This window comes from Cygnus atratus, chromosome 1 (assembly GCF_013377495.2).
Source record: "Cygnus atratus isolate AKBS03 ecotype Queensland, Australia chromosome 1, CAtr_DNAZoo_HiC_assembly, whole genome shotgun sequence".
NCBI lineage: Eukaryota > Metazoa > Chordata > Aves > Anseriformes > Anatidae > Cygnus > Cygnus atratus.
Genome location: NC_066362.1, coordinates 21,364,179 through 21,436,267, shown reverse-complemented (window position 1 = coordinate 21,436,267; position 72,089 = coordinate 21,364,179). Strand labels below are relative to the sequence as shown.

Below are 72,089 nucleotides of genomic sequence, written 5' to 3'. Positions count from 1 at the left end.
TGCTGATGGTGCACTCGATTCTGTTGTCTATGTCATTGATAAAGATGTTGAAGAGCACCGGTCCCAAGACTGACGCCTGAGGGACACCACTTGTGACCGGCCTCCACCCAGACATAGAACCATTGACCACAACCCTTTGGCTGTGACCAGCCAACCAATTCTTTATCCACCTAACAGTCCATCCTTCAAATCCATACCTCCCCAATTTATAGAGAAGAATGTGGTGAGGGACCATATCAAAGGCTTTGCTCAAGTCCAAGTAGATGACATCCATTGCCCTTCCTTTGTCTACCGATGCCATCATTCCATCATAGAAGGCCACCAGATTGGTTAGGCAAGATCTGCCTTTGGTTAAGCTATGCTGGCTATCTTGGATCACCTCTTTATCTCATGTATGCCTTAACATGCCTTCCAGGAGGATCAGCTCCATGGTCTTCCCAGCCACAGAGGTGAGGCTCACTGGCCTGTAGTTCCCTGGGTCTTCCTTTCTCCCTTTCTTAAAAATGGGAGTAATGTTTCCCTTTTTCCAGTCACCGGGGACTTCACCTGACAGCCATGATTTTTCAAATATGATGGAGAGCAGTTCAGCAACCACATCAGCCATCTCTCTCAGCACGCCAGGATGTATACCATCTGGCCCCATGGACACATACAATTTCCTTAGGCGGTCCTGGACTTGTTCCACCGTCACAGTGGGATGGAATCCACTCCTCTCACCCTCTCCTCATGGTTCAGGGTCCTGACAGCTCCCCTTCAGGTAGTTGTAGAGAGCAATAAGGTCTCCCCTGAGCCTTCTCTTCTCCAGACTAAACAACCCCAGTTCCCTCAGCCGCTCCTCACAGGACTTGTGTTCCAGGCCTTTCACCAGCTTCTCTGGACAAGCTCCAGGGCCTCGATGTCCTTCTTGTAGTGAGGGGCCCAAAGCTGAACACAGTACTCGAGGTGCGGCCTCACCAGAGCGGAGTACAGGGGACAATCACCTCCCTGGTCCTGCTGGCTACACTATTCCTGATACAAGCCAGGATGCCGTTGGCCTTCTTGGACACCTGGGCACACTGCTGGCTCATATTCAGGCGAGCATCAATCAGCACTCCCAGATCCTTTTCCTCTGCACAGCTTTCTAGCCACTCTCCTCCAAGCCCGTAGCGTTGCATGGGGTTGTTGTGGGCAAAGCGCAGGACCTGGCAGTTAGCCATGTTGAACCTCATTCACAGAAACACAAAATGGTAAGGACCTTGAAAGATCATCTAGTCCAATCCCCCTGCCAGAGAAGGAACACCTAGAATCACTGAATATCCCGAGTTGGAAGGGACCCACATGGATCGTCGAGTCCAACTCCTGGCACCACACAGGTCTACCCAAAAATTCAGACCATATAACTACGAATCACAGAATCGTCTAGGTTGGAAGAGACCTCCAAGATCATCTAGTCCAACCTCTGTCCTAACACTAACAAGACCTCCATTAAACCATATCACTAAGGGCTACATCTAAACGTCTTTTAAAGACCTCCAGGGATGGCGACTCAACCACTTCCCTGGGCAGTCCGTTCCAATGCCTAACAACCCTTTCAGTAAAGAAGTTCTTCCTAATATCCAACCTAAATCTCCCCTGGCACAACTTTAGCCCATTCCCCCTCGTCCTGTCACCAGGCACGTGGGAGAATAGACCAACCCCCACCTCACTACAGCCTCCTTTAAGGTAACTGTAGAGAGCAATGAGGTCTCCCCTGAGCTTCCTCTTCTCCAGGCTGAACAATCCCAGCTCCCTCAGTCGCTCCTCATAAGACTTGTTCTCCACACCCCACACCAGCTTCGTTGCCCTTCTCTGGACTCTCTCGAGCACCTTCATGTCCTTCTTGTAGCGAGGGGCCCAAAACTGAACACAGTACTCAAGGTGCGGCCTCACCAGAGCCGAGTACAGGGGGACAATCACCTCCCTAGACCTGCTGGCCACGCTGCTTCTTATACAAGCCAGGATGCTGTTGGCCTTCTTGGCCACCTGAGCACACTGCTGGCTCATATTCAGCCGACTACCAACCAGTACTCCCAGGTCCTTCTCGGCCAGGCAGCTTTCCAACCACTCATCTCCCAGCCTGTAGCGCTGCTTGGGGTTGTTGCACCCCAGATGCAGGACCCAGCACTTGGCCTTGTTGAACTTCATACAGTTGACCTCAGCCCATCGGTCCAGCCTATCCAGATCCTCCTGCAGAGCCTTCCTTCCCTCGGGCAGATCGAGGCACGCACCTAACTTGGTGTCATCTGCAAACTTACTGAGGGTGCACTCGATCCCCTCGTCCAGGTCATCGATAAAGATATTAAAGAGGACTGGCCCAGCACTGAGCCCTGGGGGACTCCACTAGTGACCGGCCTCCAACTGGATTTGGCTCCATTCACCACAACTCTCTGGGCCCGGCCATCCAGCCAGTTTTTAACCCAGCGAAGCGTACACCAGTCCAAGCCCCGAGCAGCCAGTTTTTTGAGGAGAATGTTGTGGGAAATGGTGTCAAAAGCCTTACTGAAGTCAAGGTAGACCACATCCACAGCCTTTCCCTCATCCACCAAGCGCGTCACTTTGTCATAGAAGGAGATCAGGTTCGTCAAGCAGGACCTGCCTTTCATAAACCCATGCTGACTGGGCCTGATTGCCTGCTTGCCCTGCAAGTGCCGCGTGATGACCCTCAAGATAATCTGCTCCATGAGCTTTCCTGGCACTGAGGTCAAACTGACAGGCCTATAGTTCCCCGGGTCTGCCCTCCGGCCCTTCTTATAGATGGGCGTCACATTGGCTAGCCGCCAGTCAACTGGGACCTCCCCCGATAGCCAGGACTGCTGATAAATGATGGAAAGCGGCTCGGCCAGCTCCTCCGCCAGTTCTTTCAGTACCCTCGGGTGCATCCCATCCAGCCCCATCGACTTGCGCACATCCAAGCTCCGTAGCAGGTCGCCAACCATTTCCTCATGAATAGCGAAGGCCACATCCTGCTCCCCATCCCCTTCCACCAGCTCAGGGCACTGGGTATCCAGAGAACAACCGGTATTGCCGCTAAAGACTGAGGCAAAGGTGGCATTAAGCACCTCAGCCTTTTCCTCATCCTTAGTAACTAGGTTTCCCCTCGCATCCAGTAAAGGATGGAGATTCTCCTTAGTCCTCCGTTTCGCGTTGATATATTTGTAAAAGGATTTTTTGTTGTCTTTAACGGCAGTAGCCAGGTTGAGCTCCAGATGAGCTTTGACCTTTCTAATTTTCTCCCTGCACAGCCTCGCTACATCCTTGTAGTCCTCCTCAGTGGCCCGCCCTTTTTTCCAAAGATTATAAACCCTCTTTTTTCTGCTAAGCACAAGCCGCAACTCTCTGTTGAGCCAGGCCGGTCTTCCTCCACGCCGGCTCGTCTTTGGGCACGTGGGGACGGACCGCTCCTGTGCCGTTAAGATTTCCTTCTTGAGGAGCGCCCAGCCTTCCTGGACTCCTTTGCCCTTCAGAACCTCCTCCCAAGGGACTCTGCCAACCAGTGTCCTGAACAGCTCAAAGTCAGCCCTCCGGAAGCCCAAGACAGTGGTTTTACTGGTCCCCTTCCTGACTTCACCAAGAATAGAGAACTGAACCATTTCGTGGTCACTCTGCCCAAGACAGCTCTCGACCACCACATCTCCCACCAGTCCGTCACTGTGAACAGAAGGTCTAGCGGGGCACCTCCCCTGGTAGGCTCTCTAACCAGCTGCGTCAGGAAGCTATCTTCCACGCCCTCCAGAAACCTCTTAGACTGCTTTCTCTGGGCTGTGTTGTTCTTCCAAAATATGTCTGGGAAGTTGAAGTCCCCCATGAGAACAAGCACTGACGATTTCACGGCTTCTGCCAGCTGCCTGTAGAACTCCTCATCTGTCTCCTCATCCTGGTTCGGTGGTCTATAACAGACCCCCACCAGGATGCTTGCCTTGTTGGCCTTCCCTCTGATCCTAACCCATAGAGGCTCAACCTTATCATTCCCAGCCTCAAGTTCCTCAACATCAAAACACTCTCTAATATAGAGAGCCACACCACCACCCCTTCTGTGCTGCCTGTCCCTTCTGAAGAGCCTATAGCCAGACAATGCAGCACTCCAGTCGTGAGAGCGGTCCCACCACGTTTCCGTGATGGCAACCAAGTCATAGCCTTCCTGCTGCACGATGGCTTCCAGCTCCTCCTGTTTGTTACCCATGCTGCGTGCATTAGTGTAGATGCACTTCAGTTGGGCCATTGCCTTCTTCCCCAGCTTTGCCATTGTTCTCCCTGGTACAGCTCCAACAAGCCTTATTTCAGCCCCATCCCCCTTCTTTCCTAGTTTAAAGCCCTCTCAACGAGCCCTGCCAGCTCCTGGGCTAGGATCCGTTTTCCCCTTAGAGATAGGGACCTGTCTGCGGTCACCAGGCCGGGTGCCGAGTAAAGCGCCCCATGGTCAAAAAACCCAAAATTTCTGTGTTGGCACCAGCCTCTGAGCCACGTCTTAATCAGGTTGGCTTTCTGTCTCCTCTCGATACCCCTCCCTGCCGCTGCAGGGATAGACGAAAACACCACCTGTACTCCCGCTCCATCCACTAACCGTCCCAGTCCCCTAAAGTCCCGTTTGACAGCCTTCAGGCTTCTCTCTTCAATATCATCACTGCCAGCCTGGACTATCAAAAGAGGGTAGTAGTCAGAGGGGCAAACCAGGTTGGGAAGCTTTCTGGCAACATCCCTGACGCTGGCCCCAGGGAGGCAGCAGACTTCCCTACAGGTAGGGTCAGGTCGACAAATAGGGCCCTCTGTTCCCCTGAGAAGGGAGTCGCCTACAACGATCACCCTTCTGTCTTTCTTGGTGGAGGCAGTCTTGAGGCGTGGGGTCGGTTTCCTCGCCCTAGGCATCCTCCTGGGTAGACTTTCTACCTCGTCCTCACCCACCGGCCTCTCAAGCTCCAGGGCCTCAAATCTGTTATGTAAGGGCACCTGGGAAGGTGGGGCCGGTAGGGGGGGCGCGTTGCCTGCGAGGTCGAGCAGGGACCTGTCTCCATTCCTCCTCAACACCTAGGTCCCCTCCCTCTGCCCGACAGCAACAGGGCAGGGGGTCCACCCCCATTTGGGGTGTCTCACCCCTGTACCTCTCCTTCAGGCCCTGCAGGGAGTCGCTCCACCAGTCTATCTCCCGCTCACACTCCCTGATAGCCCTCAACCTATCCACCTCCTCTTTGAGTTCTGCCACCAGGCGGACAAGGTCATCCACCTGCTCGCACCTCACACACACGGTGCCTCTGCCTCCCTCAGATGGCAGCAACAGGCTCAGACACTCCCTGCACCCAGAGACCTGAACTGCCGCATTGTTCAGCAGGCGGTCAGTCTGGGTGGTTACAGACTTTCTAGAGAGAGCGCTCTGCCTGGTGTAGACCATTACAGCCTAGCTAGCGATCGACAGCCATTAAACGTGTCGTTCTTATGGGCGGGGGGGAAACTCTGCCCTCTCCGCCCTCCCTGCTCGCCCTGCCTGCGCGCACTGCCGCGCCCCGCCCTTCTGACGCGCCACGCCCTGGTCGCCCGCGCTCCCTAGGGGCTGCTTTTGAACGGCCGGGGAGGGGGCGCTGCTGGCTCCGCCTACGCCTCGTCAGCCTCCCTCGCGAGGGCTGCCGGGTCCTGGCGGCTCCCTCGAGCGGCCTCGATGTCGGAAAGAAAAGCCCTGCCTGTCCAGATCCCCCGCTCCGCTGCAGAACGCGCCTGCCCCGGAGCCGATCGCTTCGGCAGGAACACAGTCCAAACGCTTCTTAAACTCCGACAGGCTTGGTGCTGTGGCTGTGTCCCTGGAGCCTGTTCCAGTGCCCGACCACCCTCTCAGTGAAGAACCTTTTACTGATATCCAACCTGAACCTCCCCTGTTGCAGCTTGACTCCATTCCCTCGGGTCCTATCACTGGGCACCTAGATCAGGTCACATAGGAATGCATCCAGGCGAGTTTTGAATGTCTCCAGAAAAGGAGACTCCACAACCTCTCTGGGCAGCCTGTTCCAGTGTTAAGTCACTCTTACTGTGAAGAAGTTTCTACTCACATTTAAGTGGAACTTCCTATGTTTCAGCTTGCACCCATTGCCCCTTATCATCGGATGTCACTGAGAAGACCCTGACTCCATCCTCCTGACACTCACTCTTTACATATTTATAATCATTAATGAGGTCACTCCTCAGTCTCCTCTTCTCCAAGCTAAAAAGACCCGGCTCCCTCAGCCTTTCCTCATAAGAAAGATGCTCCACTCCCTTAATCATCTGTGTGTCTCTTCACTGGACTCTCAAGCAGTTCCCTGTCCTTCTTGAACTGAGGGGCACAGAACTGGACAAAATATTCCAGATGCAGTCTCACCAGGGCAGAGTAGAGGGGGAGGAGAACCTTTCTCGACCTACTAACCACACCCCTTATGATACACCCCAGGATACCACTGGCCTTCTTGGCCACAAGGGCACAGTGCTGGCTCATGGTCATCCCGCTGTCCACCAGGACCCCCAGGTCCCTTTCCCCTACACTACTCTCCAGCAGGTCAGTCCCCAACCTATACTGGTGTCTGGGGTTGTTCTTACCCAGATGCAGGACTCTACACTTGCCCTTGTTACATTTCATTAAGTTTCTCCCCACCCAATTCTCCAGCCTGTCGAGGTCCCACTGGATGGCAGCACAGCCTTCCAGTGTGTCAGCCCCACCGCCCAGTTTAGTGTCATCAGCAAACTTGCTGACAGCGCACTCCGTTTCCTCATCCAAGTCATTGATGAGTATATTGAACAGCACTGGTCCCAGTACCGACCCTCGAGGGACTCCACTAAATACAGGACTCCAACTCGACTCCGTCCCACTAACCACAACCCTCTGGCTTCTTCCCTTCAGCCAGTTCACAGTCCACCTCACTACCCGATAGTCCAGACCACGCTTCCTCAGTTTAGCTGTGAGGATGCTGTGAGAGACTGTGTCAAAGGCTTTACTGAAATCAAGATAGACCACATCCACTGCTTTACCATCATCTATTCACCTGGTTATGTCCTCAAAAAAGGGTATCAGGTTGGTCAAGCACAACTTCCCCTTGGTGAAACCATGCTGACTGCCCCTAATGACCCTCTTATCCTTGCTATGCCTATAGACAGCGCCAAGGATAAGTTGCTCCATCACCTTTCCAGGGATGGAGGTGAGGTTGACTGGCCTAGTGGGGCACCCCCCTGGCAGGCTCACTAACCAGCTGAGTCAGGAAGCTGTCTTCCACACACTCCAGGAACCTCCTAGAGGGCTTCCTCAGGGCTGTGTTGTATTTCCAACATATGTCTGGGAAGTTAAAGTCCCCCATGAGGACAAGCACTGGAGATTGAGCAACTTCCGCCAGCTGCTTGCAGAATGCCTCATCCATCTCTTCATCCTGGTTTGGCGATCTGTAACAGACCACCCCAGGATGTCAGCCTTGTTGGCCGCCCCAATCTTTATCCACATGGACTCTACCTTATCATTCCCTACCCCGATCTCAACAGCATCAAAACACTCTCTAATACAGAGCCATGCCACTGCCCCTCCTCAGTTGCCTGTCCCTTCTGAAGAGCTCGTAGCCATCCATTGCAGCACTCCAGTCATGGGAGTGGTCCCACCACCACGTTTCAGTGATGGCAACTAGGTCATAGTTTTCCTGCCGCACAATGGCTTTCAGCTCCTCCTGTTTGTTGCCCATGCTGCGTGCATTGGTGTAGATGCAACTCCAGTTGCGACACTGCCCTCACCCTCAACCCTGGGACTGCTCCCCCAGGCTCATCTCTATGGAGCCTCATTTCACCCTCGTCCCCCCTCATACCTAGTTTAAAGTCCTCTCTCTGAGCCCTGTCAGCTCCTGGGCTAGAATCTGTTTCCCCCTTTGAGACAGGTGGGACCCCTCTACAGCCATCAGGCCAGGTGCTGAGTAAATCTTCCCATGACCAAAAAAATAAAAAAAATTCTGCAATGGCACCAGCCTCTCAGCCACGTATTGATCAGCTGAGCTTTTAGTATCCCTCCCTGCCACTGAAGGGATAGAGGAAAACACCACCTGCACACCCACTCCATCCACTAACCACCCCAACCCCCTGGAGTCCCTTTTGGTAGCCTCCAGGCTTCTCTCAGCAATTTCATTGCTGCAGCCTGAATTATCACTAAGGGATAACGATCGGAGGGGCAAACAGAGACAGGAAGTTTCCCCACAACTCTTCGGGCCCAACCAACCAGTTTTTAACCCAATGAAGCATACATCCGTCCAAGCCTTGAGCAGCCACCTCCTTCAGGAGAATGCTGTAGGAAACTCTGTCAAAAGCCTTCCTGAAGTCTAGGTAGACTGCATCCACAGCCTTTCGCTCAACAACTGGACGCATCAGTGAGGCTGGTCTTCTTCTGGCACTTCTCCAAGCAGTTTCCTATAAAGGCAAAGGCTGCCCTCAGGAAGTCCAGGGTAGCAGTTCTGCTAACCCCTCCCCTTACTTTTCCAATAATCAACACCAGTATTAATTCATGATGGCTATACCCAAGACAGCCTCCAATCTTCACACCACTCACAAGTCCTTCTCTGTTAACAAGCAAAAGATCCAGTGGGGTGCCATCCCTAGCTGGCTCTCTCACCAGCTGTGTCAGGAATTTATCTTCCACACACTCCAGAAACCTCCTACACTGTTTCCTCTCTACTGTGTAGTATTTCCAGCAGACATTTGGTAAGTTGAAGCTCCCCACAAGAACAAGGGCTAGTGATTCTCCCACCTGCTTGTAGAATATATGATCTGCCTCTTTGGCCTGGTTAGGTGGCCTGCAAGAGACTCCCACCATGATACATGCCTCGTTGGCCTTCCCGCTGATTCTTACCCATACACACTCAGTTCTGTCATTGCCATTGCTCAGCTCCAGACAATCCAAACACTCCCTAAAATACTGGGCTACCCTCCCACCTCTCTTTCCTAGCCTGTCCCTTCTGAAGAGTTTGTAGCCATCCATTGCAGCCCTCCAGCTGTGCGAGCCATCCCACCGTGATTCTGTGACAGCAACTATGTCATAGCCCTCTTGCTGCACAACAGCTTCCAGCTCTTTCTGTTGGTTGCCCATACTGCGTGCACTGCTGTAGATGCACTTCAGTTGGGCTAGCGATCCTGTCATTTTTTGGGGGGGGGAGAAGGCTTAATTCCTGCACGACCATTCCTGGGCTCTTTTGTGATTTCTAACCCGTCAATGTCCCTTGTGCCTTTGCTGCTTCATGGCTCTCCATCCCCTACCTCAACAGGGGCAGCACACCAATGAAGTTGGTCTGAAGTTTCTTCCAGATGAACTCTAGCAGAAATATTAAGAGCGTAGTCGCAGCTGGTGAACATACTGTATCTATTACAAATCACAGAATCATTAAGGTTGGAAAAGCCCTCCAAGATCATCTGGTCCAACCATTGCCCTACCACCAATGTCATCCACTAAACCCTGTCCAACCTTTCCTTAAACACCCCCGGAGACGGTGACTCCACCATATCCCTAGGCAACCTGTCCCAATGCCTAACCACTCTGAGAAGAAATGTCTCCTAATTTCCAACCTAAACCTCCCCTGGCACAATTTGAGGCCACTCCCTCTAGTCCTATTGCTAGTTATCTGCGAGAAGAGGCCGACCCCCAGCTCCCCACACCTTCCTTTCAGGTAGCTGTAGAGAGCAATAAGGTCTATATTTTGTTAAGCCAAAAGCTTGGGCAGAGCTCCTTGAAAACACTGTTCTTCTCTGTGTCCCAGAAGGAAAGATATAAACTGAGACACAAAATCAGCACAGTTATGATTATCTTGGAGCAACTTTTTCCCCCCTCCAATTAATTACTTTTGAACAAAAGACACCATTGGTTCTCCAAATTTTTCATAACTGTGCTTGAAGCGTCTTTCGAATTGCCAGCATATACCTTTCTCATCCCTCAGTTCTATTTACCCAGCACTGACTTTTTAGATTTTCCATTAAATGGTTTGGTTTCAGTAGCCCCCAAGTTCAGAGAAAAAAATAATCCCTGATGACAGTATTTTCATCAATCAAACTCGTACAAAAATAGATTATTTCTAGCAGACTAGATTATTTCTAACATACTGCACCAGCAAGTATTACTTATCGTTGCCCACTTCTTAAGGGAACTTCCTCTTTCAACTACACCATTCTTCCATGGAATGGATGAAAACACCCTCAGGTTTATCCTTTTCAGTAAGGAAATGTTGCAGTGAAGAGTTGTTAGAGAGATTCTAATTTGTCACAGACATTCATCATCAGCTTCTCTAGGTCAAAGGCAAGACAGAATCATTGTTTACATTCAAAACATTGCCTATTTACTGTGGCAGCAATAAGAACAAACTGATTATTAACAGATGGATAAGCACAGCCCAATTGTTCTCCCTGTTTTGCCTTAACTCATGCTTTGAGGAAGACTTCAAAGAGTACAATTCAACCTGAGCTAATACCAAACTTGCACAGGGTCGGAAGAAGAATTTACCAGAGTGCACTTAAATTCACAGTGTAAAAGAGTAGCCTCTTTGGAAAAGAGAAACCTTTGCACTAAACCAAACTTGCCCAAGATTTCAGGTACCTGAACCAGTGACAAAGCCCTTCAGAAATAAGTTCAGAAAGCTAACTAATGCCTTTAAACTATGGTTATTTTGCTGATATTGCAATAATGACAACTGAATTCCCCCTGAAATCTCAGCTGAAACCAACAAAAGACTATCAATAAAATTTTCAAGCAAGTCAGCTCCCATCCTCCTCCCATTATCCATTATAGCCTTTTACACAAGCTCAAATAGTATGTTCCCGAATTGCATCTTTCGGCGTAAACATTTTCCAAAGACCATGGAAGCAAAGTAAGTGGTATAAGACCAAAGTGGGAATGGAAGGACCCCACTGACCAATGTGGACAGCTACCCCACCTGCATGCTTTTTGTACAAGGGGACTATATTAAGAATACACAGACAATGAATCTGTACTTGAGTACTAGGGTCACTTACATATAACGTTGACGCTAACGGGGTAACTGACCGTGCCTGAGTCAACTGGCTTACAAATTGCACCCATGATTTTAGTAAATGTTTACACACGCGTCGTATGCAAATGTAAAGAACCTGAATGAACTTGCCTATCAATATTTTCAAGTGCAAATATACAGTCTCCCTTAGTTCTGCTCTTTATATATTATACCTAAATAAAACAAACAAACAAAACATTTGATTTCCCCCCCCAGTCCCCTGCTTGCACACACTCTAAAAACAAAGATTAAATACCACTTTAAGTGTTCACAAGAAATGAACTACTTAAATGAATCATGGCTTAAAACAAGCAACACTGAATCTATTCCTCCATTAAAGAGGACTGAAAGTCCCTGCATAGAAAAAAAGCAGCAAACAAATGTTAGAAGTACTATTAGTTAAGACATCAGACAAAAATAGATCAGATTCCTGACTTGCTATTTTTGTCTTCACATAACAACTCCATTTGGATGTTCAAAAGTCAGTGTGCTCCAACACAAAATATTGCTTTCTACTTGCTGTGTGGTATGAATAAAGCAAAGACTTTGTCTCAAAAACAAATATTAGTGACATATACAGACTGGCGATTGTTACTGGTTTGTTCCAATGTTCCATAATTGCTCCAAATTAAGCACAGCTGAAGACTGTTGTAGGTGCATCCAAATGTGGGGTTGTTTCTATAACCTAACAGCACTTTGACTTTCGCCTTGCTGAATTCTTCACTGCTGAAGGAGGATCAGAGTCTTCAGTTTACAGCAAGAAATAAAACAAGGCAGTTATGAAGATCATGTAACACAGAGCTCGGAAGCCCACAGTGGAGGTTTACTGCAGTACGGTAGTCTGCTTCTCGTTGCTTGAGCGCAAGCAGCTGCTGCAGCTGTTGCTTCCTCCTCTTCTGTGTCTCCCTTCACCTCTGTGAAGGTTTCTGTTTCTTGGAATGGATTCTCCAAGAGTTTCAACACATTTCTTACCTAGAGAAAAAAACAAAGTATGGTTATGATAATTTAGAAAATAAAGGCAAAATGATATACAAAAGAACCTCAAACCAAGTAATGATTTAGTATATTGTATTTAACACGCAAATTCCAGACAAGCCAAATATGAAACGGATGAACAATATCTATATAAATAAGCTGAAAGTAATACCTGGCTGAATTTGTATCTGCATGGAACTCAAGCTCAAATAACTTAAAACGCATGTCTTAAGTACAAATTCTTTTGTCATACTTCTCAGAATGCATTAATTCACCCTTACTTGGCAAGCATCTATCCACATGCTGATCTCCACAGATGAAAGCCAAGGCTTCTAAAAGATACCATTCAGCAGTAAGGAAGTTAATCCCCAGCCATCTCCCAAGATAAAACCTTTGTCTTCACTGTCTTCAGAATGGCTAAGTGTCCTGTCTTAGGATCAGGTTCAGATTCATATTTTCAGTTTCTTTGCTCTGCAGCCATTAAAACCACAGCTCACTCACAAATAGGAAGGGGAAGGCCTTCCAAATAGTAAATTCCCAATCCCCTTACAAACATGCTAGAATGAATCTCACCTAACATTCAGCAGCAGCAGCACCACCACAAATCCATGCAAACCTAAAGAGATATTAAGCAGTAGTCTTACCTCTGAGAAATCCCCATTTTCAGCTGCTTCTATGGCATTCTGGGCAATATAATTTCTCAAGATATATTTTGGATTGTTGGAATTCATAACCTTCACACGATCAGTATTCCAGGCATCAACATCACTAATGCCTTCTATTTCTTTTTGTAAACGGACTCTGGAATTAAGTAGAAACAACTGGTTTGGTTCAAGAATCACATGTAGAAGTCTACCTGTTTCCTTGTCTTGAGATCTGTAGTTTGCAGTTCTTAAATATTACATCACCTATAATCCTCTCAGTTTATAAAACTCAGCACAACGACAAAATAAAAAAATGCCACTTCTTATATCATTTGAAAGCAGCATTACAGTCTATCAGCAGGTCATGATGATGCTCGAGCAAGTGGCGCGCACACTGCAGATTCCCCAAAGAGACACTGAGACACCTTGCCCCACACTGGTGGTCTGTGTGGCACTGCTCTGCAAAAACCTTCACATTAAAAACTTGGCTTTTAAAGTTTTAACCAATAAACAAGCACAGAAATACGTTTGATGTTCTGATAAAAGAAAAAGGACCTGATACAGCTAAGACTGCCTGATCTGCCAGCTGGCAGGTATACTTGCTAAGATTCTCTGACCCATAGGAAAACGAGATCACAGCCAACCAGGTGAGGAAAGAAGTTTTGCTGCATGCATTAGGTCAGAAACAAGTAATGATCTTCAAGGCATTTTCTGAATAGAAAGTCTCCAGCTAACACTGAGCTCTTAAGCTTCTAAGTTATACCTGATAAAATAGTTTGAACTTTTTCTGGACTTGACTTCTTTTACAGTTACTCTTTGATTAAGAATACTTCTATTTGCTTTCTATATTAGTATATATACTTTTTTTCCTTTCAGAAAGAAAAAATGCAAAAGAATAAAACATATAGAGGCCAGCCAATTCTAGTTACTGAGCACTTAATAGCTCACAATTGAGATCAGGCTCCTGTTAGAATCAAGATCATTCTCAAAGCGCTTGTAATATCGCCTTTATGCTAGTTCTTTTCTACAACACCCCCCTGTCCCAAAATCTAGGAAAAAAAAACACCACTAAACCACACAGAAGTCTAACTTTCACAGATACACATTTAGAGTCGTTAATAGCATTCTCAGTTGCCTGCACCCCCCCGCCCCTCAGTCTGTATACTTTCAGAGTGTTTTTCATGAGACATATACATCGTTATCAAACAAAACACAGAGCAAATGTAGTGCTGAGAATACTGGTAAATCTTACTTGTATTTTTCCAGCCATTCTATCCAGTGTCTTTTATTTCTACTGAGTAAATCAGCTGCTGTTAACTGCTGCAGTTTAGTGAATTGTTCAATGCGTTCTAATTCTTTATTTATATTAGCTTTTGTTCCAATTAGTGCAAACAGTTGAGGATTAGACTGAGCCAACATCAGCATCATTGACAGTTGTCTGGGAACAAGAGGAAAAAACACATTAAAGTTGAGCTGCCTGTCAAGAATCATCTTTTTGCAACCATAAAGTAGATACAAAAACATTCACAATGAATTGTGATTTCAATGGATAAGTTAAATACCAGTACTTCATAATTCACAAAACAAATTTATAACAAATTATGCTTAGTTTACTGTTCCCTCCCCCTTCTTCAGTGTGTTTAATTCACATTCCTGTGATATACAATGCACAGACAGTAGATCTGAAACTTTACCAATTGGATTTAGACACACAATTCTCATCAAAACACCCTAATTTGAAAGGAATTTGGAATAAGGAATTTGACCTTACACCTAGGTACCAAGATACCAGAGAATGCATACTTTTTTTTTTAATGTATTTTTCTAACATTAATACTGTAACAGCATTCAGAATATGTATACATCACCTAATCATCTCACCAATACTAAGAAGAAGAGATTATATGGGGAAAGATACCTCATTTAAGTCACGAGACAAGTTTTTCTGTTTATTTATTTATCTAACCAACCTAAATTGGTTCAGGGAGGTTCAGGGTGGGTGTTAGGAAAAGGTTCTGCACCCAGAGGGTGGTCAGGCACTGGGACAGGCTCCCCAGGGCAGTGGTCACAGCACCAGCCCTGCTGGAGTTCAAGAAATGTTTGGACGAAGCTCTCAACACATGGTCTGATTTTTGGGTGGTCCTGTGTAGAGCCAGGATCTAGACTTGATGATCCTTGTGGGTCCCTTCCAGCTCAGGATATTGTGTGATTACTCTCTGGCATCACACAACTAATTATATCCAAATCATATTTTCCTACTTTTAGTAAGCAGAGAGAAGCTGAGTGCTTTGATTTTTTTTCAATTACATGACGTATTATCCACATGTGATCTATGCATCTGACACACCCAAGTCCATGATTCCCAAGTGTTGCGATTAAAAAAAAAAAAAAGACAAACTTACAGGGTCAAACACATTCTCCATTTTCCACTGCTCCAAAAAACTGCTGCAATTGCTGTTATAGGGTAGCAGTTGAACAAAATCTCCTATTTTAACACACTCAGAGCAGCTAAGCTGCAGAACATGAAACATCAAATGGGACATGGACAGTACCAAACAGGTTGCAGAGTCTAAAGTGCTCATTTCACTTATACTTGGCGCAGAGCTCTGTTGGCTCAAAGTGATTATTGAGCAACTGTACATAGGACAGTACACTGGCAGCACACAGGAGTCATTACTGTTTAAATCCATTTCTTCTATAAAATATTTCTGTACTACTTCACTATCTGGCACTCTCTCATTGGCTCAGTCAGCAGGGAAAGTGGAGAAAAAGAAAGGAGAAAAACCAAAAACACAGACAACCTTAGCCCAAGAGCCCCCTTCTGGAAGTCACTGCTGAGTACTCACTAGTCACAAAACACACAGGAATTTACATTTCAGTAGATCACGATGCATCTGTTTAACAGTGAAATTTCCAAATTTAATATTACTAGAAAAAGTAATATTACAGTTTATTATAGGAATGATGAAACTTAAAGCACTGGACAAAGTATTTAAGTAAACAACAGTATTACCTTGGATCCATCTGAGGCTTGAAAGCAACTTTCAGTTCTTCCATAGAAGCACACTGACTTGCAAGCTTTTCTAAGAAGTCTTCCAGTCTTGAAGGATCAGAATCTACTGAGAATGAACTCAGCAAGTAGAAAATATTTGTGAAGTCTCCGCCTGAAAGAGTGCATTCTGTGGGTAATGGAACTGACAAATGGGCAGGAACACAGGTCCCACAGTTCCTTTCTAACCCCCCGCAGCAGTGTGGGTAGCCACTCTAGAGAGACAAATATATTGGTCTCTCAGCGAGGGTGCAAGTATGACACAGGGGCGCTCTGTAAAAAGGCAACAACTGCCACACAGCTCGCAAGAATGCAGTTATCCTTCAGTCTTTTTTTCTCTCAGATGACAATATAGCCATGCAAGGCTGCTTTCTTGTAAGGTCAGGGTGAAAATTACAGTTTGGTACAGTTATAAGGTACTTATGGTATATTAAATAATAACCTGATGCAACCTTCACCAACCTGTGAGATGCATGGTTTCGAGAAGTTCAGACACCAGCTTACTATCTTCTTCTAATTCCAGCTGAATGAGGCCTAGTTTCTTCCTCATCTTCTGCAAATAATGTTTTTCAAATTCTGCATCATATTCCTCTTCCAGGATGAGTTCGCTGATTTCCAAGGGCAGCTCTGGAACTAAGGCTTCAGCGAGCTTCCCTAGATTCCACTTGCAAATCTCTGGCTGCTTGTTGTAAGCATAGCGCCCTGTATTATCAGAACCATTGCAAATGTGCTCGGGGTCATATCTACAAATGAAGAAATAGTTAGCATTCTTCTTGTTATCTGGACACAAATACCATGTGAAGCCCTCTAGGAGGCTAAAAAGCCCTGAAAGGGAACAATCCTCCTTAGACTGGAGGAACCCCACATGCTACAAGACCAGTCTAACAGTTAGAGATGTTGTCAACACAGTTATATTTCAAGGTTGAAAAGAATTACAGGACAAATAGGACTAGCTTAACCTACTTTGCTGTAAAGTGGGTTCATAAATCTACTTGACAGCTGATATATTAAAGCCATAGTGAACATCAGCAGGATTGTTCTATATAGCAAATTGATACACACATTTTGAATACTGTCCACAGGCCACACTGACCTGTCCATAAACCCAAAAGGGCCATAGTCAATAGTTAGTCCAACTATGCTCATATTATCTGTATTCAGCACGCCATGGCAAAAGCCAACACACTGCCATTCAGCAACCAGTCTTGCTGTCCGTTTCGTTATCTAAAAGAAAAAACATTTTCATTTTTCAACACAATGTATAAGCATTCATACATTTACAAGCATTTGCTAGTCCAAATGGATTTTTCTACTGCTCTGATGGGAGCAGGCTCTGGCAGTATGCCATATACACAAATATCTTGAAGACAGCTTGCTTCTCTCCTCCGTTTTTCAACTGCCTGATTCCTAAATCTCCCATTTCTGTTTGTTCCCTCTTTTACCTTCCGCACTTAACTTGAAAGTCAGTTGCAGAGCTTCAAAACACAACTGGAGACAGAACACAGAAATACGGTAAACCAACATCAGACTTGCGTACTTCTCTAGTCATCATGCAAAGACACACTTTTGCTTGCTACTTATTTTAAAGACCCTTTAACTACAGACAGGAGAAAACAGCAAAAGTCTGTCAAATAAAATGAAGAACTATATGTGACAAAACTCAATGTAAAGTCAGCCTGCTGCTTTACTTAGTATGTAGGAGTGATTTACAAAAAGGTAGGCTGTTCAGACAAAAATGATACATCGCTAACAAGCTTCAGTCCTGATAAGCGCTTACTCCAATCTGCGAAGAGTGGAAAAAACCCTAAGAGCTCACCTTTTAGCTAAACACATATTCCAAGAATGGCAATTCTATTGAAATCTAATTCTTCACTGAACACACGCTTTACCAGAGCTTTTTAGTTGCTTAACTGAGTGTTATCTTTTGTGGGAGCCTCAACTGTAATCAGTACATATGCTCCAACTGTCAAAAATAATAGAGTAATATTTAAAAATTATTTAATTTAGCCCATTTGTCAAATGCAACTAGATGTGCCCTAAAAATATCTAAAATTCAGGAAGCTAATGTGGCTTTTAAATAAACCTGGCTATTTCCAAATGCCTTACTGAACTGCCATAAACAATTTCATGTAACCATTAGCTACAGTCTTTAAACCAAAATGTTGTCATAGCTAAAATCACTTATCTTCCCAAAATAGCTATCAACACACAGAAATTTAAAGTGAATATTCTCTCCAGACTGTGGTGCAAGTGCATTTAATTAAGGTTTGAAAATGATGTCGTTAACAGAGGAAATGTTAGTTTTATGCACCTATCTTCAAACCCAGAATTCTTCTACTTTTCTTTTTTAAAAATGTGCAATCAGATGAAGAAGGAAAATTAGAAAATCCTGGCTGTGGGGTAATCTAACAGGTAGTAAAAACTGTAAGTGATTGTTAGAACAGAAGTTTTTGGTTCACTTTGAGATCTCAGGGTTCTACTTTTCCATTATGAGTTACTCTGCATATTTCTCCTGAATTCTGCTTCACCAGGTAGTTGGAAGTCAGTTGCCAGAAGGCACTCGAAGTCACTACATGTGCACAAAACTGATTATAAACCAGCAAGGGAGACACACCCTATGCGATGGCACTGTGCCAGAAAGATTATAAAATTTAGGAAAAAGGAAGAAAAAAACACAAAAATACAGGCTGCCACAGATGGGATAAAAGCATTCCAGCAGTAAAGCAATTTGCGACTGCTGGATATCTTTCTATGAAGGCATCACACTGCCAAGGTTCTGGTCAAAATAAATGCAGCTAACGAGAGCACCTGAAAGCAATTAAAGCTTGGATGCCACTCAAAGATGGGTATATTGATTAGAAAGAGACAGCTTTGTATTCACTTTGACCTTCAGCTTTTTTTAATCACATTTTTCTACTGCTAGCCATACTAGAAAACAAGTATGGTATATATAAACAAGAGCACTCTCTTAAAAAACATGTTCATGCAAGTTTAAACAGCATCTACAAATTATTTTAAAAAGTATAGATAATGGTGGTTATTTTCTGGTCAGCACTGCCAAATGCAATCACTTGTACTTTTTTCCTCCCGTTCTTCCACAGTACAAAAAGAAAAGACAAAAGCATGTTAGAGAAGAGCCGACAGCACTACCCTACTATTAAAAAAGATAGCAGGGACTGTTCAGATGGAGATGACTATGGAAAATCTCCGCTTAAAGAGGAGACAAAACATGACGATACAATGCTAGGACAGACCCAGACCAGGGGAGCACAACAAAAAAAGACGAGAGACTGAGGAAAATAAGGAAAGCATGCCAAGATGGAGGCAAGAAACCAGTAGTAACTGGGCCAGGGAAAGAAGTTAGAGGCAGAAAGAGGTGGGACTGACTTGTGACAGTGAGACACAAGGGGAGCTGAGGGGAAAACAATTTGTTCACGCACACTTCTGCAAAGATCCTGAAGTTCCATGTTTTCTTTTCTGCTGTCAGAAAGTGAATGTGCCATCAGCTACAGAGCAGTACAGACCGTGGTCTGTGACAATCTACAGTCATCATCGACTCCATTAATTCACATGTGAAAGGTCTGTCAAAGTTAACCTCTTCAGCACCCAAAGGTGAACTAAGTAACTGCTTGCTTTTTAATAACTAATGCAATTATGCACAAACTCATAACTCAAACAAGTTAGAGAAAGTCAGATTTTAAGCCTGCCTCCTCATTGCTCTGCTATGAACGTGCATCATGTTGCTGTCACTAACATATTATTTCAGATATCGAAGCATCACAACTGTTTTTAGTTAGACTCGCCAAGTATATTAGACTGTTACAAATACTCAGTAAGCAGAATAATAAGTATCACCTTCCTATTTGGATAGTAATATTTGAACTTCAGGTGACCTTTTGACTTCAGGTGAACTTTTATAATGGTTCTCCAGTAATTGTTAAGATCTAAATGTATACATGAATTGAAAATGCTTCAAAACCATTTCTGATAAACCATCCAGCCTCTCCTCTGGGCACAACAGAGCCACCCATCACTACATCATTTCTGAGATACATTTATCTCACTTGATCTTACTGTTCCCCAAGTTGAAGGTTTTGCAACTTCACCAGGAAAGTAGTCTCACTGCTTGACTGCCTTTAAACATTCAAATTGTAAAGTATGAAGTTAAAGTGACTTGCAGTAAGTTTTTTTTTTTTTTTTTTTTTTTTTTTTTTTTTTTTTTATAATTTGTAAAATAAGAGACAGGAAGTCACTCAACATTCTCAACATTTTATGAGACAAAACCTTGCAAATACTATCTCAGTACCATTAATTCATCACCTGACTGTCAGAGCTAGGATTCCCCCTCGCATCCTAAAATGCTCTTAGCAAAATGAAAAAACAGTTTTGGGAAGCTCACCGAGAGCCAAGAAATCATGCCTTACTATTAAGAAGGTAAATGATTAACTGTTTTTATCAGTTTGGTCAATATCAGCACTGCTTTCATCAATAAATAGTTGTATTAAGAGTGTTTTCTCCAAAGAAAAGAGCAGTTCAAGCAATCAGAAGATACAAGGTATTAACCCACCCCAGTGCCTAAGATAATTTTTTCAATTTTTGAACAAAGAGGAATTTTTGAAGAGCAACTTAGCTTTCTTACCTCTTTGAAGAAAGCAGCATTCCTCTGAATACTGTTGTCTGAATAAGCCTCCTCGATTTCTGGATAGAAAGTGCCGATCACATAATCGAGCATTTGTATTCGAATATCATTTCGGTTGACACTAGGACCCTTGCGTCCTGTGTATTCATCAGTAGGTTTAAAAATTTCAAAAGAACCAAATCTGTTGAAATAACAAAAACATGTTTTAGTATTAATTTTTACTATTATTTGATCTAATTAACTTCATCCGATATTACATGTAGTAAAAAATATACTGTCATTGCAATATCATCTTTAGAGCTTAAGACCAATCAATCCTTCAACAGATGGAGAGAAAAGACCTGAAGAATTCTCACACTGAAACTAACGAAACAAAGCTACTCAGTGTAAGGAAGCACATACATCCACATGTATGTATACATCCACACTGTCAGATCAAGACCCTAGCTAGTACTGAAGACCAGCTCGTTAAAAGTTTCTTAAAACTGCTTCTACAGAAAAATCCTTATCCTGAGGGAACATACAGGAACACGACTTAAAATACTTAACTTTACATCATGTACATATGATATGTTTTTCCATACACACATACACAGATATACATGCATTGATGTGTATTCCTTATGCCTCACTTTTCCCTAACATGATGTTGCCTCCCAAGAAACTACGCACCATCCCGAAGTTCCGTTTTGCATTGGAACAGGAATTCTGTACACTTCTCAGGCAAGGAAAGTACTGTCTCAAGGCTTTTACAAGATACCCCCAAACTTGGGAAGTATTGTGTCATTAGAATAGCTTGGAAAGTAAGGGTAGATCTATAATCCACCAACACTACCAACATCTAAAAAAATCCCCAACATCTACATATTCCTCGCAGGCATAAACATGAAAAACCTCTTTCGAGATCTGCAGAACTTTCTACCACACTCACACCCCCAGTCCCTAGTTAACGTTTACCTGCCTGTGTGCAAGATGCTACCTCATCTCATCCACTGGGCTAAAACAGCAGCTTTCCACAGCCTCGCAAAAAAGTCACAAGATTCAACAACAAGAAACATGCAGATAGAAATACAATTATATTGTAGAATATAAAGTGATATTTTTGTGCTTCATTTTAGAAGAATAGTAAAAAAATAAAAAGTAGGCTTCTTTCTACCTTAGGAACGTAGAAGCTATTCTCAGAACAACTGTACACCTTTCTTTTTTTGGGTTTCCATCATAAAATATGTCACGAACAACTTCCGAGTCAGATGTCACGCAGGTTCCAGCCCTCGTTGTTGGTATTCCTAGGTGAAACATGGCCTCGCTACACAGGAACTCTCGTATGCTTGATCTCAGGACTTTACGACCATCAGCTTGTCTGTAGCAAAGAGACAGTGACAGGACTTAAGTCTTCTGGCTATAAAGGAAGGAGGACTCCTGCTTCCCCCTTAGCCGTGGTGAAACAAAAACTGAGTTGTAAAGTGCTCTGCCCAAAATCACACAGCAAAGTAGTGGCAGATATGAGATGAAAACCAGATCCTCAGAGATCTGAGGATCTTAGAGATCTTAGAGATCTGAGGATCTCTAAGAGTTCGGATTTGATAAACACACTAGCTATGAGGACCACACATAATAGAAGAAAACTTTTCTAATTACAGATATCCTTTCTAATTGCTTTGTTTTTACAGATGCAGTAGAGATTTTCCGAAAATTATAAGAATCTGGACAAATATAATGTGTCCTACAGTATTTAAACTTACAGCTGTATTATATAACACATCACTAAAATAAATTCTGACCAGAACTGCCTTTCAATACTAGTAAGCTTAAAAAAAATAAAAATCAACTTTTGTAGTATTTACCCAATACTTTTGGGGTCCTTAACCAGTACACTGCAGAAATTAAACAAGCACTGTAGCTGTCCGCTAACAAAACCCTCTTTTTACTGTTCACGGTGCAAGAAGAGCAAAGCAGAAAGCAACCAGTGAAACAAGTGACTTATAAAATTCACTTCAGAGTTTCCTATTAATAAAGTGGCTACCGCTGAGCCTTTTAAACATTGTTCTTTGGGCTTTTCTGGATGAAACACCTAGGAAAGGATTCAGCCCACTCGGGCTGCCTCAGGAGCCGCAGCCTGACAGCAGACACAACGCTCCCACCACACCGGGAATTTTCGCTGAGTTTTGCTCGGGAAAATCCTCCCCCGCATCATTTCGAGATATACAGGGGCTGGGAGCAGCACCCCCCTTTCCAGCCAGGTCTGCGCACCCCAAGAACAGGCCGGGGGTTCTCTTACCGGGAGAAGGGGGTGAGGCCGGCGCCCTTCAGCTGCATCTCCCAGCGGCCGCCCCGCGGGCCCAGCACCTCGCCCAGGTACATGGCGGCTCCATCGCCCAGTTGCCCGGCGAAGCTGCCGAACTGGTGGCCGCAGTAGCAGTGTGCGGCCGGCTCCGAGCCCGGCAGCAGCCGGTTCCCACTGAAGTACAGAGCCGCCTCGGCCTCCCGCTCCTCCATCTCGGCCGCGGGGCCGGCGGCTTCCAGCCCCAGCAGCGCCAGCGCCGGCAGCGACATGGCCACCAGCCGCGGGTTGCGCAGCGGTGTGGGGCGCACCCGGCAGAAGCAGGCGCCGGGCACAGCCCGCGGGGCGCTGTCTTCGGAAGGCTCTACGGGCAGCGAGCGCAGCGCCAGGTTATCGAAGCGCAGCGCTCCCAGCCAGCCCCCAGCACCACCGCCGCCGGCCCCCAGCCCCGCCGCCGCTTCAGCGCCGCGCTCGGGGCTGCCCGGCCGTGCCGTGGACGCCGTTGGGTGCTGCATGGCGCCGCGGAGGGCGCCGAAACGCCCGTCAGACCACAGTGCGAGCGACAGCAACGACCGACTCCTCCCGCAGCGCAGCACCCCCGCCATTCAACGCCTCCCGCCCACGGGGCGGTGCCGCCGCCATTTTGCACCTCCCCCAACGGGCGGTGCCGCCGCCATTTTGCACCTCCCCCCTGCGGGGAGCACCGCCCGCTGCGCCTGAGGCGGACGGGACAGAAGTTGCTGTAAAAGTCGGTCGAACAAACTGTCAGTTTTTGGGAGGACAAAGACTTTTTGAGAAGACTCATTTTTTAGGAAGCAGACATTCTTTAGAAAGCAGGCATTCTTTAATTGCGGCGTAGGGTGCACAGGGGATCACTCCACATGATGTGCACGACGAATTGTCCAGGCTATACGGGTTATATACAGTCAAAACATGTATTCATTCGTTTTCCAAAAAAAATAAAAAAATAATATATGCACGTTATTTCGAAGAACTCGTTTAAGTAAGCATGCATGTTTGTTTTTGCTGGTGGTCTTTCAGGTTCTTCCCATATTCGTTGCTGGGGGTGTTTAAGGAAAGGTTGGACGTGGTGCTTAGGGACATGGTTCAGGGGGTGACATTCGTGGTAGGGTGATGGTTGGACCAGGTGAACTTGAAGGTCTTTTCCAACCTTAATGATTCTATGATAGTCAACTTAGGCATGCATGCTAAGGTAGGTCATACAGACATCCAAGGACTTGCATACCACAAGTTCCTCACCTATCTTTTCAGACACATCCTCCAGCCTTGGGTCATCATTAACACACAGAGAGCTTCTAAACTTCTTTTTAACTAAACATAGTAAAGGTTTGGCCTCTCTGTTCATAAAACATCCCAGATTTGGCTCCGTTATTCCATCAGCGACAGAACCGTCCGTCAGCCCGGGGGGGCGCAGCGAGGGCGGGCGGCCGGCCCCGGGGGAGGTGCTGGGGGTGGTGCTGAGGCGGCCCGGTGTCCCCCGGCACCAGCACCGCCACGCCCCGGGGGTACAAAGAGCCGGGGTGCTGAGCCCGAAGCCGCCATCTGGTGGTGGAGGAAGAGGAGGAGGACGAGGGGGTGCTGGGGACCGGTGTGTGGTGAGTGAGTGAGTGAGCGAGTGGGTGGGTGGCGGCGTTGGTCGTCTCTGGGGGTTTCCTCGTAGTGCTGGTACAGGCAGCGTCCTGTCCTGTCCCGTCCTGTCCCAAGTGAGGGGTGCGAGCAGGCTGGTGACACCGAGATGTCGTGGCTAACCAGGGGGACGAAGTCGAAGGAGAAGCCGGAGTCGGAGAGCTCTCTGACTCAGGAGGAGAGGGGGCTGTTGGTGCAGGCTATGCTGGAGCACGGGGGGGATCCTTGGGATTACAAAGTGGTCGGCCAGGATCCCACTCTCAAAGCCGCTGAAAGGCACTGGGTAAACTACATTGCCGCGTATCATCCTAAAGGAGAAAAGAAGTGCTCGGCTCTGCAGTGGCTGCTGTTCGATCTGGCCAGTATCTTGCAAGCCACGGTAGAAGAGAAGGAGCAATGCATAAAGACCTTGCAGAACAACCTGCAGGTGGCCCACAACGAAATCCTCGAGCTGCGCTGCGATAACGCTCTGCTAAGTGAGCAGGCTGAGCAAGTAAGAAAAATGAAAGAAGAACTCAGGGCAGAGAATGCTGATAATGCCCGGTTAAGAAAGAAAGTGCAGTGCTTGGGTAAGCTGTTATCCCTCGGGAAAGGCTTGGACCAAAGGAAGGTAGCGGCTCTGAGCGAGACAAATTGCAACCTGGAGATGTGGGATGGGGATACCTGGAATGTGGAGAACCAGGAAAACTCTGCGGTGCAAGGGGTGGGGGCCAGAAAAATAAAGCCGGCGGAGGGAGATGGAAGCCAGGGAGCGGGGGATATGTCCAGAAAAGAGAAAGTTTGGAAGAAACAGAGGGAGGGATGGCCTGTGTGGGTAAACCGAATTTGGACTTTAGAACAGCACACCCCTTTCACATACGAGGCGGCGAAGCAGGTGGTAACAGCCATAGGGCTGCCCTGGCCCAAGGTGGGGGCGATTATCAGAGCCTTGCCCCCCGAAGAGGCATTGGGGGGAGAGATCTTAAGGCTGGTGATTAGAAATCTGGGAGAATATGAGCCTCTCAAGGATAATATGGAAGGGGCGCCCTGGAGAGACGTCCGGGAGGCGTCAGCCTACGTGTGTGGGAATGTGGTGCTCCGGGTGCTAAAGCAGCAGGAGAAGCCAGTGACCACTGACTTCGACATCCTCGGGGTGAATGTGGAGCAGGCAGATGTAGGGGTACTGGCCTGCCGTGCTCCAGAGGTGCATAAGGGGTTTTTCATCAGCCTGGGGTCGACTTTAATTGGCCGTCCCCTCCACGAGTGCATGGCTACGTTAGAGAACTTGGGGACCCTCGTGGGAGCGGAGGGAAAAGAGAAGGCAAAGAAGGACGTGGTGGGGGTAAAGACAAGGACGTACATCCCTAGAGGAATAATTTGGAGATATTTAATAAATCAGGGAGTGAATGAAGGAGAGCTAGATAGTCAGCCCACGGGAGTTTTACTTGCCAAAATGAAAAAAATCCTTCAGGAAAAGGGGATTAAACAAGAGGAGATTTGGGAAAAACTGAAGCAAACAAAGCCGTCACCTCCTCCTCCTATCCCAAAGAGAAAACTATACCCATCGCTGAGAGACCTTAAAGATTAGGAGTCTCAGCCCCTGGTGTCAGTGGGATTAACCTCCACCTCACTGACTTGGTATTCAGGGGGAAGAGACTGCGTGGAGGTGCAGTGTCTGTTGAAGGGGGAGTGGGAGGTTACAAACACTTTCTTAGTTGATACGGGATCAGAAGCAGCATTAGTAGATTACTGGGGTCCCCTGCTCCTGGGTAAATCAAGCTGGATGTTGGGAGTAGGAGGGGGGAAAAGTGTGGGGGGGAGAAGAAGTAGAAGTGCATAAGGGAGGATAAATTGGATGGGCAGATAATCCTGGTAAAAGTGTGGGGGGCAAACACTTTAGGAAGGAATTTCCTGTCTTAGTTCACGGACATCTGTCCAAGGGAAAACTTATTGTATCACTGCTTCAGAAGATGAAAAGGTGATGTGAGTCGTGAAGTACTGGCATGGAAATGAAAACAAAATTAGAGGCAATATGTAAAGTTGTTCCAGCTGGAGACCCCTCTTCCACTCCCACTACTGCTACAGTGCAGAAGCTCAGAAGGGTCGCAAGGAGTCTCAGGAGGCACAACAAAGGTGTAAGACAATGGGATTTAAAGTCCCTATTTTCATGATTTCTGTAGAAATCCAGAGATGTGGGGTATGTGGACGGTGGAACCCCCTTGCACTGAATTGTAAGTTTGTGTTGGGTTGTGTCTTCTACCCCTGGGAAAGGGGAATGTTTGAACAGTGTCAAATTGATTGTGTGGGCCCCTTAGAGAGATCAAAGAGGGGGTTGTACCAATTTGTGTTTGTTGCTATTGGTGGACCAAGAGGGGTAGAGGCCATTGCAGTCTGTGCAGCTACTGCTAATACCACTTTGGTGTCTGTGCAAAATACTGAACATACTTGGTCCTCCATTCGTAATTAATTCAGAAGCCACTTGATGTATGCACCAGTACAGAATTTCCTTGAAGGGATGCGGCTGTATCAGTTAAATCTTATTTCCTACCATCTGCAGTCCTTCAGGATGGTGGGAAAAGCTGCTAGCTCCATCTAGGTGAGACTGAAGCTAATGGGCAAAGGAGGAGGGCTGAGGTGGGACGAAGCGCTAGTTTGTGTGCTGGGCCGTGCGAGCAAAGAACATGCTAGGTACCGGTGATTGCCCTTGTGAGCTGTTATATAGCTGTGGCCCAGAAATTGAAAAAATGGACAGTAAATGGGCTAAACAATCGTGTGCCTCAAACACCAACTCGATCCTGGAGCAGTCAGCTCAGCAGAGAGCATGGGCTCAAGCAGCTCTGTGGAGTTACACAGCTTGTGAACAGAATACCAATATAGAAAAACATGACAATCAAACCCCACTGGGAAATGTGGTCCAATGCACACCCCACGTACCAAGGGGAAGGCCTAGAGAAAATTCAGGGGTAATAGTGGCTCTGTTCTGGGGAAACACTGTACTAACTAGAAACAAAGAAAGAAGCTTCATGGGTAGATGGGACTTGCTGCCAGGAAATCAAAGAGAATGTTTTTAACTAACTAACAAGGGAGATTGAATTTTTTTTCAGACACAGATGTTGCTGCGGGATTGATCACAGGTGTGGAGCACAGACAACCTCTGCAAGAACCATCTTCTTTGAGGTGCCCCTCATCGTTTTAAGGAGCATCACAAATACCATTAAAGCATTGCAGGCTTCTAGGTGTAAGAGCAATAGTTTGGACATGGAACATCACTGCTGTTAATAACTTTAATTCCTTCATGAAAGATGCCAAAGGAATCTTAGTATGAGACCCTGAGACAATGGGAATGCTTGGCTTCTTGGTAATAAGCATTTGTTAGCAGGCCTTTCAGAAATAATGGATTTTTCTCTGTAAGAAAACAAGGATTGAAAAACGAGATGGAAGTAATAAATTCACGTTGGATCCCAGTATGGGTCAGCCACAGAAGTTGCATGGATCCAAATGGTACCTTTGCAACCCGTATAATAATAGGGGGTGCAGTTATATCGCCTGGTTACCTGGCTGTTCAGATGGTGCAGATGTACTTTTGGCCACTGAGCATATCCAAAGCTAAAACCACACTGTCCATAGGTAACCACAAATTTTAGTTTGAGAAGATAAAGCGAAATGGGCCAAAATTAATATTAATCCCGTAACCTGGGGAAAGAATTAGGGAATTGACATGTGAGGCATGCACTGTTCTAGAATACATCCAAGAGTGTAACTCATATAAATGTAGGCTGTGCCTCTTGTGGTGGTGGAGTCTCCATACTTGGAGATACTCAAAAGCCATCTGGAGATGGTCCTGGACAACTGGCCCTGCTTGAACAGGGGTGTTGAACAGGATGACCTCTAGAGGACCCTTCCAACCTCAGCCCTTCTGTGATTCATTGTATGAAACTGGTGGGAGTTTTGAATCATGTTCAAGGTTGTTCTGCCTGGAGAAGGGAGGGCTCTGGGGAGACCTTACTGCAGCCTTTCAATAGCTAAAGGGAAAGATTGAGAGACTTCTTACCGAGTAGTGACAGGACAAGGGGCAATGGCTTTAAACTGAAAGAGGGTAGATTGAGATTAGATAAAAGGAAGAAATTCTTTACTATGAGTGCGATGAGGCACTGGAACAGGTCGCCCAGAGAAGCTGTGGGTGCCCTGGATGTGTGCCAGGTTGGATGGGGCTTTGGGCAACCTGGTCTAGTGGGAGGTGTCCCTGCCCGTGGCAGCAGGGTTGGGCTGGGTGATGGCTGAAGGTCCCTTCCGACCCAAACCATTCTATGATTCTAAACTGGTAATAAATTTCAGACCTCTCTTTGATGCAACAATAGCATCAGCCTCCTCTTCAGCCTGGAGAAGAGGAGGCTGAGGGGGGACCTCATCGCGTTCTACAACTTCCTCGTGAGGGGGAGTGGAGAGGCAGGGGACCTATTCTCCGTTATCACCAGTGATAGGACCCGTGGGAACGGTGTCAAGCTGAGGCAGGAGAAATTTAGGCTGGACATCAGGAAGAGGTTCTTCACCGAGAGGGTGGTTGCACACTGGAACAGGCTCCCCAGTGAAGTAGTCACTGCACCAAGCCTGTCTGAATTTAAGAAGCGATTGGACTGTGCACTTAGTCACATGGTCTAAACTTTTGGGCAGACCTGTGCGGTGCCAGGAGTTGGACTTGATGATCCTTATGGGTCCCTTCCAACTCGGGATATTCTATGATTCTATCAACAGTGGTAATTGCCTGCGATGGCCAAATTTGGCATGTGGTAAAAGCAACCACCGAGTTTAAAATAACAACAACAAACTGAAGGATTAAATAGCATCATGTCCATCTATTGCACTCAAGCTCAATTGTTAGCTATTGAAAGAACAAATTGGTGGTTAGATGCCTTTGTAATGGTTTAGCTCCTTTCTCATGGGGAATACATGGAAGTCCCGTACTACAAGGGAATTTTCACCAACCACTGCTGGAAATGCACAACTAAATGAAACGTATGTACTGCTTTTGTACAATCTGTTGGGGACCACGGGAGGATATTGTTATACACCAGTGGAGCAAGTCAGCATGGGAACTCCTGTGGTAATTGGTAGGAGGGCAGGTTGTGGATGTGTTGGCTCACCTCTAGTGGGACAGTGGGAGGATAACGTGACATCTGTAGCTGCAGTAGAACAGGGATGAGGTGTCGCGCTTGTCTCCGTGCCTGGTGGTGTATATTCACGTGCCTGTTCTCAAAAGCTGGGTTCTGTTCCAGACCAGAGGACTAATGACATCTGTCTGTGAACCGATGGTCCTTGCTGGGATGAGGTACTCGGACAGCCAGACAGCATGCAGAAGGACGCCGAGAAACCGGAAAGCGGACAACAAATTGCAAGTTGATGGATCACCCTAGAAAATAAGGAACTGTTAGAATCAGAGACCAATAGCAAATTGTTAACTGTGCATTATTGGTATGACATTTACACGGATGGGTCACCAAAAGCTAATGCTATGCAGCACTTGATCACATAATCCTGTACTTGCTACTGGTTATGACAGCATTGTCCTTTATCCTTCTGTACATGCTCTGCTTCTTTCAAAAGGAAGGAGTGCACCGACATGCCCAGGTGAACATCTCACATACGCTGCTGTCCTAACTGCCGTGGTGGTTTCCAGCCGGAAGGGATTGAGCTTACGAGCATCCAGAGTGGTCTGCACGTCCTTGGAGAAGGTCAGTCAGGCCAGGGGGTGACTTGTGAGTGAGAGGTCCCGCTGGAGCATGCAGCCCCGTGCAGCCACGGCCCTGGCAGCGAGTGGCCTAGGGCAGTGTGTGGCCGAAGTGTGGAAAACAGGCACTTCTGCTGCAGCTCTCTGGTGTATGAGCTGCCAGACAAGGTCTTGCTAGTGCTTGGTTTGAGCTTGCAGAAGGATCAAGGCTAAAGTGGAATAGTTGTGTCTAATAATTAAATGAGGATAAACCCAGTGGGAAAACAACCAGGCGAGGCGGGACGTGAGGAACCGGGCTGCCTGCAGCAGGTATCTCTGTCTGTAGCACTGTGTAAGGCTGTGCTTGCCTCAGTAATGGTGTCATGAAAAATACATTTAGGTATGGCTATAGCAAAACTGGGACCGGTGGGGAGAAAGTTGGGGGCAGGCCGTTTATTTAGGAGGGATTCAGGTGGGGGAGAGGCAATGTGAGGGTGACAAAAAGGTGAACCTGAATGAAGGATGCTGTGTAAAACCCACCAAAGACGACCAGAGGGCACGTGCCGACGGCAGCAGTGTCACCTACAGCTGGTAGCAGACCCACGCACTGGAGGACATCTCCTGGGATTATCGACCAGGCTCTCCATCTGGTCTCGGACGTGGTGTGGAGGAGCAGACCTGCGCCTCAGGACGTACAGAGCTGCACCCCGTGCTGGCTCTGTGTGTGACTCCCTGGGTCTGAGATCTACGGCTCATAGCTTCGTGGCTGTGCATAATGGTCTGCGTAACTGTGTAACTGAGCAGTGGTATGTCACTTGGATTACCCATTACTTTTCTGTTTTGCCAGTTTCCTTGTAGTGTGTTCATCAATAAACAGTTTGCCTCGGGTATGGCTTGGGTAGCTGCTCTGAAGAGGGAGAGACAAATCTCGGCACACTCACAGAGTGTAGCCTGTGCCATGAAGTGTTGTGTGCCACAAGCCTTCCTCTAACGTACCTGGGCAGCAGGAGGCCGGGACATCCCAGGAGGCACGTGTAGGGCAGGATCTGGACGACACGTGCCCAGGAGCGCTGCAGTTAGTGGGCCTGCACACCAAAATCCCTCAGTGTGTCATAGCCAGGTTGAAATCGCTGGCGATGGAGAGGAACCATCCAGGCTCAAAACCATCACAAGAAATGAGCTAGGGCTTCTCCCGAGGTTAGGTCTTACATGAGGGGCAAACTAAGCCTATCCTTGAAACATTACAAATGAAGCAATCAACATTAATTCCAAATGTGTAAAACAATGATTTTTACAAAAAAAAAAAAAAGTAGAGTTCAAGTGTAATAAGGAAATTCTCTAGCAGTGTAGTCCTATATTTTCCCTGAAGTACATAGGGAACATAGTCATACTTTGTAGAAGATACTTTAAAACGTGAATGGCGTAGGTTGATACACTGGAACGGAGTCATCAAGCATCTGCCTCTCCACCATCAGTCGCTGCACCAAGAGGAAAGCTAAAGGAAAGCGCGCCAGGCAGTCCTTACAGACAGGCTGCTCCTGGTTTGGGTCGCTGTCACTGACCCCAGGCACACCGCTGATGACAGTCAGACACCAGCCCTCTGCAAGGTACCCCCCAGCTCACCTTCTGGGGGCTAGCCTCAAGGTCGCCCAGCCGCCTGCGCTGAAACACGCAGGGCATACCGGCTGAGGTCACTAGATGGCACTAAACCATTGCTGTTGTATTTTTCAGATAAAGCAGAACGAGAATAAACCCGCAGCGCTCGGTGCCAGCTCAGGCTGTAATCACAAGGTGAGAGACAACACGGGGACGGAAGCCGGGAGGGAAATGCAGGGAGATGGAGAAGATGCTCACTGGTAGTGCACACCTACAAGCCTTCAGCGCTCGTTCCATGGTAAATCTTAATCATTAAGGTTGGAAAAGCCCTCCAAGATCATCTGGTACATCCATACCACCAATGTCACCCACTGAACCCTGTCCCTAAGCACCACGTCCAACCTTTCCTTGAACACCCCGAGGGACGGTGATGCCACCACTTCCCTGGGCAACCCATTCTTGGCCCCAGAGGACTCCAGGGACTTCACAAATAATCCCTGGGGCTGGCAGGTGTGCGCATCATTCCCTGCAGAGACACCGCATGTTAATGGCACGTGCACACTGATCAAAACATCCCTCTGAATTACTTTGCCCAGTTTGTGAAACCAGCTTTGTAGCCAAAAGCAGGGAGGTTTTACCAGTGAAAGAATATTGCTTGGGTGGGAGGAGATGCCCCTTAAACTGAATTCATGGTCTAAACACAGCTTTTTTTCCTAGAAGTCTGTTTTTTTTTTTTCCACTTTCCTTCATGCATCAGTCTCAGTGCATCAGTACTGAGTATTTTGGATGAGAAAAGTGTGAAAGTGGTAGCGTTTTTTTCCCTTCTCGACCTAACACACCACTAGAGCTTCCCTTGCAGCACTTCCAGGGACATGCAAAACCCCAAGAGATCAAAAGCGAGCACTGATTTGGGATGCCCCTGGCGCAGAGCAGGGCCCAAGGGAAGGTCTTGTCAAGGAAACGAGTGCACACACTGCCAGTTACCAACCTTTTGCTTCCTGGGAGGGAGGATAAGGCCAGCCCCATCTTTGCTGCTGTACTCTCCCAAAGAGGGGAAGCTTCATTTGCCCCACTGTGGTAAGACCACAGCACACAGAGGACAAGGGGCACCTTCCACCTGTACAGGCACTAGACCCATTTCAGTTTTTTTGAGCTCCTTGTGTTCTGGATTTGAACTCTTCAACGCACATTTCAACAGCACTCAGCATCACCCTGAATTCGGTCCATCAGTCAGAGCTGGGGAGGTGACCCTTCCCCTGCAAATACTGCAGTATATGCATCTCGCAATAAAGCCACTCTCAGAGCACTCAAGTCTAAAATTAACATTTATTTCAGGCTTAGAAACAGGAAAATATGTACATGAGATCTTTGAGTTACACAGGTGACTGTACTTCTTTTCCAGCTGTAGTTCCCATTACTGCCTGGCACTTTGAGATAATTAATTAGAGATATTTGTCAGTGCTTTTCAGATGCTTCACGAAACAAACAGCTTCCGGGGGAAATCTGGGCACTGCTAATTCACCTCAAAAATCAAAATTTTAATATGGTTGAGCATAGAAAAGAACTCATCATAAGCATATCCTTAGGCAGCTGTATGGGGGCAACGCTGGTGGCCACGCAGGGTGTGCGAAGGGGGCTGCTGCCCCGATTCCTGCTGCCACCTCAGCAGTGCCCGGGAGCCAACCTGCTGTGCGGTGACACGTCAGCCGCCAGTCTCGGGGGCAGTATTTGACAGTAACTAAAAAAGAAAGTGCTTACTCAGTACTTCTTCCGCAGCCGCAGCTCAAAGTGCAAGTGCTGGAAGCTTTTGCTGGATCAAGGACCACAGGACTGCACCCGCAAACCTTGCTTCACACTGGGGTACAGGCAAGAAGTCTGGCCACTGACCGAAAAGCATGCAAGTAGTGACTAACGAGCCAGTGCCTTGTACGTGCAGAGTGCTGCTTAGATGCATGCTTTCAGCATGAGTACAGGGTCTTTTTTATTAGCAGCTCCCCCCACCCCTTCAAAGCAACGCTCATTTTGAGCTACCTGGCTCCGTTTGAAAGTTCTGCTCCTAACCCCACACCTTTTCCACTTGAGGACTCTGATTCCCACGCAGAGGGCAGCACCGCAAGCACCAGTAACCATCTGTGCCCGATGCCAGGCAGGTGTTTGAGCGCTTTGCTGGGCTGGGACTAAGGCCATCAGCTCCTTGCACGACTGAGCCCTGGAGAGAAGTTAAAAAAGAAAAACAACCAAATCCACTCCCCATGCCTAACTCCGGACTCCAAATTTGGATGCTTCCATTGAAAAGTTAGTCTCCCTGGGCATTCAGCAGGGCAGGGAAACTCATCCTTTTCTTTACTGATAACATGCAGTAGGCAGAAAAAAAATCTAGTTTCCTTCCTTCAGCATTAAAGTCAGATGCCCCTCGGTGGGAGGTATTTATTCCAGCTGAAGCTCGTGCTCAGAAAAACATGGTGGATAGTAAAATTGCTGCGTACTAGACCTAGCTAATCAGTGCTTGTTCCCAAAAATACTAATATGGAAAATAAATGCCTTCAAGAGAAACGGTGGTTAAAATATTTTATTTTTTATATCATAGAACATACTGCTGTTTACTTTAAATCACTTTAGAGTAAAGGCACACATTGTTAAAAATACTTCAAATTTACATTACATGTACAAATGCATAAGCAGGTGTACATGTCACCAAAAAAAATACAATATGGCTTCATAAGGTTGAGGTGGGGCTGGGACAATTCAACATATTTAAATTTTACAGGATGCTCTTAACACTGAAAGGACTGACTAGAACAGAAAAGAATGGACCTAAAACACTGATTGTTACATAGACAGTATAACACATTGAATATACAACATCGAGCATTCACGTTTGGATTCGCAGGACTGGCAGTTCTGCAAATTCATCAGGCTTTCAAGTGCCACTGCGTAAACAGTGCAGGCATATGATCTGCCAGTTTGCAATAGTGGGAAGGAATCGCAAATTCTCTGTCTCTGTCCACAAACAGCCTCCCTTAAGAATCTGCTGATATGCTTTGAGGAAAAAAAAAAAGAAACAGACTTGAGATATTAACTGCAGAAAAGGACCGAATAACAAATGGACAACTTACACTACTAGCTAAAAAGCGTAACACATTAAGCCTGCAAGAATGCTCCATGACAATCATTTAGCATTAGTCCCACCCAAGTTTAAGGCTCATATCTAAAGTTTACCGTAGATTTGTTTTCTTTTGTGTAAAATTACCTGAGCACAGATATCAAAGATCTACAGAGCTTTTAAAATATCTGCAGATACCTTAAAAATCTGTAGATATCTTAAAGCGAGATATCAATATATTGATTTCTACCAGCTTAAAAGATCTCAAAAAAAAAAACAAAGAAAAACACAATCACAAAACAACAACCACCTTTTGGTATTTCAGTAAAGCCAGGAGAAGAATGAGCTTTAGCTTTTGCTTTCATCTCTTAAAAATGTACATAAAGTGTAAGAGAGTTCTTCAAATAGGACTGCTTAATTGTAAACAATACATTAAACCTTTACAAAAAAATCAGGAATTAAAAGTCAGGCAGTCACTCTAGTCTTCTATAAATTGTTTATAAATGCTACTTTTCATCTTGCTAGAGATAGCTGGTGGTTTCTTAAGCACTGACAGATGGAAAGTAAAAGGACCTGACTCCACTCCAAGAGCGTGTTACCATTTACACTCCTGTGCTGAAGCAGTGTGAATTGCTGCCGTTCTCGTTTGCTGAGGTGTATTCCCTGCACACCACCTAAGGGCCCAGATCCAGAAAAGCACCTTGCATTGTCTTAAGAGCTCTCTGCAGGACTGGGTTAGATTTAACAGGTTTAAAGATAAACACGTGCTTAAATGATTTGCTGCACAGGGACTCAAAATTTGCAAAGTGCAAGGCAGAAAAGCATCAGGTTGCATGGACAGACCAGCTCGCAGCCATCACGGAGAGGGGCATCAGACCCTTAATTTCATTTAAAAAGCTTGAAAAAGACAACACTGCATGGAAGATACATGTACATACTTTCAGCAAACAATAGACCGTTTAGGACGATTTCCAACACAAGGCTCTGGAAATTCACCCTACTAAAAACAGTTCGTTGATTTTATCGAACCAGCAAAGAAACACAAAGCACACGATCACCTTTTCCTCCTCTTGCCTCAAACACCAGTTCTCATTTTCCAATCCCAAAAGAAATTAATGTAGATAAAAACCCCACTTTAATCAATGAGCAACTGTATGTGAGCCTGAGGAACAAATGGGCTTCTTCCGTTCAAATACACCAGGTTAAAACTTTGATATGACGATTAAAACTATTCGCACTGCTGAACTGGGACTAGCTGATTGCAGAGGGCACTTTACAATCATCGACAATCCTGTATAAAGGGTACCAAAACCTCCTATTAAGTATGAGACAAGGATTAAAGAAAGAAAAAGAAATAGATGGATGACAGATGGCTGTTCTGGAAAATTTATAAACATCGCAGCAGTCTGAAGTACCCATAATTCTATGTATAAATAGCAAGTAACCCAAATAAAATGCTACAGCTAGTTTGTAAAAGCTAAGTTGAACATTGCTTTTCTATTAAATAGATTAAAATATTCATCCACTGAGAAATCACATCGATAAATAAAATATTTTCATGTATCAAAAATGAGGGGCAGGTACTATCAATTCCAGACTTCTTGTCCCAGTAATGGAAGGTCCGAGAAACAAAAGTAACTTGTACAGTAGTTCTAGCCTCTTAAATTTACAACACTGAATCCAGCAGGATTTGGCTAAATAATACAATTTAAATAACCTAATCTAAAGGAACAGAGTGTCCTGTAAACATCTGACAAACCACATTGCATTCTGATGGTGTGGCTATACCTTCTCTACGCAGGAGAAAGATGATTCAACTGGTGGCGGGAGTGAGGGACGCAATCGAAAGGCAACGTTTCTGTTCTTCAGTAAGGCTTGTAAAAATTGGAGCAGTGTACGTATGACAGCCTGTAAAATTCTGAAATTTTTGGAAAGCTCTTAAGTTTAAAAAAAGCCTAAATGTTTTTAAGTATAAAACACACATTGAGAAGATGTCCTTCTGAGTTATGTTGTAAAAGTGTCTGGCACCAGAAATGACCACTGAGTATTATTATACCCAAGGAAAAAAAAGACAAAAAACAAAGAATCATTCAAGACAAGTGTCCCTGAATTTCAGAGCAGACACAGCCAGATTTGGTTACTTTGTGTTGTTCTGTTCCTCTGGGAAAAAAAAGTCATGAACATACACTCTTTAAGCTGTCTGTACTACATCATCATTAATATATATTATATATACAGTACTTATATATATAATATATATGCTTGTGTACATATTTCATTTGCCTCAATCTGGAATCATGTGGTTTCATGCAACACACCAGGAATCAAGCTTACTCATTAGATCATAGCTGGTGTAACATCAGTATCAAATCTTTTATTATACAGCAATTCAGCTTTGCTCAGCAATCACCTCTGGGCTAGAATCCTCATTTCCCTCTTCGTTCAGTCTGGTTCCCATCTGTTGCCTCCATCACTCTTGTCAGCCACCTTCTTCACGTTGTGCCTCCGCTGGGTGTTCAATGCTGAGACCTTATTTCTGTCAGCTTCTGCAGATAGCTCTGTGCTGCTGGCATCGAGAGAATGAATTGAACTGTCCTTTGACCTATCCGGTAGCAGCCATATCCCATCAGTCCAAAAACTGTTGCTTTTATGACAAGTTTGAAAATCTTACTTGAAGCTGACGGAGGAGGCACGCTGCAGCAGAAGATGCAAAACAACGTTAATGCCTGCACTGCTGGAAAGAACAGGCATTTTCCAACCAAACCAAGAATTGTTTCTCCCCTCCCTCTTAGTGCAGGAGACTGAGGGAACAGACGCGTCGTGAATGAGCAATACGCTCTTTGTTCAAGGGCTACATCCAAATTAAATAATAATAAATAAAGCTATTCCCACTTGTGCTAATATAAGCTAATATTACCTCCAAAAGAGCTGGCTTGAAAATGCAGCCACGTGCAGAGAGCCCTGTACCTACACTAACAGGCTCCATGGTACCTCAGCTCACCCCACACCTACAGCAGGCAAACATTGCAACCCGTATAATCCCCTCGGTGACAGTTCTCTGCATGCCATTTCAAGGGAGTTCTTGTTTATTTATATTGAGAAAATGTTCCCAACATATTTAGAAGCAATCGGTTACAGGAGTGCAAGAACATTATGGGCATTCTCCAACCCTGTCAGATGCGCTGACATTAGGATACAACTGAACTGGGTTTAGACCCATTTGCTTAAATTAGGGCAAAGTTACTACTGGTAAGATCTTGCATGTTGAGGGAATGCATGTACAGGAAGAGTTTCAAAGACATACATATTGAACAAAGGATAGAGTAAAGGCATCCCTTTATGCCTTCTTATATGCTTTTCTATCTACTCTTTGCCATTTCCAGTCCCTCAGTGCAACTTAAAGATCAATTCAGAGCATAGTAAGATCTGCTCAGAGTCAGGTTCAATGACAGAATCCAAAAACTGGAAGTCTGGGAAACGTGTATGTTTTGACTCAGATGATTTCCAAGACCATTTTGTAACACAACAAAAAAAAATTAAAAAAAATATTTAAAACTTCTCACTTTAGGTAGATGAAAATCCCTGACAAAAAAATGTAACTGCTCTGCCACTGCACTGCAACAGCATAAAAGGAAAAAATGTTTAATGAGAAACAAATCCTAATATAGTAATCTTCTCTGCATGATTTGCTTTATATTATTTTAGAAAGTCAATTTAATGCAACATTCAAGTCTTAGGGAAGATACTGGTAGTTCTTCCACTTAGTTATGCCTTAGCATGGTAAAGTCAGTCAAGTCAAAGGGCATGAACTTTGATGAAAAAGATCCTGTATGTAAACATGAAGATATGGTCAGACTTAGGGCTGTTCAGTTCTGAAATGCCAGCAATACAACCAGCATTAACCATATAATTATACATTCTTGCAAGCTCATTCTACAGGTTATTTGAGAAGGTGCAGAGGGATATAGATGTCTAGTTTGTAAGTCCAAGCTCGGTTTAGCCTCGAGAAAGACTTAGGCAAGGCTTCTGCACTCTTTCCATTTGTGGATCCAGATACCCAGAGTACCTGGATTTTACCCTCTAAAGCTTATTTTAGATGCCCAGGTACTCCATTTAGCCAGGGCACAGTCTCTTTTGTATTTCAGAGCCTCTGATGAAACAGGAACACTGAGGTGCTTACACAAACATAGTAAATGGCTGTGATAAGATAAAGCACTAATATTTGAAAGGCTCCACTATCCCAAACCACTGCAGACCGGTATTACCAGATCGTACTATAATCCCTCCTACATTTCTGACGTCCTGACCTTTGTGGCTTAGAATACACAGTCTGAACATTTTGGTTCTTTAATTCCTTCTTTTATAGGGCACATACATCTATTTTAACAGTTACATTGGAGTGGAGTTCTGCAGGTGTGTGGCTTAGATCAGCCCGTGTTGAGTGTATTCATTAAACCATACCATTACTTTTATATCCAGCCAAAAAGTCGGTGATAAGCAACAGCAATAATCTTCCCAGAACCCACAGAGCCTGATGCAACAAAAACTTTGAATCTCAGTTTGTATTTATCTAAGCTAGACTGGAAGCCTCGTTTTGTCCCCTTCTACAGGTCTCATTTGAAGTCTCATTTGAAAAGCCTTACACATGGATCAATAGGTTTTCTTTCTAAACAAGGGCATTTTCTCGTCTTATTTCCCTCAATAGCCAACCAATTACGTTCTTTTTTTCTTTGACAGTTCCTTTTCCTTTGCTGCGCACACAATCTGCACAGCAAGTCAGTGAGCTGACAGGGCAGGGATTACAGCAGAGACATTTCTTTAAGCCACGACAACCAAGAAAACCCCAAACAATCACTCATTGCAGATTTTCAGCAAGAGAAGCTGTTATGTCAGGACACAGGAAAGGATGACATACCTCATTATTTCCTGGATATTTAAGTCAGAGTTCCAGTTCTTTTCAATTCCAGGTACATGACCCATCCCAACCACACCAACTACAACAGCAGGGATATATCTTCTAGGTTCAGCTAGGAAAGAAACGGAGACAATGGAATGCATCAGTAAAAGAAGTAGTTTCAAGCTATAAACAAACAGGTAATACGCGAGATTACAGAAGAGTATTTTCTAAGAAGCTCCTCCTGCTACATATTAAAACTTTGTCACATACTGAAGTTAATACATATCTCACCGACTGCCTCTTTTGCTGGAAGTCTGGAAGAAATTCAGCATAACTTCTGTATTGTCAGGAAATATTTGTTCCAGTAAACAGAACTGGCTACACTCCACCCTGAAGCTGGAATATGAGCCCTCTAAATTCATTTCTTTCCTTCCCTGCACGGGTCATGTTTCTGTAGCGTTTATTGGGAACAGCCTTGGTCCTTGCTGTCTCTTGAGCAGAGCTTTGCTCACAGCTTCGGACAGTTGGCACGCAACCAGATTGTGACAAAACATGGGCTAACACGCACAAAGAGCCAGAGAAGAGGGCTTGAGACCATGCCTGGCCCTGCTAAGCTGCCCAGTACAGACCTGGCTGCAGCAAGTAACAGCAAAACCTGCGCTATTTGTGTGCAGCAGCCAGCCAGCCACCGTCAGACCGCTTCAACACATGCCAGCGCTCGCTCTCCCCTCTGATCTACCAACAAGCTTGCACAACACCCAGTGAAGTTGAAGTGTTCTCAAAGTTTTGGGATTTCCTCTCTCCCCGTGGAAAAACCGGCACCATGACACAATGAAAATAATTAACAGAAAAGCTTCTAAATAATGCACAGCTTCTTAACAAAACCACCTCAGGCACTGTCTTGTTTACTAAGAGACTGAGGCAGAGGACTTACCTGCCAGATGATACACTTACACTACTGTCTTTTGTGGCCCCGTCTTTTATTTCCATAAATATCTATTTATGGAAATATATATATATCTATATATTTAATCCATATAAAACCCCTTCGGTTTCGCAGACATTCACTAAACCAGTGATCCAGAGACTCTGACCTTAAGGCAAATTTAAAGAAATTAAAAATGCAGGTAAATTGCTACACAATTCTTGTGGCTCATGACCCACCAAGAACCAACAATTACACAAAGTTTTCAGTCTGCTCCTTAGATCGAGTGACTGAATGCATTCATGCCTACTTCAGCCATGCCACCTGCATTAACAGTGGATATTATAGTGTTTGGGGAAATTTCATGAAGGCAGCATTGAAGTAATGCTAGACAAGGGAGATGCAAGAACACAAATGCAATCCCTTCGTCACTTCTGCAATCACAAGACAGTGCCAGAGGTCTGCACTGAAGTGATTAAAATCAGTAACTACTTAAGTATGTGCATATATATATATATATACACACACACACACACTCACACAAATATATAAGGACAGGCACGTATATATGAATAAAGGACACACAGATCACACATGGCAGCAAATTACTTCCAAAGGCTAGAGAAATAGAATTATTCCGTATGCTTACAACTCGCTGAAACATGCCGAGTCTGTATTTGTCACACACATTCAGGAGCTCCTAGGAGCCCAATATATCATAAGCAAAGCATGACGAATGCTGAAATTAGAGTTAATTAGTTTAGCAGGAAATCTGTGCCTGAGCAGCTATTGGTGACAGTGAATTTGGTGAGACAGCGAGACAGGGAACACATGCCTCGTCTGTCCCATGCTGTGCTGTAATACCAGATGCCTGCCTTTTCAAAAAGTTGTCAGGCTAACCAGTGTTTTCCACTTTTGAATAGCATAATGAGAAAAGAATCATAATTTGGAGCCTATTGCTCTGAGGAATTTCTTTACTTCTATAGGAGGTTGCAACAGGAGTAATATGCCTTTTAACTTTTCAAGCAGTGTCAGCTTCCGTGACATGCAGCATCTGTCTCGGATAAACCCGCAGAACATCACAGATTTCCCAAGAACAACTGAAATTTGTAATAGCACACAAAAAACCCATTGCTGGTTATGTTATCTGCTTTAAGACAATTACTTTCTGAAGCTCGAGGTAGTTCTATCTGCTTTGCTGCTTGCTTCAGCATGTAGGTCAAGTAAATATCTCGTTCAGAGACAATCGTTCGATGAAGATCAGGGAATTCTCCAATCATTTCTGCCATCATCTGCTCCAGCAAGTCCTTCTGCTTGCATTTCTCCACATCATCTTTACTGAAAGAAAGGAAATTTTCTCAGTATCGATGTTATACTTCCAAATCCCAATACAAACCAATAAATAAGAAGGTGTTGCACACATTCACATAAACCCATGCTGGACAGTTGTCCTCTCCCAGAGCAAAGCAGTCTGCACAGGCCTGTAAAGCTGGATACTGAACAATGCCTCTACAGTGAGGGCAAGGGAAAGAAGAGAGGTCACTTGCCTTCAGGCAGTTCAACTGAATATTCACCCTTCCCAGTTTAAAAAGCTGAAGTTTAAAAAACTGAGCAAAAGCACCAGGACTTCAAAGGAAAGAGTTATCCCGGTGCCCCACTTCTACTTTATATTCATAAGCTTAAAAAAGGCAACACAGCACCCCTGAGGAAGCAGATCCGATCGCTGAACGCACAGAGGCTCTATTTAAGGAACAAAACCACACGCTGTCAGGCACAGTCTGCAGGGATAGAAGGGCTGCAGAACTCCTTCCGTCAGTCACAGGCCTTCAGCAGGGAAGTGAAAGTTATTAATCAATTCCCTGAACGGAAGAATAGAAGCGGGCAGGAAATAAGAACTGTGGGAGTGAATTTAATGAGCTTTTGTATTGTTATTGTTATTATTTTAAATAGGTGCTGTTAACCTTTGTTCGCAGCCACAGCTGTGGTACAGTCATGGTTTGTGGCACCAGAATCTTCTGTTTTTGCATCACTACCTATTCAAGAAGGATGCCCAAACTTTTTTTTTAATACACTTGAGATCAGAAGGTACTACAAATGGCAGAGACAACCGAAGAGAGCCTTGCTAGCTTTCAAAGATCACAGAAACAGACTGACACAAGTCTGATTTTCAATTACTCCATTTTCAGTAGAATCTCGTGTTGATAGCTGAGTGATCTTATCTACACAACCACCCCCAACAGCTTCCTAATTATAACCACCTTTCCTTCTCAACTCCTACCCACGTTACTTTTAAAGTCACCAATGCTGCAAACCCATCAATTGTACGATAACAATTGGGATATTATGTTAAAGGTATAGCTAAGCACAATTATCTTATTTTTTCAATTGAAAACGGAAATTACCTTGGAATGAATGAAAAATGTGAGAATTTGCTGAGAAATACGCCCTCCAATGCCCCCCAGAAGCATGCAAATAGCTTCAAGTCGGTATTAGACCATTAATTAACAAAACTAACTGTATTTAATAGATTGAAAGCTGGCCAAACATTTTACAGATGAATGTAACAAGCATTTACAGGAAACAACAATTAAGTAAACGCTAAAGCTGGGAAACAGAAGACTCCATTGTCCTTACTACAGTTTGAGTCCTGGCCCAATTTCAAGTGCCTGAAAAAAACTGACAGATTACTTTATGAGCTGCATGGAGCTCCCGTCACAGGCACAGAGATCCAGGGACCACGTGCACTGGGAACCCATTTCTGGCAAGCCTCCCACCACTGCAAGTCTGGTAGGAGCAGATGGAATTTCGGAGGACAGCTGTGCATGTTCTCACCCAGTTCAAGCAAGTTATCTCACACCTACTTGCATCCAGAAGCAAAAAGGAAGCAAACTTGGCACAGTGGTTTCTCTAAAGGGCAGAGGAAACCAAACAAAGCAAGAGAAGAGCCATCTGAGAAGTATTACTGTAAGGCAGGAACTCCTAACAGTGTCCCTTTATAAAGGTCATGTTCATTTAGAGTCAGACACATTGCCCACAAACTTGAAGTGTTTTCTCTTGTTCCCCAAATCTGCTCAGATAGCAGATGTTGACTCAGTTCTCGAGCTGCCCTGATCCAGATGTGACTTAACACAGCAGGCCCAAGTCCTCTGGAAAACTTAAGGCAGTTTAAGTTAACATCCTGAGGCCCTGCTTTCTCTTACATTTACAATATCCACACAGTAGTGCTGGGAAAAACTTTAATTTCAGCATTAAAAAAAATTAAAAAAAAATTTTTAGTTATTATTCAATTGTACACAGCACTGAATCTTTACTTCAACATGATCCACAGCCTGGACGTAATGTATCAAAATACCACTAAACAAAGATGTAACAGGATCAGAAAGCCAGCTTTCTTTTAAATACTTCTTTTAATACTTCTTTTTAATACTTTAAATACTTCTTTTAAATACCTTACTGACATGTAGTTTGTATATCTATCTACCTCACTAATTTAAGGTTTTACCACATGAGGTTGCGTACCAAGACCTTTGAGCTCCTACCAAGTCACACTGCAGAGCTGAACAATTCTCTGATAAACATACGGGATGTTTATTCATACCTGATTGGGTCAGATAAGAAGCAAAGGCCCCAAGCAAGCTTGACTTTTTGCCAGAAAGAAAGTGCAGCAATTGCTCTCTTAAACGTAACAGGGATGGGTCTGTCTCCAAGATGAAATTTACAGAAAGGTACTTTACTAGCCTGGAAGAGAAAATATAAATTACTAGTCAACTTGTACTGAAAGCACAGTATGCTGTTATTAAGATAATGTTCATGTTATTACGTGATTTACCTTAAAAAAGAACAAGTAGTGTGATACTTCAACATCAAGAAATATTTTGGCTTTGCAATAAATAAAGTTTTCAATATACTCCTTCATAAAGGAATACATCAGCTAAAAGATGCTGTAGGTATTACAGTAAAAAAAAAATGTTAAGTTGCAATTGCCCTCTTCCTATGGAGCTCAATATCTCTCCAGGTGTGAATAAAGTCCAAGGCAAAATAATTTTGGACATTTTGCTTTCAACCAGGTTTGTGATCCTGTCAAATCCTATCACTTTGTCACGATAAAATATATTCGAGAAGGAGCTTATGAAACAAAAACTGATGCTAGATACCAGATGGCAATGCCAGGTGAGACTTCGCTGTAGCTGAGGCTGACAAATTTCTGCACAGCAGAGAATTCCTTGGAAGTTCTTTACTAAGCATACCTGTTTAAAAATCTCAAACACACTTCAAAGAGGACAGAGTAATAAACCTTTCTGGATGAATTAGAGTTAGTTTTCATGGACTGAAATCCTGACACCACAAATGACCAGCATCCATACCCCAAATTCTAAATAGTTATCCAAGAGGAACAAAATAAACTGAAACAAATACCATCAAAAATATCACTTATCATTTAAAGTCTTTTTGGAGTTGTTTTCATGTCAGCTAGGGCTGTGAACCTCTGTACCTTTGAATATACTTTGAAGCTGAAGATGGTTTTTACCACTTTACAGACTTCAGCAAAAGTACAGCCGAAGTGCTCCTTTCTAGTCACTAGAAAATGCCTTTATTTTACCGACTCTGAGAGCAAGAGGCCAAGAATTTGACCTCGGAAAAAACATTTCAATTTCACACCTCTTTGAAAGCCTCCCTGAATTCTCCTCCCGGGGCCATTCCCAGCTGTTCTGTGATGTGAGCAGACACTTTCAGAAGCAGCATTTGCATCAATCCAGACATGACTCCATTCTGGCAAAAAAGGGAGAAAAACGTTAAAAAGAAATATCAACATACTGTGTGGATTTCTTAGAATAATGTACTGTTCACAGTCATGAAAAACATTAATTATCTTAGTGAAGACGAGACATTGAAGCTGCTTTTTGGAACAAATTCACTGATCAATACCACTCTTGTTTCAGCTTATATCAGTTGTAAAGTGGCTTTTTCACTTGAGTGTGCAGCCAGACTATCCTCCCTTTCAATAACAACCAAAAAAAAGGATGGGAAGGGACAGGAGAGCAGCCAGACTTATTTCAGTTTACATTCATTCTACCTGATTGAAGAAATTGTCTGAATGGCAGAACTGCTCATACAGCGCATTTGTTTTTTCTTGATCGGGTTACAAAAAGCCAAAACATAAAAGCACATTCCATTGAACGTACAATGAACGCACAGTCGAGTTATAGAGCTACTGAGAGGGAAAGAGTGGTCTAATCATAAATACTTCCATAACCCCTGTGAAGCACTGGGCTGAGCACTAGTTAGGTTAACAGGTCTGCAGGAACACAGAAAACTCAGGGTTGTACAAGAATTTGATGTGCACAACTTCAGCACATGAAAACTTAGAAGGAAAACCTCAGTCTTGTGTCTGACGCACTCCCACAAGCACACTGAAGGCTCCTCCTTGCACAAAATCTATAATAAAAGAGAGACTTAAAGTCCAGAGTTCTTTATTGAACAAGAGGAAGAATCTCCTACATACATTTAAGCAAAATTTCCCTTTCCTAGCCTTTCAAACAGGGATGAATACAACATTGGAAATCCATCCAGAGCTGTTCTGTCCAGCTCCGGCTGTCCTGCACCCAACTTTGTTCTTACGACAAAGACCGAGTGGCTGAGCGTTAGCTGTCTCCAAGAGCAACCCATCCCTGGTTACACATCTCCTTCAATTTGGCATCAGTCCGTACCGCTACCAAAAGGAACATGCCCCGCTACCTTGCTAAAGGTTAATTTCCTGCTCTACCAGCAGCTTCATGCGACTAAAAATGAGGTTACATAGGACAGCTTGAGTGAACAAGACTGCCTGAAGTTACCAGGGGAAGGTCCTGGTCTCCCCTCCCTGCTCCCATGGACACGCTCAAACAACCCACCCAGCGCAAGCTTTGATGCTTACACCACCTCTCCACAAGTCGTAGGCAGTTTCTGCAGACAAGCAGATTCAAGAGTCACGAAGGACCAGAACTGGCAGAACAGAGCAGCTGTTTTCAAAGCCAGTTGTGCATCTGCTTCCCCGTGCTACAAAGCAGCAAGCAAGGTGTGTGTTACAGGAACAACTGACTGTCGTGCAGTCGCCACCAAATGAATACGCTAAGCAGAAAGACGGGGCACTGGGCTCCTGGGGAGAGATGAGGAAGAAAGAGAGCAGGGAAAAGAAAGGTCTTCAGCATCCTCGAGACCGAGAAAAGTCTCGGAGACAAGGGTTTCCAGAAGTTCAGAAAAAACAACCTAAAGAAAAAGAAGAAAATGCAGCCTGAGGTCATTTGTGGGCTCACACACCCTTCAGGATCAGGTATTCGAAGTCTGCATTTTACACAGTGATGGCTAACAAAGGGCTGCATCTCTGAAACGTGTCTGAGCCGTTTCTGCGCTTAACCTGCATGAGACTCAGTGCCTGCCATATTTGCTCAGCATCACCGAGATAAAAGGTGACAGGCAGCAGTACAGAGCAGCAACCAGCACCAACCGGCCAGCCAGAAAGTGCTGGGGATAAAGAGCAAAATGCAGGAATAACAGTGGGAGCAAAACACAGAGAGGTTTTTAGCAATACCAGATTATTCCACACCTGATAAAGGAAAGATGACCACAGGAGAGCAATAAATCCTGCGTGGCTGGCACCCACAGTTCACAGGTTAGATGCGACAGCCACAAACACAAAGCAGTGCACGTACAGAAGGAAACAACTGCACAGGCAGAGGAATGCAGAGCTATTAGCACACAGGGCAGAGGATGTGAAATACCAGTTTTATCAGCCTGGCATTCCACAGTCAGAAAGCGAGAAAAACGAGAAGGATTATCAGGAAAGGAACAACAGAGAAACACGTGCTACTGTACCATCTTAATTGGACTTGTGCCTTGAGGACAAAATATGTGAACCAGTAAATGTGCAAAAGAAATACCAAGCGTAGGGGAAGAGGTTAAACACCGCACACTCCTGAGGTTTGGGAACAGATGACTGAGCAAGATAAGAGCATAGCTGACACCATGACTAGCGTGGGGACAGCGAGTAGGACGGGAGAAGAGAGGAATAATACCCTGGCAAAGTATGACTGCAGGTTCTGATGCTTTTCTCCAGGCATCTGCTATTGGCAACTGTCAGAGGCCTTCTGGAGGACACAAACCTTCCCTCAGGCTCAGCACAGCCACGCTTCTGCTATGTATGGAGAACACAGCCTGAGCAGCAGGGCTTGCAGCTACCCTGACTCTGTAACAAGTTACAGATCCAACACCGTAACTGCAGAACTGCGGGCAGAAACAAGCAGCGTGTGTTTTAGGCCGCTGGATTTCTTCTTTAAGAAAAAAAATAAAACCAACACTAAATGGCACGGATGCAGCCCTGTACAAACACAACCTGGCTACATGGAAACTGGAACTGGTTTCCCTACTGCTGCAAATCCACTGGAGGTTAGACTTAAGGCACAAGTGACTGCAGCCCCCGTGGGTCTGTATGGATCACCTACCAACTCACAGTGTATTTTATTTAACAGATAGTCCTGTAGGTTACCTAAGCACAGAGGGACGTATTATGCTGTGCAAGAGGTTTTTTCACTGGCCAGAAGCATAATAAAAATCGTGATATATTCCTGCACAGGTAACTTCATCCTAAAGTAGTAGGTTATAAAAACAAGTCAGGTTGATCTAAGGTTTTGGCAAAGGAGAAAGAGGGCTGGTGGCAGCAAAGAATAAGGTTTCCTGCCTTCTTCTTTGTGCCAGGACCAGCAGACAGCCACGTAGGGACATAACGCAGCTAAAAAGCAAGCCTTATTCAGGCTGCCACATGCTCCCGTGAGCTCTGCTATGGACAGAGGACAGCGGAAACATGAAGCCGGGGAGAAGAGACGACAAAACCAGCCTTACCAGTTTGATTTAAGCCAACTGTTACTCTGCAGTTCAGGCAATCCAGATTTGAGCCAGATCCCAGTCTGCACTAGGTTGCTTTGCTTAATGGAAAGCAAACAGGTGGCTCTCTGCAAACCGCAGTAAGGGTTTTGAAATCGGAGGTGGGGCTGGAGGGAGGCTCTTTTTAACCCACAGCAGTTGTTGGATAAGCTGTGAATACCAGAGATCCACTGCAAGCGTGCAACAGTTTCATCTTAACACTCTCTTCACTTTCCAACTTGGGTTACAACTAATAAAATGTAATTTTACTGCTTAAAGTTTATACAAGCAATTATAAAAAGACACTTTTTTTTTTTTTTTTTTTTTACTGATTTGGTATTCCAGGATGACAGTAACAAGCAGTTTTGACTTTTGGTGTAACTTCTGGGCCTGGACGGTAAGTTTTTATTTGTTAATCTGTTATTATTTGCATTATCCCTTGTGAGGAAAGACATTAAGATTGAGCTGTGACAATAGGAAAGATCCTTGTGTTTTTCTCTGGTTTTGGAGCCAACACAGCCTGCGGTTCCTACTGGCTGCACAGAGGATCACTTCCAGTCGTGGTAGGAACTGCTACTTACAAAGCTGCCACCATAAATTTACAACAGAGAAAAAAGTCTGCTATTCTATTTTTATTGCCTTTTTCCTCTTAACAGAGAGAAAAAAAAACTTAATACAGCAAAAACTGCATTTAGCTTTGACTAAAAATAAAAAAAAGCTTCCATGCTTGTTTACCAGGTCAAAATATACTAGACTATTCTGCTCTGATTGTTGTGAAGATGCATTATTTTGGTTACATGCATTAAAACCGTCCACTTTCCCCCAAATAAACAGATGGATGCAATAATTCATGCAATATGCAAGTGTTTTGCAATCTTCTATCCTTTGATAGAACATAAGGAAAGAAAACAGGAAATGCACATTATTGCCTAACCGTACGGGTCAGAAAGACTGCACTGAAACACTACGTGCATGTACACAAACAAACACACGTTAAACACAGCACACTTGTCCCTAGCCACTCCACACACTTCCTACATGGAGGAATTATATTCCTACAAGAGCTGCAATCCTGGAAATTTCCCAACGACATCAATAAAAATAACAACTTATGAACTTGTTCATTCAACTGGACGCTGGAAAAAACTTTTGACTTGCCCAGATGCTACCATTCCACTCAAATATCCCATCACCATTTAAAAATCAACTTCATGCTCCTTCTCTGGGCTTAATTTAAAATTACTTAAATACGAGCTAACAAGGTGAAACTGAGAACTACAGGACAAAACTTGTTTTGCACTCACACATCCAAAACAGCACTAAACGGCCAGACCATCTGTCATTTGAATAATAATAATCTACTCTTTTCTGCCCAGCTTTTTCAGAAGTCTTCATCAGGACCTACAGCCAATGAGGAACTACTCAGAAAATGAGTGGAATGGAATAAAAAGACACAAAGAGAAATACACTAAGATGGAGGAATGCAACTAACCAGGTCCCTGCAGACAGTATCAAAATTAAGTGCTCCCTGAACACTTGTGATACAGTTGCAGATTGCCCAGATAGTAGCCCTATTTAAACGGACTAGTGGAGCACTACAATTAAATACTTAAACTTGTGTCCTGCCAGCAGAACACCTGTTAAACACAGAAGAGTCCTCCAGAGGTCAACATCTGTCCAATACGATCCTGTAGTGCAACTTAAACCCTCAACATTGCAGCTAAAAACAAAACACCACACTGAACTTTGCCACAGTAATGGTACCCTCCAGGTGGTAAGTGAACTTCTAGGTCCACTCTGGTGAACACCATTGGGTTCCCAGCTGGTGGGAACAGTGTTTTTAGTTGTAACTTGACAAACCCTTCCTAGCTTAATCCTTTAATTCTCACTGCAGGATCCATACCTGCTTTATAGCTTGTTGCAGTTTTTCCAGATTTATTTCTTTGGCTTCTTTTAGTAATGTCTTTTCATCCATCTTTAACATGGAAACTCTGTACTGGCACAGCTCCACCACAACCACATCAGGCTGTACTTCTTGTATTGTCTGAAAAAGATTTTATTTACACCAATTTAGGAAAGATTAAAGAGAAGCATAGCCAATATTGATACTTTCATGAGAAAAAGGACCTAAAAGCACATTCCAACAATCATTTTAATTAAAATAGCAATGAAAGGGTAAGAGTCCACCAAATAGCTATTTATTAAGAAAAACAAAGGAAGAAAATGAGAGTGAATTGATTTAGCTACTGGATGCTTTGGGACAATAAGAGGGAGAAAAATTATGCTGGGGAAAAAATAAATCAAGATGTTCAGCTTCCTTCTTTCACATTAGCAAAGTCCCTTTAACTGTAATTTGTGACCAATTGCAATCTGATTTAGAATAAGCTTTTTAAGAGCCAGAGTTGATGGTTCTGGCACAGGATTCCTCTCCTTCTGGCACCCAGAGAATAAAGCCAGTCTAAACTGCAGACGCTGCATGAGGTACAGTATGAACCAGCTCCTACTTTTACTAGCGCTTCAGAGCTACTTGTACATTGGACTCCATTCTCAAGTTTTGGGCAGCATGGTTTTACAACTCATTATACATCCCATGCACAAAGAAGCTGAGAATTCCCTTCTGTTCTAGGCTTTGCATCTTCTCAGCACATTCCCAACGCAGTAAGCATGCAGACACATTGCTGGTGTTATTCCATATTCTTTAGAGGACAAAAAGAAAAAACTGGGATTGGAAAGCAACATATTGCATAAAAAAATTGCTAAGATGATATGGGTATCTTTTAGTTCACCCCACTGTGCTGTCAGCCCTCCAACACCTACTTTGAGAAACAGAACCTGGAGGTTGCAAAAAAACAAGTCAGAGAGCTGGACTTTGTTCTGCTTTGTGACATACTTCACGATAAGTTAACAACATTAACGCCACACTGCTGAAAGGCTCCCACTTCGTATCTACCTTCACTACATCCTTTTTGCTGCTGTCACTGAAGTGGGCTGTTCCAACCACATACACCTTAGAACCATCCTCGGTGTCGAGCTCAGTCACAGTGCTCGGTAAAGAAGGTTTTTTCTGCCTCTTCTTCATCTTCATCTCCAGAAGGATTTTAAATGCCTCTGCATCAGCTAGAAAGGTCAAGAAAAAAGAAAAGAGCACATGACTATGAAACGCAAGTAAAAAAGACAGAAAATAAAAATGTCACCACTAAACAGCAGAGCAGAGCTAAAAGGCCATGATTTACCACTGTAATCTTACATTCAATTCTGAGGCTACATCATTGAGAGTGCCACCACTGGAGAGGCTGCCTCCAAGCATGGGTCTCAGTCCAGGTTTCCTACCCTGTGGACACTGGGACAGGTTGTCCACGCAGTTCAGTAAGGGAAAGAGAGAAGCTGTGTGGCAGGTGAGGTGGATAGAGAAGCAAAGAATACTTAGAAAAGGTATACACTAGATCGGGAAAAAAAAAGCATTTTTTAAATTCTAGAACAAAAACGTTCCCTTTCGTAATTTTATCTGTATAAACAACAGCAACATATGTATACTGGTACAAATATGCTGGTAAAGTCGCCTGTACGTACTGGATGGAGCATGTAGGATACCTTCCAGTACCAGTCTTAGCCTTTTGTGTGGCTAACACACCAGGGATCAGCATACAATTGGCAATTAAACCTTAACAGGCATTTGGGTCAGGAAATCAGTGGTTCTTCTCTGGTTTCAACAATAAACTGATTAAGACCCGAACGGTACAACATGAATTCAGGCCATCTGTAAAAAGCTTGCAGTGGAAAACTGGAAGATCTATTGATTCCATCACAGTTGCTTGTGAAATGCCAGAAAGCCTAATCAACTGAGATGGAGAAGCTTCAATTTTACATCAGCGGAAAATACAGTAACTTTGTGTGAGTTTTCTTTAAGTTATAATGGAACATAAAAAAAAAAAAGTATCAAATAGGAAAATAGAGTTTTGTTTTCAACCAACTCTGGGGCAAGCTGCTGCAGAAGTTAGCAGAGGTTTGAAACAGCAGAATCTAGGAATAGGATCATAGTCCCAGCAGAAAAAGGTTAGCAAGCAGTTTACAGGTGGGATGAGAAAGACGGAGAAAAATTACAGCCTCCCACTATATATTCTTTCTTCTCATGACTCTGTAGGACAGATCTGGGGCAACATAAGTACACCAAACATCTCACAGGACTTTATGCCAAAACCAAACCAAAACAGAACAAAAGCCACCCTCCAACATCCTTTTAGTTAGCATTTTAGCAGCCTACTACTTCCTGGTCAATACCCAAGAACATGGTGTGTTGCAATCAGTATGGTCTGATCGAAGACCATGTTGCTGCCAAAGCAGATGGTGATGCTAAGGAGGCGGTGGGGAAGACATGACTGTAAAAGGAAGGAGAAGGGGTAAGGCCATTGCATTTGTAGCACTCTCAGTCACACAGTCATAAAAGCAGCTATTTAGAGCAACCAAAATCTACCTAATCAAGTTTCTTGTCTCCCACAGCAGTCAAAAGAGGGTATCTATGGAAGAGTATAAGAACCAGGGAAGCATGCATGATACTTTCTCCAAATACCTAGCACCTCCAGCCACTTATGGTTCAGATTCCCTGAGCTGAAAGTGGTTTCTACATATTCAGTAACCCTTAAAGGACTTCCTTTCCTGTTAATTTTTCCAGCCTCCACCTCATACATATATTCAGAACCAGACTGAATTACGTTTCGTGTGAAGAAAAAACATTATAACAGTGAAGTAACGGATGTTATCAGTAAGGATATATTCAAGGAAAACATTCTCAGGAGCAGTTAGTTTTTTATGAAACCAAACTCATATATAGAGGAAAAAAAGCAACATAAATTAATTTGCTTCTTTAGGTCTGAATGCCTTTCCCATAGCTTTACTTAAGGCTCTGTTCACTCCCATGATTTTCTTCTCCAATTTGCAGTCCCAAGGGATTATTCAGCAACCTCAGCGTTATAATAATGTTGCATGCTAATTTGCCCTAAGGTGGTTCTTTGCCTATTATTTGCCAGAAATCACAATCTGAATGTTCCTATTGTTCAGAAAGGAAGACTGTATATATTAACATCACAACATTATATCAATAAACAGAAAGCAAATCCTAAGCAGCCTTTATTTTTTCCTCCTGAGAGAGGAATGTCTGTCATTATCTGATCCTAATCACTAAAAGGTAAAGGCTGATAGTCCTCCCGGGCTTCACAAGACAATTTTGGCTGGAATACTTCTATTCACACATCCTGCAGGCTCGACCTTCATATCAAAAAAATTACTGTGTTGGAATGGGCAAAGTGTTCCATCTGTAACTGCTGATTCCACATTGTAACACTAGATGACAGAATACTGAATCAAACATGTACTTACCTATCTTTGGCTCACAGAGCAAAGACCAAGCCTAAAACAGTAAATGAATGTCTCTCAAATAAAAAAAGGTTTGCCTTTTTTTTTTTTTTTTGAAAGCATGGGAACAGCGAACTGACCATCAATACAGTAGGTCATTGCTCCTTTCAAATTTGATTTTTATGCATGATTTGAAGAAAGGCCCAGCTGGACAGATTAAGTCACGTATGACCTCATTCACATCGCCCTTTTGCACTAAGAGCCGCATCCTTACTAGGTAAGGAAAAGGCAGGGACATTTAGCTGAACATACTCCCAATGTGGCACACCCTCCCCAGTCAAACCAGAAACATACAGATATTCTGCGATACACTTGACGTTTCCTTTGGTCCATCTTCTGGTGCATCAGAGGAGGACATTGGATCTGCAGCAGCCTGTATGAAACAAAGTCAAAAGGAAGCCGGGAATTATAATGAAGTGTTTTAATACATTTTTTCCCTCGTGGGTTTGCTCGATTTGAACCTACATACAATATTCAAGCAACTAAATAATTTAAGCAGTCTCAACAGTGCAAAACATTTGTGGTTTTACAACTGTTTTTCTCCTAGCTATATAAGTATGAGAGATAGTATTTATACCTGACATGGAATTAAAAAAAAGTCTGACTCTAGAATAAAAACAACAAATTTATCTCTAACAGTACTATAGTTCTGTGCGTTGGAAATCAGAATGTGCACTGATAACACCATTCCTACTTATCAAATGGCCTATTTCACTTAACTACCAACCAGTCAGCATTCCTTTTGTCAGGCTTGACAGATTAATCACCTCCCAAGAATACACATATACATCAGAAATCAGAAAGATTAGAAATTAAGTGTCTGCATATTTTTCCTCCCTACAGGACAAGATAGTAGTTGAAAAGACTTCCAAAGACAAACTTTAAAATACTATCCCTAGAAGTATATGCCAGGTCTTTGACTAGCAAAGCCAGTCTTATTTGTAACTAACGTGCAATTTTTAAAACCCATGCATAGAATTCAAACAATTCAGCCTATGTCACCCAAGCTGGAGAAGCAGTCAGTGCAGAGAAAGACTTAAGAATCAAAGAAAGCTCAACTATAAGCTATCTTTAGGCAACTGCATTAATTCTAAGCTGAATCAAGATGATTACCAGGAGAATTTGGAGTTCCTTAACAACATTAAGTCAAAAAGTTAGAGACAACATGTGAATCCATAATGACTCAAGTACTACCCAAATGAAAGGCAGTATTAGTGAGTATTAGCAAGTGGCCAGACTCTCCTGAAGGATGTCAACTTTTCAGTGGGAATGACTGGTTTCATTAACTTTATACTTAGTCTGGTCAGTTTTAAAATAGAAGCGTACAAAGCACATCCAATTGTTGAAGGCTTTCAACAACAGTACTTTCTTCTCATATTCCATTGTTCTAGACAGCAATTTTCAGACAATAAATTCTACGTCTTACCATGGCCCCACCGAAATTAAGGCAGAATTTGTCATTGCATTTCATGGAGTAACACCAAAAAGTACATCTCTACAGTACAAAGTTTAAAGCAGCAACACATTATCCTTTCACTACAAAGCAACGTCTGTTCATGGACAACTGCAAATTGCAATTACACTCACAGATCTAATTTAACACCAGCTCAGATTCTGATCACAACATATGGCTTGACTCTAATGCTTGCATACGTAACTTTAGTCAGAAAAATATTGTGAAAAAATGTATCAATATAACATATGGAATTAACTCTGTCACTTGTGCTGGCTTTGTCATCATAACAACAGTGGAGTGGAAAAAACATTAAGGACCTTATTAGGAGTCTGCCTTTCACCTCCCTTTTTTTTATTTATTTATTTTTTCAAGTTAACACATGAACCCATATTCTTACATTTTGTAACAAAATTTTTTCCTAAACTTCACCGACTACACTGGAAAAAGGTTTTGAGATGGCACAGATATCAAAGAAGAGGAACAGAACGTGTAGAAAGAAGCACTTGAGTTTACTTGGCAAGGTACTTAAACCATGTACAGTAAGATCATTTATATACAATCAAGTTGTGTAATTTAATCACAAAAGACATATTTTCTCCAAATGGTTTAAATTAATAGGCTAGCCTGTTTTGTGCCATGCTTCACTTACAAGTAAATTAACACAGAAGGCCTTTTCTAATTCTTGCAACTGTAGAGAAAAGGACCCTAAAAAGAAGAATGTAAATGTGGCAAAACAACAGCATTGAGCCCTTCACCCCTGTTCTTAAAATAATGTCACATCAGTAGTCTTGATCCCTGACTTTGTAAGCCTTCCTGAAGCATGAACAGGACTGATTCAGAGTCTCGACCTTCCCTTCGGTTATATCAAGAGGAAAACCCCCTTCAATTCCAGTACCTACCTCAGGCTGTTGCTCCTCTTGCATCCCTGGAATGCAGACTTACTTTCACCAACCTCACAAGAACTGTAAAAGGTAAAAGAAACGGATGAGAATTAAAAATTGATTACAAGACCCAAAACATTCATTTAAGAACTTGGAAGGGGGTAAGGTGAGAAGCAAAGGCATTTCTATAAACTCTTTAACAGAAGCTGAAAAGCAACAAACTGAAGATGTTTCAAAATTTGTCAAAAGTCACCTTTTCAACACTGCTGAAAAAAAAAAGCAGTAAGGTAAAGCTAAATTGTTTTATTAATCCAATTTTTGAGTTGGCTCTAAAACCAGAGCATTACCCTGTTTTTCCACACACACACACACACACACACAGAGAACACTTGGAATAAGAATGAATTTCATAGGAACTCAGAATTTGCTTTTTTTGCTGTCCTAGATTCTGCAGGAATGCCCTTTTCCTCCAGCTCATTCGTAAGCAGTCAAAAACACAGGGTGGCTGTCAGCGAAACGTTTCAGCAAAAGCAAAAATCTTGGTCAGCCAGGTCAGTAGTTCTGCCTTGTCCAAACAAACCGTGTTAAGACAGCTCTTAGGTGAATTTTAGGAATCAGCTATATTTCACTGCTGCAAGGAATAGGAAAGCAGTCTCAGTCTTAATATTCAACTAGGAAGCCACACGCATTATCTGGTCTGTGTCATGTTATCACATACGAGCTTACAAATATGTCAGGGCCAGAACATCAGAGAGAGCACGTCTATGTGAAAAACACCAGGAATCCCATTTTCAATCCCTTGGTGAATAGTTTCCATTCTTTGTTTTAAGACTCATTCTTCCACATGTATTCTTCAAGTTCGGAAGGTATCCCTGAAGCTGGCAAAGCACTAGGGTTTGACTTTGATGGTATCCCAAGGGAATTGCACAAGATGCTGAACTCATGGTGAGTGCTCATTCTGCTTATTCTCACAACTACTCTGCTAAAATCAAAGCATTTGTGGAAGAAAGTGACACCGCAGCATTTTGGGTTACCTCCTTCTTACCTGTTCCGTACACACAAACGGTGTTTTACTACAAAACAGACCAATTTTGCTGCACGTGCTGGGCAGCCTCGCACACACCAGTGACACCTTGCTAGGTTTTAGTAGATTTCCCACCTTCCCTGCTCTCTCTGCCTGTAAAGAGAATGAGCAGCACCTCATCGAGACACCTGGTTCTTCCTCCTGCACGTGCATCTCAGGGATGGTCAAGAAGACAGTAGTTCTGGCCAGCAAATCGGGACAACACGTTTGTAGCCCTGCTCTGAGGAGCAGAGGGACAAATTTGGCTCCTGCCCTGCACGCAGGTAGAGGAAAGCTGCCTGGCACCCAGGTGAATGCATTTTCCAGCGCACATACATGGTGGCAAAAGCCTCCCTTTCCCCGAATGCAAAAGGTTTGCTGAGTCTGATCAGTGCTCTCCACCCTGGTTTCTAGTCTTGATTTTGAAGCAAGTTGCATTGCTTTCTAGCTTCGCTTAAAAAATGCTTCTCTAAAAAGAGCATTTGGCTGGACTGCTAGCTGCATGCAAGCGTAATTCAGACAGCTGGCAGATCTCTACATGGTACGGAGAGGCTTCAACAGTTCATGCCTTTGTATTGCCCATACTAGTGGTCACCAGCAAACTGGAAACCACAGATGCAAAGGAGATGAGAAACCCAGAGCGACCAAAAACCTGGCTTTGCACACTCCTCGGAGCAAAACCCCCAAGAAACCCAGCAGAGCTCCATACCCTCAGCAGGTAACAGCTGCAGACAGCTCTTGAGCTGCGAAGTAAGAACCTTGTAAAAACAAAAGCTGCACGCTGCACACAGTCCAAAAGGTTCAGTAACACACCATTTATTCAAAACATGCAAGAACCCTGTGCAAGCAACATTAAGACATTTTTTTTCAACTGCCCTATCGCTCTTGCTACAAAGCATTGTATAAATTTAACCCTGTGACCTTGCCTTCCCCCTTTCTAAGGAGTCAATTGCAGGAAAGCTGGATATCAGAGCAAGCTGAAATGGCGGGTGAAGCCGAGTTGCTCTTTCCTCTGTGAGCATTTTCACAATTTGTGTGTCCTGCAGACAGCTCTACACAAGCACAGCAAGGGGCCCATGGCCCGGACAGGCACAGGCCAGCCCACTGATGCCTCGGCCTGGCTGGAGCCTCCTGGTGGCACCGCGGGCTGAGGTGAAACCAGAGCCTGTCCTGTCTCTGCTGGACCAGTTTAACTATTCCTGGACTTGTGCAGCAAACCAAACTGGAGAGACACGAATTTCCCCTCCCCAGGGGGTTTTAAGCTCCGGTGACCGAATACCTGTGCAAACCGCTGTGGCAGCAGAACTGAAGGAACCACATGTAGCAGAGGTTTGCTGAAGCCAATGTTGTCCTCTGAAAAAAAATGGACATCCAACTACATCACTTCAGGGTGCACTTTGAAACCCAGCCCTGAACTTGGCTCTTAGTTGGTTTACATGCAAAATACTGAAGTGTTTTTCTGTCAGTGGATTAGAAGACCCTAAGCACGAACTGAAGTTTAGGCTTGGTTGAAGGCCTACCTCAGTATGAAAACATGCCTCTTATTGACAGACAGCAGTGCTGTTAAAAATAGTAAACTGCGAGTTTCAGTTGAAGAATAAACTTCTACACAGAAGCACCAAGTGATTTTCCACCCAGTGAGTGACATTTTAGAAAGCCTCACCCTGCTCTCACCACAGGTTAAGTGATGCATATAATACTGGAAAGCACACTTCTCTGAATTTACTCAAGACAATTAGCGCTTTTTTTTTTTTTTTTTTAACCTGAAACACACAACCTGTGGAGAAGGCAAAGCTGGTCAGCACGGTTCCCAGCTCCACCACAACGGGGTCCTGGCCTCTGCAAGGAACCCATGGCACAAGGACATGAGGGGCAGAGGGAGACTGGTCCAGCCACATGGACAGGCAAGCCTGTCACCACTTTCTTCTAGCAGGTTCCTAGGTGCTTAGACCTACTTCACCTTCCACTGGAGATGAAGTTTTCCACACAGAAGACCTGTTTTTGATCTCCTCCCCGCCCCCCCCCCCGCCCAGGACATGCTTATGAACTCAGGTTATTCAGTCAACGTGAAGAAAATCCCTACAACCGGCTGGCGACAGCAAACTGAGCTGAACAACGGCCATGAAAATCTGTGTGTTCAAGCTCCTGCTTAGCGTGAGCCACAAAAGGCACAAAACACTTCAGCAACAGAGCACAGACAAGGCCAGGTACTGAGCTGGCCACCACCCTCAGCAACAACATTGGAGAAAGAACGCATGTTCTGGGAACTACTCAGGTACCTCGGGCTCCAGGCTGACCTAGCTCACCCACATGGAAAACCCACCGTCATTGTACCTCTGCGTATTCGGAGAAGATATCTGCATCCCACAATACTTGAGATATTAATACTGAAACCTCTGAGAAAGGACTAAATGTACTCTGCTGTTACAGACAGAAGGAACTGAAGCATGTGAATCTGTAAGCACTTCCTCCCACCGTGTCCAACGGCAAGAAAAAGGGTGCTGATTCAGATCAAATCCTGGCAAACATCTGGAAAACTAAAATTCAAGCATTTCTAAATCTCTTTGAGCTTGATTTTTCAACCTGATAGCTTATTTACTTATTTCAAAGTTCAGCTACTCTTATTTCTTTAGGAAGTTAACTAGGCAGTGCCTGTTTGTCTGTGATTGCTAACCCAGAGGAGGATTTTAAACAAATGTGGCAGGGAGGTAAGAGTCTCAGTCACGATGAAGGATGTCTGCACAGCACCACTCCCCTGGGGGGGGAAAAAAACAAAAAAAAACAAGACTACCAAAGATTAGGGGTAGGGGGTGGAAGGGGTGTAAAAGAGGAAGTGGGCAGAACCTGCCAGGCAACAGAAGCAAACTCAACCACAGGTTGTAAAGCCATAGGCAAAATAAGCTGTTTGGACAATTCTTTATTGTGTTCCCTAATACATATACCGCAAGATCTCAACCTCAAGTTCCCCTACTTACCATAGGATTTGGCAGGAACATGCAAAACTAATCAAAACCTTCTCCTCCAGCTACTCCAAAGGCCCGTACGATGCCCTCATCAGATAAGTCACGTACTGAAAATCTTAGCTACGATGGTGCATTTCTTTCAGACAGAGTGGGAGATGTAGCTCCTAGGCACTCCTAAAGATCAGAGATTACAAAGTATTTCTGTTCTTTTATCTACCAGGAGACTGCCTTATCCTGGAATAACTCCCGTTGACAGTGCCACCAAGAAAATTCCTGGAGCCAGAAGAAACAAAACAGAGCCTGACCTGGAGCCTTCTGAAGCAGCGAGTCCGGGTTTTGCCTCCGCAGTTTTCCTGAAAGGACTACTTGATGATTGAACCCCTGATTCAACCACCTTCTTCCCCCTCTAGCAGGTGGTATTCTTGTGTTTGTTTCACCTTTACTAGCCCTAGGGGGCCCTCTATTCACTGGGTGATTAAAAGATAGTTCTTCATGTATATACATATGCACAAACACAGCCCTTTCCTCAAGTCTTAAGATGCCCGGGTAATGAAACAGGAGTTTTTGAAAACACCTAATGACCTGCAAGACTAAAACCATCTTACTGGCAGGCACCTATTTCCATTTCTCCTTGTCGCACCTGCGCACACAGGGCAACCACTCAAAGTGACAACAGCGCTGGGGAAAAGGGACTATACCCTTCCCCTACACTTCTGGGATTATTTTCTTTCTCCTGCAGTGGCTGACAAAAAGCAGAGTGAGAAAGGCCTCCCTGCCATGCTACTTCATGTCAGTCTTCCAGCTTTCCTCAGGTAGAACAGCTTCAGCAGAGCTTCCTCTGTGTGAAACCTGCTCACGAACTACTGGCTCATTTCTCATACTGCGTAGTCTGAGCTGACCAAAACATTTCAGTTCTAGCTGCACATTTAGGCATGTGAAACTCGTAGCTCCCTGTCTCAAAGAGACAAGGGGTACACTCACAAACCAGGGGCTCTGTCATTGATAGTTCCAGGCTCTAGAACACAATCTGCCAATAAAGAATAAATGTCCTCTCATTTTATTTCAATTTTATTTAATTCCTTTTTGCTTCAGTGAGAAAATTCAAATACATCATCAGGTATGGAAAGGCAGTCCATCGAGGTAACCTCCCACAGTAGGACTGAATTGATCCTTTGTCTTGTCTAAGTTTGCTTCCTTCAGACAATGATTCAAGTGAATCAATAAAAAAAGCTTTTATAAAAATCCCTCATGTTCCTACCTATACAACAAGCTAGTCAGCTCCTCCTTAAAAAGATTTTTATTGAATATTTTCTTCCTTCTGAGCGAGGCAGAAAATCAGACACAGCATTTGTTTCCCCCATGTTGAGGCTGCAAAAGGGAAATAAAGGTTCTCTGCATTCTTATACAGTTGTTCCGTAATTTCTATGTGACGCGCAGACATCATCAGAATAACTAGTACGAAATTACGGGCCGCAAAACTTCTACAACTTGTTTCACCCAGTATTGAAAGGGAAACCCAACAATTCTTACAGTTAAATTTCCCTCCCTTGAACAAATCCGTTTGTACCGTTGCTTTAAATACTTACAACGTTCAGCAGCGTTGCAGAGGGTATCCGCAGCTCTCAGTACGTGGAATATTAATCCTGCAAACTCCGAGATGGGATTATATGTACTTCTCTGTTTTGCAAATATGGAACTGATGCATATGCATACTTAAATACATCTATAAATCTGGCCTTTGGTATCTAAGCAAGTACATAGGAGACTATTGGAGCTTTCTAAGCATTTCAGTTTTGCAATGTGTATTTTCCATTGTTTTTAAATCCTTCAAAGGAGGATTGCTCCCCTATCCCGTCCTTGGGACAGGGTTTCCTCACAACAGCCTGCCAACATAACTCATTCTTGTTCATATAGTCACTGAGGGAAATGAGAGAGTTACGCTGAGGACTGAACTTGCTTCAAGGGCAAGCTGGTGAGCGCTAACAGGAGGTGTTCTCAGTGAGCTGAGAACCTGGTACACCTCACACAGGTCACACTGCGACCAAACCAGAGCTGACCCGTGCTGGACTCCAACCACAGGAGCGCGCACATGCACACACCTGTTTCACGAACAGCCTCCTGACCCAGATCTCCAACACCAGTTCTGCTGGCTAGAAGATGGACTGTTTGCTCCTCAGACACAGCAATAAAAACACACTTATGTCTACATACACTCAGCGTGCTGCATTCCTTTCATATTCTAAAGCTGCAGGTGCTCTAGCGATGGCTATCTGGCTCAGCTGGAACAGCCTACGTGCTTCAGGCTCATACTATACACTGCATAAACACATCTCATTTGAATGCTGCTACCCATTAACAGGACAACTCATTTTATGTAAACACAAGAGGCGTATCAACACCTCAGACCAGAAGATACAACCTTTCTCCCAGTGACAAACCATCACGCTCGTTACTCACTATCTGGAATGCCTACAAAGTATCTTCCACAGCTCCCATTTAACCTACCAGGAAGGCTAAGCCAATCGATGGATCCGCGCCTTTGTTTCAGCACCATCTGCAGCAGTGGGAGCAGACTAAGTGTTTAAGACTGACGAGACTTCTCCCATGCTTATGCTCAGAAATCTTAGTAATGTTTACAAACAAACTAACACTGGCTCCAAATGGTGTCTCTTCTCTGTTGATAGACTGCTTGTACTCAGAAGGATGCATCAGCTGAAACGAGGCTGCCAAATAATGCAACGGCCACGAATTCAGGAATTGGAGCTTATTCCAAAACCATCACCAAGGTGACCTTACTCTACATATTGCACTTATTTCTTTGACACAACCCACGCCTTTGGAACTTAACTGAGCAACTGGTTCTGTGATCACAGATGGTTGGAGATTGCGGGCCTGGTTTCTCATGACTCAGAAGTTCATACATCTCCAAATACAGATTCTACCCTTTGAGCATGAATGAGACGCTCCTGCAAAGTGAACCGTGCTGATGTACGCCGCCTGAACTCAGGCACCTGCATGCCGGGACCAACATCCATTTGCATACTTTGGAAGCAAAAATAGAAAAAGTCAGAGAGCTAGATTCAGTTCTTTCCAAAGGAGGTGTTGGAACACGGGAATATCTGGCCCAGGACCCTGATGCACTGAAAACACTGTCTATCATTCTTTGTCACCGAAAGACAAGAAGGCATTCCCGTGTTTGTGTTTACAGAAATTGCTGCTGTTAGACTGGCTGGGGCTACTCGATGAACTGAATGAATCGGACGCAAATCAGAACGCTAATGCAGGGCAGAATTGAGCATAAACAGTGGGACAAATCTGTACTGATTGAAGAGGCTGTAAAGAGGCTGCTAAATTTAGAAACATGAGGCAGAAAGACCCAAGTGATGCAGCCCAAATCCGGTCAGCCACTCCAAAACTCGCACTATCTTAACCTATAGATTTACTCGATCTCCTTTTTTATTGTCATATGAATCATCTGGATTCAGGGAAGGGTTGGAACCAAAACTATTTTATTAGACTCTCCTAGATCAGCAGACTGGGATAAGATATCCAGCCAGCTTCTCTCCTCCCTCCAGGCCACTCGAAACAACCCATCAACCAAACAGCACTCTTGATTCCGGGAAACTCTCTGCAAAGGTCTCCCAAGCAGGGCAATGGGAAAACTGCACGGCTGCTGCACGCACAGTTTCTGCGGAGCCCTATGAGAAGCAATTTTGTTCATCCCCTCTATTCATTATCTACAAGCAGCCAGAAAAGGAGGCGGGCAGAGAAGTTCTGCTATGGACAACTAGCTGGTGGCTTGGAAGACGTTTGCAACTGTTTCCACAAAACAGTTGCAGAAGTCTTGTTGAACTCTGCCTACACTTTTATTCCACTGTGTTAGTGGCTGCCTGGTGACATGCTCAGCAGCCAGGTTCCAGGAGTACTGGCAGACATTCACAGTCATTACTTTTATTACGAGCACTTAAATCCGATCCTTATGACTGTAAAATTGGGATTTTGTAGGACAAATTTTTGACCAGCTGCCAAATACATTATTTATCAGTGCTCTTCTGCCTGCCTCTTCCACCCTAGTCACCAAACAATAGCTGGGATCAAGGTGATCAACGTGATCAGCTCTTTTCCAAAGGGATTAGGCGATCACAAAAGCTGCAAACATTGCTACATGATGTCGGCTCACGTGCTAGCGGCAAGCCAGGAGACACAGCTCTGACTGCAGCAGGGGGTTGGAGGACCAAGGTCTGGTTTCAAGGCAGCCCTAACCCAGACAAAGCACCAGGAAGGCAAGCTAACTTCAGCCCAGCTGCCAGGAGCCCCCCCACTGACACTAACCCTTCGGTCCTACAGACACACGCTAACCAGGAACGCCACCTCTTGCAACGCCGCCCGGCTGCTGCACCACTTGCTTACAGTGTGAAGCTGCCTGAATCCAACAAAAACAGTAATTAGAATAACAGGTCTTCCCTCAAAAGATTATTTCTACTCCTATCTGCTGCCCTCAGAAGAAGCAAAAACCCTCCTTCAGCAATTCCCGGTCCTGTTTCCTGACACACAGGCCTTTTTTGGTCTCACCAGTACCGTCTGGATGTACTGAAGGACGGCTCCCAGTTGTGCAACACGCGAGCTACGAGTCCTAGCGAGGTAAGATTCAGTCTCCACACATACCACGCAGGTGAGTGGAGACCATTTTTCAACTTTGTCAGCGTTTGTGCTGCCGTTCAGCTCCAGTGCAGGCCTCTCTCGAGCACATACACCCTTCCTGCACAGACACACGCCTCTCAACGCAGATCAACGCCGTGTTATCTGTACAGACAAGGTTATTTCGCAGACAGCCTGCGGGGCGCAGCAAGCGGAAGACAGGAGCTACTGGAGCTCCAGGGCCATCTCTCCCGCAGCTTGATATGTGGTGTCACCAAGACACTCGGGTTCTTATGGAGGTGCTGTTCCTGCATCCCTCAGTGACTTCAATCAAAATGCACAACACATCAACCAAAGGTGGAAAAAAAGAACAAGGGAGGAAGCAAGAGAACACAGACACTGACTTTGAATTTTCTTTTTTAAAGAGAAAAGGAAGAATTTGGCACTGAAGACATGCATGTTTTCATACAAATCTAGATTCCAGTTAATACTAAAAGCCAGATGTCCCCCCCAAACTCATTTTATAGATGGGGGAGGGGGAAATCACTTCTACTTCTAGAGTTCAAGTCCAAACGCGTAACTACAGTACTAACTAACTTGTTCCCAGCACCTGAGATTTGAGCAGCCCTTTACACAAACCTGCAGCAATTGAAGGTCTGACCTCAGCACCGACTCATATTGGAAACCTGTTTGCAAATACCTACCCAGTAACAACCACCACTAACAGAACACATCGGTGTGATCTGGTACCAAATCTTCTGCGAGGGACAACTGGTGCTTCCAGCCAGCATGGACTTACCCTGGCAGGACAGAGAAAGCCGCCGAGCCCCTAATTCCTACCAGCACTGGCTGGTAAAGTACGTGCTGGATATCACACCAGGCAGCTGTAGCTACAAACCACTCCCATTAAATCCGGAGCACTCTTATCTCTGGCCTTCTATCTTTCTTTTTGTTTTGTTTTAGTTTTCTAGGACTGCCCCAAATCTCTTCACTTTTGCCACGTAGCAAATAAGGAATGTTTTCTGAAGAAAATGCTATTAAAAAAAAACACTCAGATGAGTCTCTCGCAAGTAAGATGCCAATACCACTGTGTTTTATCCACAGCTGCGGTGGTGGCAGCAGCAATATTTCATTATATTTGCCTTGTAGAAGGAAGACCACACTGAAAAATACCTACAGCTCTCCTGTCACCAAATTAAGCAATATCTGAGCCCACAGTTAAGACAGAGCGCCAGACACTACTGAGACTGACAAATTTAGTCAGCAACTCGAAACTTGAAAGTCCGCCGTAAGCCACTAATGGCAAGGCACAAACAAAGGCCGCAACCATAACCCAGTGTTTTCACTTAAACTCACGTAGCTTAAGACAATTAAACGTATGGCTATTTTTCCCCAACTGCTTAAGGCCTACCCCCCTTACACGATAGAGCAGTGAAAATCCTGAAATCCTGATTATTTTTTTTCTTCCCATTTCTCTGTTAGCTTTCCAAGAAAGAGCGTGAGCCGGAGAGGTCCCCGCACCGCCAAGCACCTCCACAAAATGGAGAAACGAGGCCATCCCCGGCACCTCCGGGATTTTGGGGACCGCTACCGACAGCGGCGCCCGTGCAGAGCAGCAGCTCACTTTTAGAGGCACACCTCGCTTTCCCAGCCCAGCAGCTGCAACTTCGTACAGAGTTGTACCAAACCAAGCCGAGCCAAGCCAAACCAAGCCGAGCCGAGCCAGGTCCCTGCTCCCGAGCGCCAGCCCGAGCCAGGCTCGCCCCCTCCCCGCCCCCTGGCCCCCGGGACCACCACGCTGGCGGAAAACGCCCAGCCCACGCCGGGCACTGGTGCTATTTTCGGCCGCGGGTTAATCACCGCTATTTTCGGAGGGCAAACCCCGATCCCGCAGCCGACACCGACGCGAGAAGCCCCCGGCAGCTCAGAGGGGACCCAACCCCAACACGCCCCAGCCGCCAGCCCCCCGCCGAGGCGTTGCCCGTCCCTCCCCCGGCTCCCTGAGGCAGCCCCAGCGCCGGGGCGCCCCGCACGCCGCGAGGAGCGGCCGCAGGGACGCTGCAGCCGGGGGGGGCACCGGCCGGGACCCCCCCCGCCCCTTCCCCGGGCCCCCCTCACCTGTGGCGCCCGCCCGGGGCCGCCGCTGGCGGAGGCGCTGCCGGGTGCGGGGGGGGCGGCGGTGGCGGCGCGGGGCTCAACGTGCGGCATTAGTCATTCATACAGGGGGCGGGCCGGCGGCCGCGGGGACCTCTGGGAGATGTAGTCCAACGGCGATCGTAGTGTGGAAAGGGAATGGGGTGGCGGACTACAACTCCCAGGTGCGGCTCGCCAACAGCCCAGCCGCCATCAGGCAGCCGCCGGCCCGGCGGAGGCCATGGCGGGGCCGTGGCGCTGTGTGCGCCCTGCCTGAGGGCAGCGCCCTGAGGCGGCGGGGGGCGCCCGGTGAAGGCAGGCACCGAGCCGTGCCCCCCGGGACCAGCCCGCCGCTCCCCCCTGCCCGCTTACCGCTTCGTCCACTCGCGTCGCCCTGCCCAGCGGAGCTGTGCTGCTGGGCGGTTAATGTTTCACCACAGAAACCCAGAAATCCGGGTTGTGCAACCCGCTCGGTCACAGGCGGGCTTTGGCGATACTTAAAACCGCAGATAAATGTGGATCAGGAAAAGTTTCAAGAAAGATGTGCCAGAAATGACTCCCAGATAGCGATTGGTGTCTGACACTGCCCTTCTTCCTGCCCTGCTCTGCACCGGATGGGTCACGGGCAATGGGAGTGTGACTGAACCACCCAGTCAGTCTGAGCACACGTCTACCATCTGAATACAGTTTCACTAGAACAGATTTGTGGTACGTTTTCTGGTTTTAAATAGTTTGCTCCACGTGTATATCCTACTCAGGGTTATTTTAGGACCGGGCTGAGGTCTGGCAGCACGTGGCACGTAGCGATCAAGCACAGACATGTTCAGCCAGTTGGGAATTTCACTTTCCGTTTTGTGTGATAATAGTTTCAACTTGCTGTAGAAGCACACATCAGGCAGCTGTATGAAGGACAGCACAGACTTTCAAAATACACATAGTCAAGTAAAGGCATAAGATACGAAACCCTGAACTTATGGAAAACAAACAAACAAACAAAAAGCCATCCAGTGTCTTGCAGACTGGGAACAGAATTTCACTTTGGGCATTTTCATCTGCTCACAGATTTCAAATACTTTTTTTTTTTTTTTTTGTTCCCGAACTGGTGTGTGAAGGCCACTGAAAAGTTGGGACACTGTTGTCCTGGACAAGAGCAGGCTGGTCACTGCTTTCAGGGACTGTGCCATAAGATTTTCGTGGCATCTAAGCGCACCCCGTTCCAAGCACTGCCAGTTCCAGGTGCACCTGCTCCCCGCTAACCACAGCTGATTGCTTCTGAGTCTGTTCATAATCCGGCCTCTTCCAGGGATCAGCTTTGCTCAGCCATAAGCTGTCCATGACACGGGATTCACCACTCGGCTGTAATGTGCCAGGTAGCAGTTACATCCCTGTGTAGCATTGACTAAGCAGCATGTGACAAAGCTCAGCGACCTGAATCTTGTCACACACCCGTAGTAAGTCCCTTACGCAGCCAGTCACACATTTTATCCTCATTCTGATTTGCTCAACTAGACAGTGTACCAGGCATACCCTCAAGCCCCAGTTATTAACAGTGCAACATGTTAAATTCAAGCTATGAGTCTTAAATGATAGCTTAGCATTTTTTTTAGCTGCGCTTCCCGCTGCAACACCACTAGTGTCTTGTGCAAACTTTGTGAGCCCTTTAATAGACTACAGCCATGTTCCCAGGCTTCCCACACTTCACCTGCAAAGATTGAATGATTACATTTGGTTAGGGCTGGGGAGCACTGCCTTAGCCTACAGAAAACATCTCACCTGATCTGATCTGACTTGGCAATTCCTTTGCTTGTGGGAATACCATGAACTCTGCTAGCCTGCTTTTTTTTTTTTTTTTTGTTCATGATGCTGCACCCTGATTATGTCAACAGTATCGGTGCTTTCACTAATAATTACTTCAGGCACTGCCTTGTCTGCTGGCTCAGCGAGAGCTGGGGTGGTTGAACATGCCTTTACAGCGACCACAGTAAGATGCAGGTCTCTACTATGAAGCAATGCCACTGGAGACTCTGCCTGCGCTGTTTCAGCCTGGTCTGTGGCATGCAACATATTTGAAAGCTGAGAGGGAGCACAGAGATCAGACGAAGTTTATCAAACAGCAAAGGCCTTGTTACTGCTGTGGCCAGCGATCCCAGGGGCGCAGGGCTCCACAGCTCTGTCACCAGCAGTCATGCTAGGATGGTTTGAGGTGCCCTCTTGCCCGAACTCGCTAGTGATCCAGCTGGCATCACTGTCTGCTAAGTGGCCTAGTATAACATATCAATCTGTTTCTTAAAAGTTTGTGAACAGAAGTATACAAAGATACACTTTGTATATCTTCTTCTTTAAATGTCATCATGCTGTTATTTTGAGGCCAGTGGTGGATGCCAATAGTGAAGAGAGGGCTTGTCAGCTTGGATTTCTCCAGTGCTTCAATTCTACTTAAAACACTTTTTTTTTTTTTTAAACTGAAAGTGAGCCTCACTGAATAGTTATCAGCCACTGCATGGTACATTTAGGTAATTTTATAAATGTGTGAAGAGTCAGAAAGGTTCCTTATGCATATGACACTGCTGTTAGGCATAGGTGTTTCCGAGATGGGGTGGGAGCAAGATGGGGAGCTGAGTGCACTTCTCCCTTCCCTCCCTCTTTCATTCTCTGCTTCGCTACCTTCCTTCTACTTCCACCCCTTCCTCTCTCTCTTATTTCTCTCTCCCTCTTTCTTTTTCTCTTTAGGATGAGAGCAGTGACTATGACATTAGCTGCAGTTGCTTTATTCTCTTCAGTGACCCCTGCTTCACAGAAAACAGAGACCTTGTGAGACATTTGAATCAGCCTCTGAGCAGGTTGCAGGGTGTCACCCGACAGCTTGCAGGGTGAGCCTTTGTCTGTTCTGTTCACAACAGATTCATAAGAATTTGCAGTACCAAAGGATTCACCCCCGACAGTCCTACCATTAAAAATCCTCAGCACTAGGAAGGTTGTTCATGTGTCCAGCACTGGTGTTGGTTTGGATGCCAAGCCCACTAAGTTCTTGCCCTCCTCGCTGCAGGTGTGTACAACACATTCCCCATGTCTTTGTAGCAGTCTTCACCTGTTTAAATGTCTTCATGTCTTAATTTGTCTTCTCTGGGCCAGTGAGTCTTAACACTTTCCTTGAGTTGTGGCCCCTAGACAGCAGAGGTGGGCACTGGGCTGGGGCTGGTGCTGCGTGCCATGGTTTGGGGTGCTACCTGTTACCTGTTAACCATGCCTGGAGCTGGCTTCAGGATCTATGTGCCATATTTGCATTTCAGTTGCCTGCCTCATTTCAGGGGTTACTCTGTGAAGTTTGAAAGGCAAGATCTTAGAAATGCTTATTTGATAAGAAAAGTGATTGTGTTTCTCACCATTTCTCCTGTCATCTGTGACAAAGACTAAACTGACAAAACTAAACTGTGACAAAACTAAAAAAAACTGTGACAAAACTAAAACTGTGACAAAACTAAAGAGTTTGTCTGGCAGTTTTGCTAGCTTGTGACTGACAAAACAGAGGTTTCTGAAGAGAATATAACTCTTGCCTTCACTTTTTTTTGTGTGTCATGACTTTGGGTCGTGTGTGTCCATCAGTGTCGTATGTCGTGTCCAATCTTCCATCCTCCCCACCACCACCACCCCCGCCGCCAATTCTCCAAATGTCTCCAAGTTTCTTTTCCACTGCTCTCTGGTCCGTACGTTTCCATCACTTGCTACTGCCCCGGTTTCACCCCTTCCCCGACAACACCACGATGTGACATTTATAAGTATAAACGGGGGCGGGGACACCCATGGCGGGCCACCAGACGATGGCACCGCGCCGCCTCCGCTCTGAGGAGAAGGCTCCCGGGGCAGGGCGGGCAGGGGCCGTGCTGGAAACGCGAGTCCGGCGGTGCAAGCGGCGACTGGAAACGGCCGTGGCGGCCCGGGGGGGACCGGGAGGGTCCCGTCCTGCGGTGATGGTGGCGAGGGGAGCGGTAGCAGCGGTGCTGCCCCGGGATCAGGCCACCTCGCCTCAGCCCCGGGCCCGCCGCGGAGCCGCGGGGCTGTGGCGGCCTCTGGCGGCCCGCGGGCGTCAGCGCCCCCGCGGCCCTCGCTGCCAACGGGTCCCCGAGCTCTGTAACGGGGGGATATCCCCCGCTGCGTTAGCAATCAGAAAAGGCATCCGCAGGCCCACTCTAATATACTTCGTTCCCTAAGCACAAAAGCACGGTGTATGTGTATGTTGCTCCTTGAACATAGCTAGAACTGGCTCCAGTAAAATTGGTTTGGGAAATCAAAAGAGCCAAGCTGCGTACTGGGTTGGCTTGGCCTTCTCCAGACTTTACAACTTACCCTTAAAACATTTACTGTTCTTGGGGTTGGTCCTTCACAAGTTGCTACTGTGAAGTGAAACTGGGGGAAGTTGATTGATGTAAGGCTTTGGTGCTCAGGCCAAGCCTGATGCAGGCAGGCATGCAACCTGCTGTGCCCATGTGGAATTGGATGTTACTGATGTCTGATGGCAGAGCGGGAGGAAGGGCTGCAGCCCCCTTGTTCCTCTTCTGAATCTTCCTATTCCTCTTCCCATCCCCATTACATTCACAGCAGACCTACACAACACAGCACTGCAGTATATTGATGCTCCAAGTAGCTGTAAGTAACACAGTTTGGGTAAGAGAAGCTGTTAGCTGTGTCAGCACAGGGCCATTTTCAGGATCATTTGTGGGGGAGGCAGTGAGGCAGGCGAAATGAGCAATGCCATGTTGCTGTGACAGCCAGGCAGACCTGAGAGATGCTCTGGGCTTCCCTTGTCCAGGGACTGATACTACAAACTGGGAGAATGATTGTCCAGGAGGCAAACCAGATCCTCTGCTTCTTCACAGGAAAGGCTAGGAAAGCAGGCAAGCCAGAGATGCGCCCCTGTGAGGAGTTTGGAATTCTACTGGTTAATGTTTCAGTTCACTGAAGGTATCCAGAAGTCTCCCATCAGAACATAACGCCGGTAGGCTTTAGAAGACAAGGAGAGAAAATGTTATGTACTAAAACAACAAGCTGTTATAGATGGTCTTGTTCCTACACAGAAACAATTAAATCCAGTGTTGTTTTCAACAACAAAACAACAACCCAGTGTTGTTTTCAAATTATAACAGTCTGGATTAGAGTCACAAAGCAGAAAAGTTTGGGCTAAAGCCAATTTACAAGCCTTAG

At 45.1% G+C, this 72,089-nt stretch overlaps 2 protein-coding genes across 3 annotated transcripts; both read right to left on the bottom strand.

Annotated features, from left to right (window-relative positions):
- Positions 1-10,971: 10,971 nt before the first annotated feature.
- On the bottom strand, positions 10,972-23,271 carry SELENOO (selenoprotein O). Its single transcript, XM_035559327.2, has 9 exons — positions 22,598-23,271; positions 21,476-21,679; positions 20,320-20,500; positions 16,774-16,904; positions 16,143-16,423; positions 15,645-15,795; positions 13,884-14,069; positions 12,632-12,788; positions 10,972-11,984 (listed from the first exon to the last, which is right to left on the bottom strand). Exons 1-9 carry the CDS (start codon positions 23,203-23,205, stop codon positions 11,790-11,792), a joined length of 2,094 nt encoding a protein of 697 aa, XP_035415220.1. The 5' UTR covers positions 23,206-23,271; the 3' UTR covers positions 10,972-11,789.
- Positions 23,272-34,077: 10,806 nt separating this feature from the next.
- TRABD (TraB domain containing) lies at positions 34,078-67,403 on the bottom strand. Of its 2 annotated transcripts, none has more exons than XM_035559329.2 (10): positions 67,263-67,403; positions 56,112-56,174; positions 54,051-54,129; positions 51,298-51,464; positions 50,251-50,391; positions 45,111-45,221; positions 44,050-44,189; positions 41,617-41,789; positions 39,545-39,656; positions 34,078-37,323 (listed from the first exon to the last, which is right to left on the bottom strand). In XM_035559329.2, the coding sequence occupies exons 2-10, from the start codon at positions 56,133-56,135 to the stop codon at positions 37,146-37,148; spliced, it is 1,125 nt and encodes a 374-aa protein (XP_035415222.1). In that variant the 5' UTR covers positions 56,136-56,174; positions 67,263-67,403; the 3' UTR covers positions 34,078-37,145. The 2 variants fall into 2 exon arrangements, with proteins under 2 accessions (XP_035415222.1, XP_035415221.1); XM_035559328.2 differs by having other exon boundaries at positions 66,876-67,329.
- Positions 67,404-72,089: the final 4,686 nt, after the last annotated feature.

Coding starts and splice junctions, on each gene's coding strand:
- TRABD (XM_035559329.2), bottom strand. CDS start 56,135: ATGCAAGAGGAGCAACAGCCTGAG. Junction 51,465..54,050: donor AAGTGTATCGCAGAATATCT/GTATGTTTCTGG, acceptor TGACCTTTCTAG/CTGATGCAGAGGCATTTAAA. Junction 45,222..50,250: donor TGCAACAAGCTATAAAGCAG/GTATGGATCCTG, acceptor CTTTTTTGCCAG/AATGGAGTCATGTCTGGATT.